The sequence below is a fragment of the Brassica napus genome, unplaced genomic scaffold (genome assembly GCF_020379485.1).
Source record: "Brassica napus cultivar Da-Ae unplaced genomic scaffold, Da-Ae ScsIHWf_1638;HRSCAF=2255, whole genome shotgun sequence".
In the NCBI taxonomy this organism is placed as follows: Eukaryota; Viridiplantae; Streptophyta; class Magnoliopsida; order Brassicales; family Brassicaceae; genus Brassica; species Brassica napus.
This window is the reverse complement of record NW_026015055.1, coordinates 19,123-91,211: the sequence shown is the minus strand read 5'-3', so window position 1 is coordinate 91,211 and position 72,089 is coordinate 19,123. Positions and strand designations below refer to the sequence as shown.

Below are 72,089 nucleotides of genomic sequence, written 5' to 3'. Positions count from 1 at the left end.
AGGAAATTCCGAGGAACTAGTGTTTGGGGTTTCAATCTTGTATTTTTTTTATAAACGCATCGATCGATGCGTTTGTTTAGAAAAACCCATCGATCGATCACCAGATGGACGAAAGCCGTAAGAATGTGATCGATCGATTGGATTGAACAATCGATCGATGGAACAAATCTGAAGCCTTCCTCGGAATATCCTCGGAAAATCTTGTATGTTTTTTTATAAACGCATCGATCGATGCGTTTGTTTAGATAAACCCATCGATCGATCACCAGATGGACGAAAGCCGTAAGAATGTGATCGATCGATTGGATTGAACAATCGATCGATGGAACAAATCTGAAGCCTTCCTCGGAATATCCTCGGAAATCTTGTATGTTTTTTTATAAACGCATCGATCGATGCGTTTGTTTAGAAAAACCCATCGATCGATCACCAGATGGACGAAAGCCGTAAGAATGTGATCGATCGATTGGATTGAACATCGATCGATGGAACAAATCTGAAGCCTTCCTCGGAATATCCTCCTCGAAAATCTTGTATGTTTTTTTATAAACGCATCGATCGATGCGTTTGTTTAGAAAACGCATCGATCGATCACCAGATGGACGAAAGCCGTAAGAATGTGATCGATCGATGGATTGAACAATCGATCGATGGAACAAAATCTGAAGCCTTCCTCGGAATATCCTCGGAAAATATTGTATGTTTTTTTATAAACGCATCGATCGATGCGTTTATGTGGAAAAACGCATCGATCGATGGGTGTGCGAACAGAATTATAAGGCAAAACCCGACCTTTTTGGATCTAAACCTCAGAACTCTCATCCCCTCCGATTTCCCCTATAATTCGCCCCCCCCCCCCTTTTTCTCTCTCTATAATCATCCGATTTGAACAATTTTGGGCTCTATTCCCCTTGATTTTTCGAGCTCTACCTGATTCCTACACTCGTTTTCACCCTAAGACAGGTATACTCCGCGAATCTCCACATTCTGAAATCGTGTTCTTGAGCAATTTTTTGGGTTTTGTGTATTTCTTATTTCCGTGTTGATTCCTTGATCAAATATGCATGAAACAGATGTTTAAACATGGAATAGAACACAATTGTCTGTGATCAACGAGTTTGTAACAGGATTTGAGATGATTTACGGATTGACAATTTTTTTGAATTTGGTTTTTTTTTATCACAACTCGATTTCGCTTTTCATTTCATGTTGCTTTGAGTTCTTAATTGATTATAACCATGTTGAGAGCAATGATTCTATTTTGTAGAGAATGAAGCGCACAAAAATGTCAGCAAAGAAGAACCCACAAGAAGAGGGTTCGTCTCATCTGGAGAAGCAAAGGCCAAAGAAGTGGGATAAGTCTGATACCACCCACTACAACAACATGAAGAAGGTAGCCGTTCCGGCTACACAACTAGCATGTCCTGAGACGATGACAATATTGGGAATCCAAGCAGACATTGAAGGACTGTTCCAGAACATGGGTCTAGGCCAACTATGCAACCTCAACGAACCCACTTATCCGGAGTTGGTACGCCAGTTCATAGCATCCGCATACGTCACCCGTCCCGATGATAGGCATCAGGAAGGTTTTCTGGCATTCGTAGTGCAGAAAGTATACTATGAGGTAACTTTCACAGACCTCTGCGGACTATTTGGATTGAGTGCAGGGAGAGGACATCTGGTCTTTATTGGACTTCAGAGCTGTTGAACTTCTGGGAAACGATTGGCACAGGGGTTTATAGATCTTCTCAGGCAAAGGAGTCACTTATCCGGAGCCCAGTACTGAGATATGCCACACGCCTCATTGGCTCATTGCTATACGGGACAACCACAGCCGCATCAGTCACGCAATGGGAGTTGTGCCTCCTGTACCAAGGTGTGAGGCATTTGCTACCGGCATTTGGAAACTCTACATTCCCACCTGCTACTGCCTTCAACATGGGAGCGGTGCTGGCCGCAAACTTAGCAGGATACAAGGGGAAAGTAACCAAAAAAAAGAGCAATGCATGTGGATTTGGTGCAGTGATTACTCGGATCCTTAGACATGTGGGTGTAGACTGCAAGAACCAGGAGGTAGCACTGGACAGATCGAACAACATTGCTTGGAACTACCTGGATGTCATTTCTCTAGTAAGTAAGGAGTTCATAGCTGGTCCCCACTCGAGGATCCATCGGGATGGTCCTTACGTCTACGTATTCCAGGACCGAGCGAAGAAAACACTCTACTGCCACCTACCTCAGATCGGTCTCACTTCTCTACTTTCAGAGGCTGCAGTTGAGTTCCTACCCCCTGCTACCGCACTAGTAGACAAGCCATCCTTCTTCACGCCAAAATATCAGACCAAAGGCAAGGGCGTGGTTGATGAAGAAGGAGAAGATGAGGCTGCACAAGCCATTCCAGATGATTCACAACCCCATCAGCTACTCCCATCAGACTCCAGCCAGTACAAGCTGCAAGAGCTTCCACCGAACGCCACTTCGCGCCAGCAACAACATTGGAGAGATCAGAGCATAAAGACAAACAACGACATGCTACACAAGATCTGGGCTGCCATTTCACGTATCAGGCCGTGTCGTTGCCAAAAGGATGATGTAGTTCATCGGGACAACTCTCCATCCACCTCTGGTTCGGGTTCGAGTGGTACACACAGGGTAAGAAAGAGGTCCAAGAGACCCAACGATGCAGGAACATCTGGAGCAGGAGACGAGGAGTAGGAGCTATCACCATCTATTTTATTTTCTTTTCTATTCTAACGTTTTATGGTCTTATTTTCTGTTAATTTTGAACTGAGTTTTTTTTGGGTTTCTTAATTATGAGTTCGTATTTCTTTTACATGGTTTCTTCGTTTTATTTGGTTGTGTTCTGAGTAGTTTTTAATTCGTATTCAGCTTTGCCTTGCTAGATAAACCAAATAACTATTATTCGAGGAAAGAGGTTATATCAAGTGTTCCTCGGAATTTCCTCGGTATTTCTTTAAAAAAAAAAAAATAAGTTCAATGGTAGTCTGTTTCCGAGTGATCATCACCAGATGAATCTGAATCTGGATCTACGTGAAACTCTCCAATCACTGGTTCATCCTCTACGTGAACGACGGCTTCCTCTCCAAAGTCGGTTAAATCGACTACAAGGCCAACTCCAGCTAAATCTTCTGCTGCACTTAAGTTGCCGGATGTGCTTGGTTGTAGTGGGTCTTCCAGCTCAGAACTTCCCTGAACTCGGCCTCTCGGGTTGAGTCTTGTAACAGTAACCCATGGATCATCTCTGTTTCTTACCCGGGGGTACTTGATATAACAAACCTGTAACATTTAGAAAAATTATAAATTAATACACATGATGATGAATCATTCTGAATAATTAACATTTAATTACCTGATCGGCCTGAGAAGCAAGAATGAAAGAATCATAATATTGCAGCTTTCGCCTCGAATTTACTGATGTAACACCAAATGCATCTGTTCTCACACCTCGATCTGGGGTGTTGTCGTGCCAATCACAATAGAAAACAGTACAGCGCAATCCAACCATGCCCAAATACTTAATTTCCAAAATCTCATGTATGTGTCCGTAGTATACATCATCTCCTGATGCAGAACAAACGCCAGCATCATAAGTCGTACTCGAACGTCTCCTCTTCTGAGTTGTGAATGCATATCCTCGAGTACAAAATCTCGGATATGACTTCACAACAAAGTTTGGTCCAACGACCATCTCACGTATCCAATCGTCAAATGTTTCACCTCTGGCCAAACCAGCAGACACCTATTAATAGCACATATATATATATTATATCAATAAATGTGAATTAGTATAAATATGTGATAAAATATATTTTAATTTGTTTAAAGCACTCACATAAGTAAACATCCATCCACTAAATTCTCTCTGCTTCATTTCTTCTAGTTCGTCCTCTGTGGCGTATCTATACTCGAACCGCTTTTCTGCCATGAAAATCCTGTATATGATGACAATAATGTAATTAATTAAGATTTAAATTTCAACTTGTTAAAATAAAAATTTGTAAGCTCATTTATTTACCTCTCATATTGAAGAACGTCTTCGCAGTTGGTGAGCAAATATGTTTGCAAATGACTGCGCTCCTGCTCAGTAAGTCGACGGTCCTTTGGTTTTCCGCTAAGTCGTCCAACATCTGTGAAAATGTCTGGAACCGTAACATGATATGCTGCCCGTTCGCCTCTATCATCATGCCGAGCAGGTCTTCTGTTTTTGGTCTGAACTTCTGCTGGAAAGTAGTACTCGGCAAAGTTTGAAGTTTCTTCATTGATCATCTGTGCGACTATAGAACCTTCCACCCTACTTAAATTTTTCACCATCTTCTTCAAATGGAACATATACCGCTCATACAGATACATCCATCTATACTGCACAGGACCACCAAGTTCCAATTCTCTTGCCAGGTGAATAACAAGATGCTCCATAACATCAAAAAATGAGGGAGGAAATATCTTCTCAAGGTTGCACTGAATCACGGCTATGTTAGTCTTCAAATTTTCAATACCTTCAAGAGTCACTGATCTCGTGCATAAATCGCGGAAGAAACCACTTATCCCTGCAATTGCTTCATGAACATTTCGTGGTAATAGTTCCTTGAAGGCGAACGGAAGGAGGCGCTGCATCATTACATGGCAATCGTGGCTTTTCAAGCCAGTAAACTTTCCTTCCTTTCTGTCGATACAGTTACGCAAATTTGATGCGTAACCGTCTGGAAATTCCACATCGTTTGAAATCCAATCAAAGAACGCATCTTTTCCCGCTGCATCAAGTCGGTATATGGGAAAAGGAGCCCTACCATTTTCATCAACATGAAGTTCTGAACGAGCACATATATCGACTAAATCCAGTCTTGACTTCAAATTATCCTTTGTTTTACCTTGAACATTAAGGATCGTGTTCATGAGATTGTCAAAAAATTCTTCTCAATATGCATGACATCTAAATTATGCCTTAGCAGATGATCCTCCCAGTATGGCAGATCCCAGAAAATACTTTTTTTGTGCCAGTTATGTAGTTCTCCAACAGCATCTACCGGAAAACGCTCATGTCCACCGACTTCTGGCGTCCTTTCTGCACCAAAATCTCTTAGTTGTATCTTCAAATCTTTCCCACAAATTTCCGGAGGTGGACTGTCAAACACCCTCTTGTTCTTCGTAAACAAATTCCTACTCCTACGATATGGATGATCAGGTGGTAGGAATCTCCTGTGACAGTCAAACCAACACGTTTTCCTTCCGTGTTTTAGTTGGAAAGCATCAGTGTTATCTTGACAATATGGACATGATAGCCTTCCATGCGTTGTCCATCCAGACAACATACCATATGCTGGAAAATCACTTATTGTCCACATTAGTACTGCCCGCATTTGAAAGTTTTCTTTACACGAAACATCGTATGTTTCAGCACCTTGAGCCCATAGTTGTTGCAACTCATATATTAGTGGCTGAAGAAACACATCAAGTGATCTCTTAGGATGCTCTGGTCCGGGAACGAGAATCGAGAGGAACAAAAACTCTCGTCGCAAGCACAAGTTTGGGGGGAGGTTGTATGGTGTAAGAATGACGGGCCATAGAGAATATTGTCTTCCACTCTTGCCAAACGGACTGAAACCATCAGTACATAATCCAAGGTAGACATTTCTTCTCTCATACGCAAAGTCGGGATACTTTGATTGGAAATGCTTCCACGCTTTTGCATCTGAAGGATGTCTGATCTCACCATCTGTTGAGTGCTCCGCATGCCATCTCATTGGTTGCGCTGTGCGTTCAGACAGATACAACCTCTGCAACCTTTCCGTCAAAGGTAAATACCACATCCTTTTATATGGCACTGGAACTCTTCCACTCGTATCTTTATAACGAGGCTTTCCACAAAATTTGCATGTAACCCGCTGTTCATCCGCCCTCCAATAAATCATGCAGTTGTCGCTGCATACATCTATTACCTGATACGATAAACCAAGACCAGCTACGAGTTTCTGAACCTCGTAGTATGAACCAGGAGCTACATTATCCTCGGGTAGAATACCTTTTACAAAATCAGCAATCGCATCCACACAGTCTTCAGCCAAATTATAATCTGTTTTAATGCCCATCAATCTTGTAGCAGATGATAAAGCTGAATGACCATCTCTGCAACCTTCGTACAATGGTTGCTTTCCAGCATCCAACATATCATAAAATCTCCTAGCTTCTGCATTGGGTAAATCTTCCCCTCTAAAATGATCATTTACCATCTGCTCAGTACCTACACCATAATCTACATCCGTTCTAATTGGTTCTTCTAATCTAACCGCTGGCTGAGGTTCGCTAGTACTACCATGTTCATAATCAGTTTCCCCATGATGATACCAAATTTTGTAACTTCGTGTAAACCCACTCAAATATAGATGAGTCCAAACATCCCACTCTTTAATAACCTTTCTATTTTTACAATTAGAGCAAGGACATCTTAACTTACCTGTTTTTGCTTCCGGTTGTCGGTGAACTAACCCCATGAATTCGGTTATACCTCGTTGGTATTCTTCCGTAAGCAATCTCGTGTTCGGATCCAAATGAGGTCGATCGATCCAAGAACGGAAATAATTTGAAGAAGACATATTTTTTATGAATCAAATTCGTGTGTAAATAGAGTAAGAGGGAGGATGAAGATATGGAGTGAATGAAGAGGAAGAGGAGTGCTTGTTTATATAGATTAAATCCTGCCGACATACCGAGGAAATTCCGATGGAATTCCGACGGAAAAGGCTAGTTCGTCGGAATTTCCTCGGAATTTTGTAAAATCCCCCAACGGCTCTCCAACGGCTATAATATTTCCTCGGAATTCATCGGTTTTTTCCGAGGAACACATTGTTCCTCGGAATTTCCTCGGAATATTCCGACGGACTGAGGTTTCCTCGGAATTCCGTCGGTATATTCCGAGGAAATTCCGAGGAACCCCAATTTTGTGTTTCCTCGGAATTTCCTCGGAAATTCCTCGGTATATTCCGAGGATTTCATTTTCCGTCGGAATGTCCGTCAGAATACCGCTGTTTTCTTGTAGTGAGACTGCGTGTCCCCAAGCTGTGGCCGGAAGCTTAGACCTCATAAGCAATGGTCTAGCTATCAGCTGAATTCGTTTTATGAGTGATTCAGCCAAGCCGTTCTGTGTATGTACATGTGCCACGGAGTGTTCCACACTTACCTCCATGGACATACAGTAATCATTAAACGCTTGGGACGTGAATTCACCAGCATTATCAAGACGTATAGTCTTTAAAAAGATGGACGTTTGTATTCAAAAACCGGTCGTGCCAGAGAGTAAAATTCTCGGTGGCCACTTTATTAAATGTGGCATTGGCCTCCATCATACTGACATTGGCGTAATAAAGGCCAGTAGAGAGCGCATGTATAGACTCTAGGACTTTTTTATGTCCTTGGCCGATTTCTATGATCTGAAGGAACTCTTCGCTTCCTTCGCTCTTAGTCTCAATATGAAAACCATTCATTCGAATGTCTTTAAAGCTCAATAGGCTTCTCTTAGAGCTGGGTGAATACAATGCATCAGATATCTCTAGATGTGTACCCTTAGGCAACATGATGTTAGCCTGGCCGTAGCCCTCTATGAGACTGGCTATACCCGGAATGATACTTTAGATACTTCATATACAACTTTCATTCATTAATAAAATAAGTTCAAAGCAATCAAAACATGGAAAAACACAAAGCAAAGAACACAAAAACATAGATGTCAACTTCATTCTTTTTAACAGTCTAAAGTTTCATAATCCATAAGATCGTCTCGTTCATGATTGAAATAATCTTCACCATCTTGATAAGTCATATGAGCTTCAGGATTCTTCCCTTTCAAACTCTCTTGGTAGAGGTCAACGAGATGTTTGGGAGTCGTACATGTCTTAGCCCAATGATTATCCATACCACATCTATGGCACACGGATTTGGTCGAGTTTTGTGGATTGAAAGATGTACCACGGCCTCGGCCATGTCCACGGCCTCCATAGGAGCCACGACCATATGAGTTGCCTCGGCCTCGACCAAACGAGTTTTGGTTTCAACCACCACGTCCATGCCATTTTCCACGACCACGACCGTGTTGGCTATCACTCTAGACATGGTTCGACTCTTTATTAGCCTCTATGGTCGCATGTGCCTCAGGTAATGGGTTTGTTCCAGGAGGTCTCAATTCACTGTTCCTCATCAACAGCTCATTGTTTTGCTCAGCGAGCAAGAGACAAGAGATCAGATTAGCATAAGTAGTGAAGCCCTTCTCACGGTACTGTTGTTGTAACAACACATTGCTTGTGTAGAAGGTGGAAAAGGTTTTCTCAAGCATATCCTTATCCGTTATATCCTCACCACACAGTTTCAACTTTGAAACTATTTTAAACAGGGCCGAGTTATACTCGTCCACGGACTTAAAGTCCTGGATTCTGAGATTCTTCCAATCATATCTAGTCGTTGGTAATAACACCGCTCTCTGGTGATCATATCTCGTTTTCAACTCTGTCCAAAGGTCTAGAGGATTCTCAATAGTAAGGTACTGATCTTTGAGACTCTCAATAAGATGATGGAGTATAATTAATATAGCACTGTATCTATCTTTCTCACTTGCATTATTGTCCTTGGTGATACATTCACCGAGTCCCTTGGATTTCAGGATGATCTTAGCATCAAGTGCCCATTGCAAGTAATTATCTCTAGAGAGATTTAGGGCAGCAAAATCCAAGTTGTTAATTTTCGACATCTGAAATCAAATATTCATTCTTAAGATTATAATGTTCAATGTTCTATATGATGCAATCAAGACAATCAGATATGCAATTTGGTCACACGACCAAACGGATATGATGCATTCAGTTCATACGATTATGCATGCATGATATGTTAACAAGCCGCATGGCCAAACAATCCGAACATGCATGATGCAAGACAAGCCGCACGGCCAAGGGTATGAACAATCTTATCAAATGGTTTCTATATGATCTTAATGCAATCGGTTATTCATCTTAGCAAAACGGTTTCTAAGTGATCATGAAACGTGAAACCTCAATCAAACAATCAAGCAATGCATCAAAGAGTTAATTACAATCAACCTAAAGGATCATATTCAAGATTAATCAGTCAATGCAATTAGGGTTTCAATATGAACAAGCCGGTCAGGTTAAGTCTTTAAACAAGATGAGAACAACTTAAACCTAGGCGATTTCTTTAACCTTAATTCATTCAATTGGATAATCAATTCAAACAACCAAATTCAAGTATGAGATTAATCAATCCTAGCACTCGGTTCTATGTGATCATAATCAGATTCAAAACATTCAATCACATAAACAATCAAATCAATTTCGATTTCAAATTAGGGTTTGCATGGTATGCATGCGGCTAGGCTTTAGGGAATTAGGATTTCGATTTTAATCAAGCAATAAGATTCAATTTAGGTTATTAGGGATTGGATCTATTTCCTTAGGGTTTGGTTCTTAGGTTTTAGTTTTACCTAAACCTCAAGTCGGGTTGAATGGACCACCGAATAGAGAAGAACGCGAGCTGATCGTTGTTGTCGGGTCGCGAACGGGTTGTTGTCTATCGCGAATGGATTGAAGCTGAGACGAGTCGCGAACGGGAGCAAGTAGCCATCAGGTCGCGAACGTGCTGGCTATCGAGCTGCGAACGGTATCGGGTCACGTTGAGCAGGCTGAGATCGTCTCTCGCGAACAGGCTTAGGTCGCGAGCTGATGAACGGACTGAGGTCGCGTGCTGAGATCGGGAACACCTTGAGTATGGGGTTTTAGGTTCTCGATCAGATTAGGGTTCGTCGTCGGGTTTAGGGTTTATCGCCGGGGTGAGATTAGGGTTTAGGGTTCGAGCTTTAGCTTAGGGTTTAGAGCGTAATCGTGCTGATAACGTGTTGTGAAACTAGATAATAGAATCTGTATGTTTCTGTTTTATTCATAAACATAAGGCGCCCTTTATATATAGGGAATTACATCGTCATAGAATAATGGAAATACTAAAGAAATGAAATACAAATATGGAAATAGTACAAATCGTAATCTAATAAGGAAAAGACAAGATGCCGATTATCTCTCTCTCTTCACGGCCGACTCTCTCTCTCTCTAGCATTGGGCCGGTTATGAACCGGACCGGTTATGAATATCCTTATAACAAACTCTATTTTAATAGAGTAGATTAAATATTAATCATTAGGGTTTGCGTCTCATGACATGCACGCCTATCACATCTTTCTTTTTTCTTCGTTTCTAAAAGGAAGCCAGTCTAAAATGTAACTTGCACAAAAGATTTTTGTTCAAATTAGGAAATAAGCATTGACTAGACTTATTCTAGAGGAAATTAATAAGAAAATTTCTTTACATCTGTTTTAACAAAAGTCTACTCTTATGAACGAGTTGTAGAAAAAAGGAAAATAAACAATCACAAATAATTGCACCGTATGTTTTGTGTATGTAGTTTCAGATACATGTACTTACTACTTAGCAGTTGATCCAAAAAAACATGTACTTAGCATTATACATTTTCAAACTTCGACTAATTCATTATTTGTTCATATCACTTATGCTAAATGTAATTTCTACCATTTCCTGTGAATGTATCATGGTTTTATCTACCTGTAATTTTTATTTGAAGGAGTATGTAATATCGTAATATTATATATATAGTCTAAGTCCACAGTTTCCACTAAGAGAAAGAACTCGAAGTTTCTTTCATTTGAAATCACAGATGAAATTTTGATACGTCGATGTCATACCCACACGCATACATTATGTACAAACACAACACATGTGTATGTGTACGACTTTGATTGGTATATGTGGAACATTTCCCAAATACGATAATCCTTTATATTCATATACGTGTCATGTATGATGTCTGTATGCAAACATAAAAAAAAAGATATGCCTTTGATAATTACATGTATTATTTTTTTCTTTTAAAATAAATCTCTTGAGTATATATATCAAATATAATTTGTTGTTCGATAAAGTTTTGGATTTCTATATGCAAGCCTTCTCTGAATAGTGTGTAAAATTAATAGATCTCACACTACAAGAAAACATCAAGGATTCTGAGGGAAAAAATCGTCGGAATTTCGTCGGAATATCGTTATTCCGACGACATACCGACGAAACACGTCGTCGGAAATAATTCCTCGGAATTTATTTTTTCCTCGGAAATCCCTCGGAATTTTCCGACGGAATTCCGAGGAAATAAATTTCCGAGGAAATTCCGAGGATCACTAGTTTGTCGGAAATGTCCTCGGAATATACCGAGGGAGAACTTCGTCGGTATAATTCCTCGGAAGTTCATCGATCGATGCGTGTTTGGACATATATACATCGATCGATAGGAGTATACCGACGGACATTTTCCTCGGTTTATTCCGAGGAACTTTTCCCTCGGTATATACCGAGGGACCAGTTCCTCGGAATTTTCCGAGGGAGATGTCCCTCGGAATATACCGAGGGAAAAGTTCTCAGAATAAACAGAGGAACCTGTCCCTCGGTATAGCCCGAACGTTTTTTTAAAAAACGCATCGATCGATGCGTTTTTGAACAAAAACGCATCGATCGATCAAGTGAAAAATATAATTAATTTCCTCGGAATGTAAAAAATATTAATTTTTTAAAAAAAAAAAATTTCTGAAATTTAAATTCGAAAATATGAAATTAAAAGTAAAATTGAAATCATATTAATTAATATTCAAAGTTTCACAAATAAAAATAAAACATTCCGAGTTTGTGGAAAAAAAAAAAACTACGGGTCTGGCACGTCCGGGAACACCTCGTTCGGGTACATCCTCTGCATCATCTCCATCATTTGCTGGTTCAGCCTCCTCTGTGCCTCATAGCCCGCCTGTTGAGCCGCCATCTGGGTCTCTAACAAAGATATACGATCATCTTTGTCCTTCAACTGGGCCGTAAGTACTTCTGGATCAACAAAGGGCGGTGGTGCAGAAGAAGGGGGAACCGACCGGGTGCGACGACCCAAACCGACCAAACGTCCCTTCTTCTTTGGAACCGACTGAATAGAAAAAAGCCAAATTTAGAAATTTAAACCAAGAAATAAATGAATTGAACTTTTAAAAACAAAGAACTTACGGATTCAACGATTTCGTTGATTCGAAACCGGGACAAGTTGGTCGAAGCCGTCGAAGCGTCATCCTCGGTTTGAAGCTGAGACACTTCGTCTACCACCTGAGTTTGGACCAGGTCGACCACGTCCCTCACAAGACCGTCATCAATCTGGCCGGTCTTCTTGTTGGTATACGCCCTCCTCATTAGGGCGAGATCATCAACCGGCTCGCCATCATTTTCTTCCGCCTTGAAAAAAAACATAAATTAAAGAAACATTAGAAATTAGAAGAAATGCACAATAAATTTAAATTCTGAAACTCAAATAATTGAAGAAAAAGCGGTTGAACTTACCATGCGATCTCCGAGAGTGGCAATAGATTGAGCACCCAAGTTATGCTTGTAGATGCCCTTCCCTTTACGGTCGCTCTTGCGGTTGGTGGAGTTGGTGGAAGAAGTTTCTTTCGTCTCTTCCTTATCCCAATGCGCACACAACTCCTTCCAGACCGTGTCGTTCATCGACTTTGGGACCTTTTAATAAAAAAAAAAGAAAAATTTAATAAATTAAAAAATAGTTTAATAAATTAAAAAATGGTTTAATAAATTAAATCGAACCTTATTGATTTCCCACTTCTTCTTCCACTCGTGGATCTGCTTCCCATAGTTGTCCATTACTTTATGGACGAAGTGGTGATAGATAAAGAGCGTCTCATCGGAATTCCAGTTGAACTCTTGCTGAAAAAAAACACAATTAGTAGAAAATTTATATTAAAGATTAAAAATATAAGTAAAAAATTAGAATACTTACCGCAAACTGACGAAACCACAGAACCTGCTTGTCGGTTGGGAAGTGAGTGAAAGTCGGATGTCCACTGTCGAGGGCCGAGTACATCATACGGTTGATCCATGCGCTGATCCCGTTCCCGGATCGGTTGAACCTTATTAAAAGAACAAACGGTTAATAATGAATCCAAATTTAAAGAAAAAAAAATGTTTAATTACCATGTTTGACCCCGTCCATGTGGATACGGAGTGAGATACGGAAGATGGTCACGACCGGGCTGTTGAACCAACTCCGCAACACGCATCACTCCCGGAGGACCCGGAGGAACAGGAGCGGGAGCGAGAGGAGCAGGAGCGGGTGCAGCAGAGGGAGATGTATGGTTGGAGCTGTGGGGCGAAGGGGAATCCTGAAAATGGCTGGAATCCCGAGACTGGCTCCCCGTACCACCACGACCACGACGCTGTCGAGGCCGGGTCTGATCATCATGAGACCTGTAAATTTAAAAAATATATTTAATAAATACAGAAATATATAAATTAATTTTTTTAAAAAAAAAAATCCCAAATAATTTAATCACAAAAAAAGATTTATATATATTTAAAATTTTTAATAAATATATAAAAATAGTTCTAATAAACAAAAAATAGTTGTAATAAATAAAAATAGTTTAATAATTACAAAAAAATAGTTTTAATAATATATATATATATTAAAAATATTTTTAAATCCCAAATAATAGTTTTTAATCACAAAAAAAGTTTTATAGATATTTAAAATGTTTTGTAAAATCCAAAAAATCGAATTTATATAGAAATTTTTTTTTGTAAAGTCCAAAAAATCGAATTTATATAGAAAAATCATTTTGTAAAATACAAAAATCGATTTTATATACAAAAATCGATTTTATAAATAGAAAAAAAAATTATAAAAAAATTCTAAATCAATTCAACAAAACAAATCATTCAACCAAATCACAATTCTAAACCTATTATACAACCAAATCACAATCCTAACCAATCACCCTAAAAAAAATCTATCAAAACCACACAAAAACCTAACAAATAGAACCTAAGAGAGTGGGATAGGGTCCTTACATGATTTGTGTAAGAGAAGAGGGAGATCGCCGGAGATATCGTCGGATTTCAGGGGGAAATCGCCGGAGAGAAGAGAGGATTTGCGCAGAGGAAGAAGAAAGAAATGGGGAAGAAGAAGTGGCTCGTGGTTATAAAACCTAGGGTCCGACGGATATTATCCGTCGGAATTCCGTCGGAATTCTAATTTCAATTTTCGCGAAATATTTGCCCGGTAAAATGAAAATATTCCGAGGAAATTCCGACGGATAGTAAAATATCCGTCGGAATTTCCTCGGAATATTCCGAGGAAATACCGAGGAACTAGTGTTTGGGGTTTCAAAACATCAATTTTTTTTGCCGTATTTCATTTCTTATACAATTGTAATGCATACCATTGAGGATTCTTTGTATAGATGAGCATAAACCATGAAATAAAAAATTTCAAAACTAATTGAAAGTATTCCCTTTACCGTTCATTAAAAGGTATAAGTGTTTGTCTTATGTTGCGAGATTTCGTTCATACAATCGGAAAAGTGTTAATTATACGGTAAGGAACAAATTTTTGACTTCATAATGAACGTAAGACACTTAATAAGGGTTATATAGGTGTTATTCAAACGGCAAAACGTTGTTTTCGGTTTAAAAACCCTATTTCCTCGGAATTTCCTCGGATTATTCCGAGGGAACTCCGAGGAAACCCTCTTCTTCCTCGGAATTTCCTCGGAATATTCCGAGGAAATTCCGAGGAACTAGTGTTTGGGGTTTCAAAACGTAATTTTTTTTAAATAAACGCATCGATCGATGCGTTTTTGAACAAAAACAAATCGATCGATTACAAAGATGGACCGGGCCGTAAGATTGTGATCGATCGATGAGAGTATCCCATCGATCGATCGAGAATCTCAATTGTTCCTCGGAATGTCCTCGGAAAATCTTGTATGTTTTTTTAAAAACGCATCGATCGATGCGTTTTTGAACAAAAACAAATCGATCGATTACAAAGATGGACCGGGCCGTAAGATTGTGATCGATCGATGAGAGTATCCCATCGATCGATCGAGAATCTCAATTGTTCCTCGGAAAATCTTGTATGTTTTTTTAAAAACGCATCGATCGATGCGTTATAGAACAAAAACGCATCGATCGATTACAAAGATGGACCGGGCCGTAAGATTGTGATCGATCGATGAGAGTATCCCATCGATCGATCGAGAATCTCAATTTTTCCTCGGAATGTCCTCGGAAAATCTTGTATGTTTTTTTAAAAACGCATCGATCGATGCGTTTCTGAACAAAAACAAATCGATCGATTACAAAGATGGACCGGGCCGTAAGATTGTGATCGATCGATGCGTTATAGAACAAAAACGCATCGATCGATGCGTGTTCGGAAAACAGAATTATAAGGCAAAACCCGACCTTTTCTGGATCTAAACCTTAGAACTCTCATCCCCTCCGATTTCCCCTATAATTCGCCCCCCCCCCTTTCTCTCTCTATAATCATCCGATTTGAACAATTTTGGGCTCCATTCCACTTGATTTTTCGAGCTCTACCTGATTCCTACACTCGTCTTCACCCTAAGACAGGTATACTCCGCGAATCTCCACATTCTGAAATCGTGTTCTTGAGCAATTTTTTGGGTTTTGTGAATTTCTTATTTCCGTGTTGATTCCTTGATCAAATATGCATGAAACAGATGTTTAAACATGGAATAGAACACAATTGTCTGTGATCAACGAGTTTGGAACAGGATTTGAGATGATTTAGGGATTGAGAATTTTTTTCAATTTGGTTTTTTTTTTATCACAACTCGATTTCGCTTTTCATTTTCATGTTGCTTTGAGTTCTTAATTGATTATAACCATGTTGAGAGCAATGATTCTATTTTGTAGAGAATGAAGCGCACGAAAATGTCAGCAAAGAAGAACACACAAGAAGAGGGTTCGTCTCAGCGAGAGAAGCAAAGGCCAAAGAAGTGGGATAAGTCTGATACCACCCACTACAACAACATGAAGAAGGTAGCCGTTCCGGCTACACAACTAGCATGTCCTGAGACGATGACAATATTGGGAATCCAAGCAGACATTGAAGGACTGTTCCAGAACATGGGTCTAGGCCAACTATGCAACCTCAACGAACCCACTTATCCGGAGTTGGTACGCCAGTTCATAGCATCCGCATACGTCACCCGTCCCGATGATAGCCATCAGGAAGGTTTTCTGGCATTCGTAGTGCAGAAAGTATACTATGAGGTATCTTTCACAGACCTCTGCGGACTATTTGGATTGAGTGCAGGGGAGAGGACATCTGGTCTTTATTGGACTTCAGAGCTGTTGAACTTCTGGGAAACGATTGGCACAGGGGTTTATAGATCTTCTCAGGCAAAGGAGTCACTTATCCGGAGCCCAGTACTGAGATATGCCACACGCCTCATTGGCTCATTGCTATACGGGACAACCACAGCCGCATCAGTCACGCAATGGGAGTTGTGCCTCCTGTACCAAGGTGTGAGGCATTTGCTACCGGCATTTGGAAACTCTACATTCCCACCTGCTACTGCCTTCAACATGGGAGCGGTGCTGGCCGCAAACTTAGCAGGATACAAGGGGAAAGTAACCAAAAAAAAGAGCAATGCATGTGGATTTGGTGCAGTGATTACTCGGATCCTTAGACATGTGGGTGTAGACTGCAAGAACCAGCAGGTAGCACTGGACAGATCGAACAACATTGCTTGGAACTACCTGGATGTCATTTCTCTAGTAAGTAAGGAGTTCATAGCTGGTCCCCACTCGAGGATCCATCGGGATGGTCCTTACGTCTACGTATTCCAGGACCGAGCGAAGAAAACACTCTACTGCCACCTGCCTCAGATCGGTCTGACTTCTCTACTTTCAGAGGCTGCAGTTGAGTTCCTACCCCCTGCTACCGCACTAGTAGACAAGCCATCCTTCTTCACGCCAAAATATCAGACCAAAGGCAAGGGCGTGGTTGATGAAGAAGGAGAAGATGAGGCTGCACAAGCCATTCCAGATGATTCACAACCCCATCAGCTACTCCCATCAGACTCCAGCCAGTACAAGCTGCAAGAGCTTCCACCGAACGCCACTTCGCGCCAGCAACAACATTGGAGAGATCAGAGCATAAAGACAAACAACGACATGCTACACAAGATCTGGGCTGCCATTTCACGTATCAGGCCGTGTCGTTGCCAAAAGGATGATGTAGTTCATCGGGACAACTCTCCATCCAGCTCTGGTTCGGGTTCGAGTGGTACACACAGGGTAAGAAAGAGGTCCAAGAGACCCAACGATGCAGGAACATCTGGAGCAGGAGACGAGGAGTAGGAGCTATCACCGGCTATTTTATTTTCTTTTCTATTCTAACGTTTTATGGTCTTATTTTCTGTTAATTTTGAACTGAGTTTTTTTTTGGGTTTCTTAATTATGAGTTCGTATTTCTTTTACATGGTTTCTTCGTTTTATTTGGTTGTGTTCTGAGTAGTTTTTAATTCGTATTCAGCTTTGCCTTGCTAGATAAACCAAATAACTATTATCCGAGGAAAGAGGTTATATCAAGTGTTCCTCGGAATTTCCTCGGTATTTCTTTAAAAAAAAAAAAAATAAGTTCAATGGTAGTCTGTTTCCGAGTCATCATCACCAGATGAATCTGAATCTGGATCTTGGTGAAACTCTCCAATCACTGGTTCATCCTCTACGTGAACGACGGCTTCCTCTCCAAAGTCGGTTAAATCGACTACAAGGCCAACTCCAGCTAAATCTTCTGCTGCACTTAAGTTGCCGGATGTGCTTGGTTGTAGTGGGTCTTCCAGCTCAGAACTTCCCTGAACTCGGCCTCTCGGGTTGAGTCTTGTAACAGTAACATTTAGAAAAATTATAAATTAATACACATGATGATGAATCATTCTGAATAATTAACATTTAATTACCTGATCGGCCTGAGAAGCAAGAATGAAAGGATCATAATATTGCAGCTTTCGCCTCGAATTTACTGATGTAACACCAAATGCATCTGTTCTCACACCTCGATCTGGGGTGTTGTCGTGCCAATCACAATAGAAAACAGTACAGCGCAATCCAACCATGCCCAAATACTTAATTTCCAAAATCTCATGTATGTGTCCGTAGTATACATCATCTCCTGATGCAGAACAAACGCCAGCATCATAAGTCGTACTCGAACGTCTCCTCTTCTGAGTTGTGAATGCATATCCTCGAGTACAAAATCTCGGATATGACTTCACAACAAAGTTTGGTCCAACGACCATCTCACGTATCCAATCGTCAAATGTTTCACCTCTGGCCAAACCAGCAGACACCTATTAATAGCACATATATATATATTATATCAATAAATGTGAATTAGTATAAATATGTGATAAAATATATTTTAATTTGTTTAAAGCACTCACATAAGTAAACATCCATCCACTAAATTCTCTCTGCTTCATTTCTTCTAGTTCGTCCTCTGTGGCGTATCTATACTCGAACCGCTTTTCTGCCATGAAAATCCTGTATATGATGACAATAATGTAATTAATTAAGATTTAAATTTCAACTTGTTAAAATAAAAATTTGTAAGCTCATTTATTTACCTCTCATATTGAAGAACGTCTTCGCAGTTGGTGAGCAAATATGTTTGCAAATGACTGCGCTCCTGCTCAGTAAGTCGACGGTCCTTTGGTTTTCCGCTAAGTCGTCCAACATCTGTGAAAATGTCTGGAACCGTAACATGATATGTTGCCCGTTCGCCTCTATCATCATGCCGAGCAGGTCTTCTGTTTTTGGTCTGAACTTCTGCTGGAAAGTAGTACTCGGCAAAGTTTGAAGTTTCTTCATTGATCATCTGTGCGACTATAGAACCTTCCACCCTACTTAAATTTTTCACCATCTTCTTCAAATGGAACATATACCGCTCATACAGATACATCCATCTATACTGCACAGGACCACCAAGTTCCAATTCTCTTGCCAGGTGAATAACAAGATGCTCCATAACATCAAAAAATGAGGGAGGAAATATCTTCTCAAGGTTGCACTGAATCACGGCTATGTTAGTCTTCAAATTTTCAATACCTTCAAGAGTCACTGATCTCGTGCATAAATCGCGGAAGAAACCACTTATCCCTGCAATTGCTTCATGAACATTTCGTGGTAATAGTTCCTTGAAGGCGAACGGAAGGAGGCGCTGCATCATTACATGGCAATCGTGGCTTTTCAAGCCAGTAAACTTTCCTTCCTTTCTGTCGATACAGTTACGCAAATTTGATGCGTAACCGTCTGGAAATTCCACATCGTTTGAAATCCAATCAAAGAACGCATCTTTTCCCGCTGCATCAAGTCGGTATATGGGAAAAGGAGCCCTACCATTTTCATCAACATGAAGTTCTGAACGAGCACATATATCGACTAAATCCAGTCTTGACTTCAAATTATCCTTTGTTTTACCTTGAACATTAAGGATCGTGTTCATGAGATTGTCAAAAAAGTTCTTCTCAATATGCATGACATCTAAATTATGCCTTAGCAGATGATCCTCCCAGTATGGCAGATCCCAGAAAATACTTTTTTTGTGCCAGTTATGTAGTTCTCCAACAGCATCTACCGGAAAACGCTCATGTCCACCGACTTCTGGCGTCCTTTCTGCACCAAAATCTCTTAGTTGTATCTTCAAATCTTTCCCACAAATTTCCGGAGGTGGACTGTCAAACACCCTCTTGTTCTTCGTAAACAAATTCCTACTCCTACGATATGGATGATCAGGTGGTAGGAATCTCCTGTGACAGTCAAACCAACACGTTTTCCTTCCGTGTTTTAGTTGGAAAGCATCAGTGTTATCTTGACAATATGGACATGATAGCCTTCCATGCGTTGTCCATCCAGACAACATACCATATGCTGGAAAATCACTTATTGTCCACATTAGTACTGCCCGCATTTGAAAGTTTTCTTTACACGAAACATCGTATGTTTCAGCACCTTGAGCCCATAGTTGTTGCAACTCATATATTAGTGGCTGAAGAAACACATCAAGTGATCTCTTAGGATGCTCTGGTCCGGGAACGAGAATCGAGAGAAACAAAAACTCTCGTCGCAAGCACAAGTTTGGGGGGAGGTTGTATGGTGTAAGAATGACGGGCCATAGAGAATACTGTCTTCCACTCTTGCCAAACGGACTGAAACCATCAGTACATAATCCAAGGTAGACATTTCTTCTCTCATACGCAAAGTCGGGATACTTTGATTGGAAATGCTTCCACGCTTTTGCATCTGAAGGATGTCTGATCTCACCATCTGTTGAGTGCTCCGCATGCCATCTCATTGGTTGCGCTGTGCGTTCAGACAGATACAACCTCTGCAACCTTTCCGTCAAAGGTAAATACCACATCCTTTTATATGGCACTGGAACTCTTCCACTCGTATCTTTATAACGAGGCTTTCCACAAAATTTGCATGTAACCCGCTGTTCATCCGCCCTCCAATAAATCATGCAGTTGTCGCTGCATACATCTATTACCTGATACGATAAACCAAGACCAGCTACGAGTTTCTGAACCTCGTAGTATGAACCAGGAGCTACATTATCCTCGGGTAGAATACCTTTTACAAAATCAGCAATCGCATCCACACAGTCTTCAGCCAAATTATAATCTGTTTTAATGCCCATCAATCTTGTAGCAGATGATAAAGCTGAATGACCATCTCTGCAACCTTCGTACAATGGTTGCTTTCCAGCATCCAACATATCATAAAATCTCCTAGCTTCTGCATTGGGTAAATCTTCCCCTCTAAAATGATCATTTACCATCTGCTCAGTACCTACACCATAATCTACATCCGTTCTAATTGGTTCTTCTAATCTAACCGCTGGCTGAGGTTCGCTAGTACTACCATGTTCATAATCAGTTTCCCCATGATGATACCAAATTTTGTAACTTCGTGTAAACCCACTCAAATATAGATGAGTCCAAACATCCCACTCTTTAATAACCTTTCTATTTTTACAATTAGAGCAAGGACATCTTAACTTACCTGTTTTTGCTTCCGGTTGTCGGTGAACTAACCCCATGAATTCGGTTATACCTCGTTGGTATTCTTCCGTAAGCAATCTCGTGTTCGGATCCAAATGAGGTCGATCGATCCAAGAACGAAAATAATTTGAAGAAGACATTTTTTATGAATTAAATTCGTGTGTAAATAGAGTAAGAGGGAGGATGAAGATATGGAGTGAATGAAGAGGAAGAAGAGTGCTTGTATATATAGATTAAATCCTGCCGACATACCGAGGAAATTCCGACGGAATTCCGACGGAAAAGGCTAGTTTGTCGGAATTTCCTCGGAATTTTGTAAAATCCCCCAACGGCTCTCCAACGGCTATAATATTTCCTCGGAATTCATCGGTTTTTTCCGAGGAACCCCAATTTTGTGTTTCCTCGGAATTTCCTCGGAAATTCCTCGGTATATTCCGAGGATTTCATTTTCCGTCGAAATGTCCGTCAGAATACCGCTGTTTTCTTGTAGTGTCAATATTAACAAAGCCTAATAAAGACAAAATTCACTTCTTACTTTTAAATTGCAATTTCTTTATTCAATATGGCAGACAAATTCAAAGTAAGAACTTAAAAATTGCCTAATAAAAACATCTTTTGATTCCCTGGGTACAAATCTTCGTGTCAACTTTAATTTGTTTATATATTTTATTTCAATAGAAAACTTCCCATAAAGAAAGATTCCAAATTAAATAAATTAACCAATCCAACTTCTTTTATAATCCCAAAACCTCAAGAGGAGACATCCATTTAATTTCATCCTCTTCTCTTTCACTCAAACTCACACAGAAAAAAACATTAGAGTTTTCATTAGGGTAAACATCAATGGAGATAGCAACAAAACGAGAAGATTCAAGAAACCCATCTTCCACTACTTCTTTATCAGCTTCCTCTTCCATTGTCAATGGATCTTTACATCATCAACACATCATAACCAGATCTGATCATTACCCGACAACTTTTGTCCAAGCAGACACTTCCTCTTTCAAACAAGTCGTCCAGATGCTAACCGGAAACTTCTCTCCGAGATCCCCAGACTCGCCGCGTCCTCCGACGACTCCTTCCGGCAAAGGTAACTTCGTGATTCCACCGATCAAAACAACACAGCCGAAGAAACATTCAGGAAACAAACTCTACGAGAGGAGATGTAACAACAACAGTCTCAAGAACAGCCTCATGATCAATACGCTCATGATCGGCGGCGGAAACGGTGCCGGAAGCCCGAGATTCTCTCCGAGAAACCAGGAGATTCTGTCGCCTAGCTGTCTTGATTTCCCGAAGCTGGCACTGAACAGTCCCGTGACGCCGCTGAAACACGGCGGCGACGGAAACGACAGCGACACTTTTGACAGGATGTCGCCATTGTCGGAGGAAGAGAGAGCGATATCCGAAAAAGGGTATTACTTGCATCGGTCTCCGAGAGAATCGGAGCCGCAGCTTCTGCCGTTGTTTCCGGTGACTTCTCCAAGAGTATCGGCGTCGCCGCAGAATTAATCTACTTGAGGAGAGACGAGAGAGAATGTTAATAAGTTTTACTGCCACTGTAATTTTCGTTTTTTTCTTATCCTGCTCCGCTTTTTTAATCCTCTCGCTTCGTTTTACTGTGTTACCAAGAATGTGTCAAATCAAAATTTATAGTATCAACAAATGAAGAATATTTAAGCAAAAAAAAAATAAAAAATGAAGAATATGAGAGAAGTCAAAGATAAGAAGATGCTCGCCAGTTATATATATAAAAAAGGTTAAAAACCAACCTACAATTTAAAATTACACAAAAAATTATAATAAAAGGAAAAAATATCAGAATTACAATTTCAAGAGCATTGTATTATTAAGGCTCTAACCGGTGACCATTAAAATATAAATATAAATAAATAGGAACAAAATAAAAAAAAATGAAAATGAATATTTATTCATTTTGTTTCATATCAATTTTGATAAGAAATGTTTTTCTTCTATACTTCTTTAAAATTCAAAAAATGACAAGAAATCAAACGCAGCGTAAATTTTTCATAAATAGTATATTTTTTAAGGAATGAGTAATAATTGACTATTCCCTTTTAGCTCCCTATGTCAAATCTTTTAGAAGATTGAAGTTTGGATTAAGATAGTAAATGAACTAATAGTAGTGTGCAAATGATTTGTCTTTTGAAAAAAATAATAATAATGATTTGTCTTTTGCTATTTTGTTTTGTCAACAGAGATTGTCTTTAGCTATTTGACTAGTAAAATCAAACTTATATATAAGTTATCATGTGATGATTTTCATCATATTTCATATCTACCAAGAAACAAAAGGAACAAAGAATAAAGCATATACAGCATTTACCTCTTCGATCAAGTCAGCTAACTCCAGAGGACCCATCGGATGGTTCGTGCTGTGTTTCATTCCATCGTCAATGTCTTCCTTAGTAGCCACCCTGTGTAAAGAGTGTGGAAAGCTTCATTTAATCAATGCATTGGCACGAGGAACCTGGTTCATTTGCCAGATTTTCTGCCCAAGGTGGGCCTGACCTCTAATAACCCAACTAGTTTCAATTGGAAACATTTTGAACGGCCTAATAACATGGACAAGCTTAAAAAAAAAAACATCAACAAGCTTGGTTTTAATCTCAATAGCTTCGATCATCACTCTTGTGCCAATTTTGATGTTTTAAGAATCATACTTTTCGTTTTAATTGATGTTTGTGGGTTAAAGACTTTATCTTTATCGCAGTAATTCAACTTGTTAAGCTGTTTCGATTTCGATGGCTTTTGTCTGATCACATTTGTGTTGATGGTCTGATCCTCAGATTCAAAGTTTATGTTTTTTGCTTGCGAATTGAGTTATTCTTAGTGCTGATCTAAGAAAGTTTACTTCTTTTTGAGTGTGTAGTAGAAAATGGCTGAGGAATCACCTGCGTTGAGGAAGCCAGTGTTCACCAAGGTCAGTGAGCTGAGACCAGGAACCAATGGTCTCTCACTTAACGTGAAAGTCATCAGCACGAAGATGGTGATGCAGAGAGGAGGAGGTGGTCGTCCCAGTTGGTGATGAGATTGGAATCATTATCTTCACCGCAAGAAACGATCAAGGTCGGAATACATTACATATGTACTCACATTCATAGATTTCTGATTGTTTGTTATGATTTATTTTGGGATCAGTGGATTTGATGAAAGAAGGCAAGATAGTGACCAACAATCTTTCCCTCGTCGAGTATGAGCTTGTAAGCGTTGAAGCTTAATTTGGTGCAGCCACCAAAAGAAAGCAGAGTGACTCAAAAGACTTGTCCTCTAGTTGAAGAAGTAGCCTCTTTCTCTCTGCTTTGAGTTTTTGCTTATCATAATTTGCAGATAAGGAATCTACGGCTGTGCAGGTTGCAAAACGCCTCTTTACAAATCAACCACAAAGTTTAAAGCAGGTTGTGGCTGGCCTGCATTCTTTGATGGAATCTTTGGTGCCATAACTCGAACCGTAAGACATTCTCAAAACCCAAAACACTTCATGAGTTTGATCACCTAGGAATGTAAACTCTTTTGTTTTGCTTCATTACTCTGTTATGGATTATATATATTTACCAGGCAGACTATGTTTTATTTAATAAAAAAAAATTTCTATAAAAAATGTTTAATAATTTTTTTTTAAAACCTTTAAATAAGATACTTGCAATGGAGGACATAAAAGTTGAAAGTTCTTAACTAAGTCTCTTGACCAAATTTACAACTTAAATAGTATTAAAAATTAATTAAGAGAGATCCTTAAGGGGTTTCTAGGATAATGATGTTCTTAGTAGATACCATTTTGAGGACGTGTCGAAACGCTACACATCAAATAGTAAACGTGTCGTAAACTTTCCACGTGTGGTTGGCCCAGCCGGGCCATCCACCGTTTCACTGACTTCCGCAAGCTTTGGATCTTCGCTACGTAATCCATAAGCAGCTGAGATAATGTGGGAAAGCAAATATATCAAGTACACCAAAAAAAATAACAAGAAAAGTAACTATGTCGATTAGGTTTTCAGTGAAGAGAGTAGCGACGGTGACCATTTCAAAAACTTATGGCGGAGATGTCTCCGGTTATGTCCTCCGACAAGCTACCACCCCGCTTATTCACTGCTTTTAGGCAAATTGAGGTATGTCCATTAATATTTCATTTTAGTTAACATTTTGAATTTTTATGATTAATAGTTATACTTGTAAAATAATGTTATCTAAGAAGGTTTCATTTTTTCTTTCTCGTTATATCTTCAATTTGTGTTTAAGCTAATCAGTTGGAGATTAATTATTTATAGAGCATGAGAGACCGTCACAACGAGCAAGGTTCAACGAACATTACAAACGACGATAGGTCTACAAACAGTTACGTGCCAGACAAGGCAAAAGAAGGAGTGAAGAAAGCGACGGATGCAGCCTTGAACGCCGGAGATAACATGAAGAATGCGATGGATGGCGCCTGGAAAGCGGCGAAAGGAAACGGGTCAAAACATCAGCGAAGCAATAGTGGGGGACGATGACGACAACGACAGAGTATACAAGCGGAGCATTTGCAACGATGGATGACACTACAATTGTAAATATTTCTGAACACTTGTCAATATAGCCTTGCAAATGAGTCACCATCTGATGATCCTCACCATGCCGCCGTCAGTTACGTTCTCGCCAAATCGAATATACCGTAATCTGAAAAGTATATTGAATGAGGAAGAGCTGAACCATGTCTTGATGATTGTCGACCAGTAATTGCAGAATTGTATTTGTAGCCCATTCTCCCTTGAGTGAAAAATAGCAAGGAGCTTCTCAGTTAGGCCTTTCCAAACTTCACCTGAGTATATGGGCATTGAAAATAGAGATGATCCCGAGTTTCCACGGCTGCATTACAGAGTATACAAGCGGAGTTTGCTTTTGTACATATCTTCAAAAATCGCATGTAATATATACAAACATAAACACATAATCTGCTCTGTATATTAGTGAAAGGATAATAAGAATCTGAGGTGCATGCATGCAAACAAAGATACGATAGCGTATGTCAACTGACAAATGTCTGAAGTGTTTGATAGTCGAAGCTCTACCCGAAAACAAGGTAAAAGAAATAACTATTTCTCAGTATTTTTATTAACCGTCAAAAGCTCACAACAACATAGGCTAGCAAAGCTTTAAATAAGAAATATAATGAAAACCCTAATCTGAACACAAGCTTCACGATAAATAACTAAACAACATTTAAGAGCACCTCCAAATGGTGTTACCCACCACTACTGGAGTCCTTAACATTAGATAATTAATTAATTTTTTTTTGAATAGTTAAAGACTCTAATCACAAATGTTGTTCTAATGGTGTTATCCGTTGTGGAATCTTTAGAAAAAAAAATTAATAAATTTGTAAAACATTTAAATTTAAAATTTTTATTTATTAAATGACTAAATGTAAACATACAATAATGAAACATCTCCATCGTTACCAAACTTGTTCCAAATATTTTGAATCAAATCATATTTCAATTGTTTATGTATATGCGGGTCACGAACTTGACTCCGTATGTCAAACATAGTACGGAGATTCGAAGGCTTGGGAGTATATGACATTTTTTTCCCACACGCGTAAAACACCCCCACCCGTCGCTTATCAGCTGTTAGCCACATACGTAAGGATAACAAAGCCCATAATAATATTAGCCCATGCGATCCATAAGTGACGGAGACTCTTCGTGTGCTGCATCAGTTTGGGTCTGAAAACAGCTGGATCATATCTATCTTCTGGCATCTGCGACAAATAAACAGAACTAATTCTCTTTGCTATGTAGGAGACAAGTGGAGCCGAAAACGAAGTGAGGCATCTCTGATATTTACTCGCCTTTTGTTTTCTAACGTTGAAAGTGACAAAAATGCGACACTAGAGACATTCGCCATGACTGAGAAGGAAGTATGACTCTTTGACTATATATTATTCTCCACTTCCTAGATTAATATAATAGCATCTAGATTCGATTTTAGGTACTATCTTTATTTGTAGGGCAAAGACTTTGAAACTGGTACCGACCAGACAGAGACGAGCATTAACTTATCATAATACTCTACCCTTTTTCACTTTGTTCTTCACAAAGATTTTTAAAGAATCTCTTCTCGCTGTGTCGCTCACACAACAGCTTACAAAACCAAAGCCAAAAGTCATATGTTCACCTATAAACACATTCTTTTTGGTGTGCTAAAACATTTTATTTATTTTAAGCAGGGCCAAAAACTGGAGATGAAGGAGAGAATCAAAGGGAGATGTGGAAAAAAAAAAGACAACATCTTTGTGTACAAACAAGTGCAGCTCTGCAAACTCTGAAAAGCTTAAAGTCATTGATGATAAATTCAAGACATGAGTACAGTTTGGCATGTGAAACCTTTTATGCCCCGTCTCTTTCACTACACACTACTTCTACCTATTTCTCTTAGGTACACTGCTGTAATGTATCAACTTTTATTTCCACAAAGAAACATGTCCATATAGTTGGAAAATAAAAAGAGTAGAAGAGTAAACAGAAGTGGTGATGATTGCATCTTAGAGAGAGAAACGCTCATGCTTGTTTCAGGTTATGATTCTTTAGCTGGTCCAAACTGAAAGATTGTTTACTTGTTTCAGTGATCGTAAAGACTAATGATCAATGTAATATGCCGAGGAGTCTCTTCTTCTCCTATCAAAGCAAAACAAATCAAATTTAAAACAAACAGAAAAAGGACTGCGAAGAAAATATCTTTTTTTTTTGAAAATAAAAGCTATTAAAGACACAGACCTAACCTCCGGGTGGAGGTACAGTCCACGGATAGACTCTCTCCTGGGCATTCAAATGAACCGAAAGCAATAACCCATATCCGTGTGGCCAGCGGAGTTCGAACCAAGGTTCGCCGTTCGCCGTATTGGGTTTATTCCCCGAGCGGAAAAAAAAAAAAAGCTAAATTTTAAACCTTAAAACATCACGAACTCTCTATCCAACAAGTGTTGACCCTCCATCTAAAGCGACCTCAATTGTTTATTTTCCATTTTTTTAATATGTAATTTTGAATTCCCACAAAATATAATCTTTTATAGGTAAATGTTTACGCCCGAAAGAAAAAAAAAAGTGTTTGCAAGCATCTTCTAAACGTGTTCATTCATATGCCATGGTCCAGAACAGACAATATTCATGCTGCCAACACCAAATACCACAAACAAGGCAAGTTAAAACCAAATACAAAACAAGCATATAATAAAAAGATATAGAATTTTAAACTCAACATAATAACATTCCCTCTAATCCTAAGCTAACCTGGAATGCCTTGTCTAGATGGGTCCAAAGTCTAAAACAATAGATGACCACATCACGTAATCAAGTACTTAGAGCATGATTATTGGAAGGTTCTTAAAGTGAAGTTTTTAGCGGAATATAAAAATACGTTTCTTAACTTTTAACTAAAAAAACTAAGAATTGTCTCTTAAAACTCTTATTTAAGAGCCGGTTCTTAGCTTTTTTAGTTAAAAGTTAAAAGTCAGGTTTTTATATTCCGCTAAAAACTCTATCTTAAGAACCTTTATATTCCAGAAAAGTATACAAGGACACAGTGGTCCACCGTCCATCTCCCGACTTTTCTTCCCCTTTTTAAACACTTCAGAACACAACACATTCACTCCAAACCCCAACCCCATCCATCATCAACATTGCTTAGTCTTAACCATAGTTCCACCACCATCTTCTCAAGGCTACAACTTAAAAGCTTAACCAGAAATGGAGAAATCACAACGCTGGAGTTACGTGAAAGACAAGGCTATAATCTCCAACCTTGCTGAACAAGAATGGGAGAATAGCATGGATGGGGAAGAGGAGGATGCAGGAGATGAAGACAAAAGGAAGAGAGTGACGGAGAGAGCTAGGGATACTAACACAGACCGTGTTCCACCGCGGCTATGCCAGGTCCATAGGTGCACTGCTAATTTAACTGAAGCCAAGCAGTATTACCGCAGACACAAAGTCTGTGAAGTTCATGCAAAGGCATCTGCTGCAACTGTTTCAGGCGCCAAGCATCGTTTTTGTCAACAATGCAGCAGGTACCATTCTTCCCTTCAATATTACTTTCTAAAGTTTATTAGGAAGAAGTTTGTGTTTCGATTTGATACTTTGGGCTTGGGTTGGGTTTGACCAGGTTTCATGAGCTACCAGAGTTTGATGAAGCTAAAAGAAGTTGCCGGATGCGCCTAGCTGGACACAATGAGAGGAGAAGGAAAGTTTCTGGTGACAGTTTCGGCGAAAGGTCAGGCCGGAGAGGGTTTAGGGGTCAACTGATCCAGACTCAAGAAAGAAACAACGTAGACATGAAACTTCCTATGGCCAACACATCATTCAAACGACCATAGATCAAATAAACAATATCAACACACCAGCTCTCTATCTTCTGTCATCTACTTATGGTCTATATCTACATTATCTTGTTATCCAAATAATAGCATCTAACTATGTCAAGAAAAATGAATCCTACACCAATATATAACTACAAAAGTCTAGTACCCTTTATGCTGTCATATGAAGGATGGCTATCCACAAAATGTAATAAGAGCTTTGCATACTCTTGCGTCTACTTATGTTTAATAATGATTATGATATGTTTTTACTCTTGAGTCTCAAATTGATCCAAGCTTACTGAAACTTAACGATGACCACTGAGATATCATCTGAGCTTCTGCGAGGTGCATTGCGGCAGACTTTGCATCTTTTGTTCCCTTTATCGAGTCAACGGCCTCTTGGTTCGACATGACCTATAAGATTTTAAATAATCAACAACCATGCGAGGGATTTTTTTTTTTTTTTGGGTGTAAATGTTGAAAAAAGCGACTTGTTAAGAGTAGATTATGATAGAACTAAAACCTTCCAAAGTCCATCACTTGCTAAAATTAAACAAAAGTCTACATCATATGGTATTAACAGTAACATATGGTTCTTGACTTAAATGCATCTCCAAACTCTTATAACCAAATGCCCTTGCCACAGCCAGTTGACCATCCACTCGAGTAACATCTCCACGAAACCGCCTCTCTCGATTACACCTTTCTCCATGTTGGGCCCGTGATAATCTGAGAGTTGTTTGGCAACACCATCTTTGCAAATAACAGCTCGAGAGTCTCCAACATTAGCAACCACCAGCTTCTGGCAGTTGATCAATATCGCAGTCACAGCAGGTTCTTGTTAAGTCTCTCAAATCATATATCGGATATTATTAATCTGCGATTAAAAATGTTTATCTTGTGTTAGTTGTCTGATAGATAGTTAATATATGTAGGTTCATTTTATATGGTCGCGCATAAAGCCATTGTAGCTTTTGCTTTTAACCAAAGTGTATTATCTAAACAAAGTGTATCATCTAAACAACCTCTTAGATTACAAAAACCAGTATATTTTATAATAACATACTTATCAGGATATCGTGGGTAAATTATAAATTGAACTTGCTATCGTTGCTTAGAGAGAGATATATAGTATAGAAATATCTTGAAAACAAAATTTGGTTATTTGGAATCATATAATTTTTAAGAAGATGCAATTTTGTTATAATTTTAAAAACAAACACGTGCTTATGCAAGAGGAAAACATTTAAAGCGGTCAAGAAAAAAACTAAGTTCCTTACTAGAGTCATCACTCCAAGAAACTCATGTTTCTGTGGCGACTATCAAGGCTCAAGAACTCACTCGAATTAGCTTGACTCTCAGAGTTGTTTCTATGTTCCTGGCTCTGATGCTCTGGTTTGTCACCTAAACCCTCCGAATCAAACAGAAGCTTGACATTGACATTGTTAGTCAACGCATTGAAGAAAGATAGTCCGGTGGGCCATTTCACGTCGGAGTCTTGTTCTTTGCTTGAATTTGGCATTACAGGGAAAGGCATGTGAGTGTGGTGGGTAGGCAATGAGGATTGAGCCATCATTGGTCGTTGGCTTGTGCCATTCCAGCAATGGTTGAGTCTGTGGAGGAAGAACGGGGTGGTTGGGGACCATGAGGGATGTATTTGAAGAAGAAATGCTTTGGTTTGAGGAGAAGAGCTGAGAGAGGTAGAAGCCTGACTGGTAACCTAGTGATTCAAAGGTGTGCCTCATCCGAAGTACAAAGTGAAGATCTTCAGGTATCTAAGTAAAACCGGTTGTTTTAGAGAATATAAACGATAACTCTCAAGTAAGAACTTCGAATGTACTGAAAATACTTTCAATCTTGCAAGAACCAAGTTGTAAAAGACCATGTCCAGCTTGAATGACAGCTATGGTCTTTATGTGTGATCAGAAACATCAAAGAGCTGACTTGAGAAACAAGAAACCAAGAACTCGATAACGTTTCTATATGATTTGGAAACGTTCACTCTCTCTATCATACCTGAATTCCAGATTCGAACTGATCATTCCACTCTGTAGGAATCTCCATTGTTTTAGAGATAGATCTTGGTCGGGTTACAAATTTACATAAATGTTACTAAGAGAAAAACATTTGTCTTTTGATTTTATTTATAAGAACTTATAGCATCGAAGGAGCTTTGCCAGTAACTAGAGGCATTGGATTCAGATTCATTTTGTTCCATGAAAACCCATTTATGGCATTTGTCAGAAGCAACCTTCCCCATTAACCTGTTAGCCAAATATATGATTCGAACCCATAAGGAAGGAAAATAAATAGTTTCTATTTTTGGGTAGATGCATGTGCCAAGTGTTGCGTACATTTAGGGGTGCCAATTCGGGCTGACCCGGCCCGGCCAGTCCAAACCTGCTAAGCCCGTAAATAATTGGGCCCGGCCGGCTGGCCTAGAAATATTTTGGGCCTAGAATTCAAAGTCCGACTCAGCTTTTATAGGGCTATATGGCTTTTCGGGCTTTTCTGGACTTTTCGAAAAATAAATTGTCATTGTCATTTCTATCGTTTTAATACATGTGAGTTTTCATTAAAAAAATAGGTTCAATTTTTTATTTTAAAATATAAAGTGAGTTTAAACTTTTCTTCTTTATCAAAAATGTTTTACATTTTTAGTATGCTTTAAAAACATATTATAAACAAATCAAATTTAATAAGATTTAAATAATCAAATATAAATTAAAACTAATCATATAAAAGAACAAAAATTATGATAAACATGGTCAAATGTTTCATACTTTGTATTTTGAAAAAAAAATGTTGTACATAAAAGAAAAATGTACATTTGCAAAATTTAAAATGTGATACTTGTAATAATGAAGCAAGTACATTAACAACTTTTATATTTGTTTTATTAGAGTTTGGTTATACATATTAAAATAACATGTTAATACTAATAATGGTTTTGACTGCAAGAACGATAATATTTAAGCTAAAATATAAAATTTCGGGTTTTCGGGCTGGACCTAGCCCAAACGGGCTTAGGCCCAAAATACCCAAAACTCAAACGGGCTTACCCCGAAAGACCCAATTTTTTTTTGGGCTTATAAAACTAAGTCTAAGTCCGATAATTTTTAGAGATAGATGGGTTCGGGATGTAGGCTTCGGCCCTAGTTGACATGTCTACGTACATTCACACAACCAAAAAGATAATAAAGAAGTAAGACCTACCAAGTACCCACCCTTCTCCATAATTATATAACTGATTCGACATTTTTCTGAAAGATTTGCGTACGGGATCTACTCCTTCTATCTCTCCATAGCAATCTCCTGATCCTCCTCTTCCTCTGCAGTAACCATCTTCCCACATCAACATCTTGCAGCCCCCGCCGCACATCAATATGTCAACACATAGCATGTAAATCATGTGTTTCATTTGTAAAAAGAATAATATTGTTATTGGGCAAGATCATCCTTGGTATGTATATATAGTACATGTATGATGTAATAAACATAAACATAAATTAACTGTTCAAGTATACTTTCTTGTTTCTTGTCGGAAATTAGGTTTGCGAGTGAGTTTCCGGCGATTGAATAAGATAAACCAAATTAAAGGGCAAAATGTTGACCTATACAATGGTTCAAAAAAACTAAACTAAAGTCTTGACCACTGACTATATGTATATAAAATTATAGTGTAACTTACAAGCTTCCATTATCATCGCCGACCTTGCAACTGTTGCCACCGCCTCGAACTCTCCTGAAGAGCAAAACGGCATCGTTTGAGAGAGAGTGAAGAGAAAAAGCTAGAGAGAATACGTACGGACGTGGACGGATGGACCAGAAGACAGAGTAAGTCCACTCGGTGTTGGGACAAATGGTTCTTAGGGCCTCGTGGAGAGCAACCATCCCCAGAGCTTCTTTACTCTTTTGCTGCTGCTTCTGGTGGTGATTTTGATGATGATGTTCCGAGCCCACCATCTATATAAACATGTATGTGTCTCTTCTCTCGCTTTGGCCTTTTTGTTCTTCTCTCCTGCTTTTGCTCAAGCTTCAGGCAATGGACTCTTTTATGTTATAATCTAGATTTTTATTTAAAATTGTTCTTAATTTAATTTAGGTTAATATATATCTGATTGCCAAAAGCTAAAACAACATGATATTGTGTTATTTTAGTTCTGACTACTTTGTTAGTAAAATCTTGACAATCCAGCAACAGGATACAAATTTCTTGGGGTTGGTATAGTTAACAATAAGGCCAATTTGGCTAGAAAACCATGAAAGCAAAGATAATTAGGCATCAATGCAAAAAAATTCTTATTTAGGTGATCGGTTAAAAGCAAAGATAATTAGGCATTTTTGCATTTTCAAAAGAGAAAAGATTTCGTACAGTTAGGATTTCTAGCTACAGTCGTTGTTTCTCGATGCGTCAGATGTCACTAAGATCTAATGCACAGAAATAAAATAGCTAGGTAGCATAGGGTTACTGTGACATAGGGGGTGAGATTGTGACAATTTACGTTATAGGGTTACTTTTGGTATATACGAAAAGTAGAACAGTACCAAACCGATCTCCTAAATAATCTTTCTATCGTGTATATCAACTGCAATTACCCTAACAATAAATAAATATATAATTATAAAAATTGGCAAGTAACCAATTGAACACAAAGGTTAAAGTTTTGCATGAAAATTTTTTGATCATCTCTTAGGCCAAGAAAGTCAAAGATATGTGAATATCCTCGTGATAAATCAATTTACTTCGCCTTATATGGAACTTCATTATTAACCGCAGATTAATATAATTGAGTAATATTTTATTTTTGACAAATGATTTCATAATTAATTATTATTGATTTTCTGAGAGAAGGTAATCATATGTAGGGCTAGGCAAAATATTCGTGAATTTTGATTCGATTTGTTATTCGTTTCGATTCGAACCAAAAAATCTGGATATATGTAACTCTACGGAGCAAAACAAATACTAGAATGCAATATCCGTAAGAAGCGAAGCAAATCACAAATACTAATATTTTTATGAACGAATATCTGATCTGATCCGTTATACGCATATATATACATATATATACACATATATTTAAAGAATTATATATATATGTTATATTTTATATAAGTTTTACAATTTTTTATTTACTAAATTTATTATATTAGTTGTTAGAAATTTTAAAAATAAATACTTTTTTGTAGATTTTCTATTATTTTCTATTATTTTGAGATTTTTATTTATTTTTTATTTTTATTTATTTTTACATATCGAATTGGATATTCGTTCAAAAATCTAAAAAAATTCGGATATCCGGAACACCGAATATCCGGATGGTTGCAGATCGAATCGAATCAGATATTTGATTATTCGGACAAAACTGATCGGATCACGAATATCTCCAAAAACCTGATATCCAATCCGTGCCCACCCCTAATCATATGGTTTGGAGTGGATAAACTGTTGGTGTTGTTATGATATAAACCATGTTTCTGGGTCAGTTCTGTCTGAATGGTTTCAATTATTCATGCAAGAATCAAGAGTTGGGGGTCTATATTTAACATCAGTATTAATTTATGAAATAAAAGGCTATCTTATTTATATGCTGAGCTGCTGCTGCTTATCAGGTTTGGCAAGGACCAGGGCCGAGTCTGAAAAATTTCGGTTCACAAGCAAAAAAAGTATTTGGCCTTTTTTGTTTAAAAATCAGAGAAAGTGTTTATAGTTGCAGTTTAAAGAATCGAACCCAACACCTAGATTAGGCATCTTGAGGTCATTACAAGTAGAACTATGAAAAGTTTATGGATTATTTAGCCCCTTAAATATATAAATGATCTTGTTTAGCTCCAAAACACATGCTTTATCTGCTTCTATTCAGACACGGCCTGATAAAGAAGTTGGCACTAAAGAAGTTGGCATTAAAGTTATCGACCTGGAAGAATCGTGAGTATATTTTCTATACAACTTCTTTCTCTTCGTTTTATATATGCTCATTTTTCTTCTTTTTTTTACGCACTTCTCTTACGCTATTAGGTAATATACTGTTTACTGTCTAAAAAGTCGAGTAATAACATTTTGTAATTATATGTATGTTACTTGTTCATGATTCTCAAAGGCCAAAGGACAATATTTTTTCTATAGTTTTCACTAGAAAAACAGATTCAGTTGTTTGCTTTTTCCGAGAATACCATCATCCTATGTTATATTTCCTTGCTAACCTTCTTTCTTATAAGGGGCTTTTGCAAAAGTGACTCAAAACTTGGAGTCAAACAGAAAACTAACCTTTTCTTTTGACTCCTTTTTTTTTTGAGATTTTAACCCCACAGCTGCAGTTTATCTACGAAAATGCCATTAACATTTTTTTTTTTTTTTTCGAAAATGGCTTCTTTACTGTCTCAACCTCATCTTCTTCAAGTATTTACAATATTGCCACTGCAATGAATAGTGGCAACAACCTTGTACGAACTGTTTGAAGCTTTTAATGCCCTTTAATGCACGTAAATCTCTTTACACTCTCTCTGTTTCAATTGTTATGAACTAAAAACAACATTTCTTTCACTTTCTCTCTATATTCATCCAAAAAACTCAAGCTTTTGATTCAAAATATGGGCTATGGTTGACAGAGCCATATTTCTTTCGTTTTGACTTACGGTTGCTTTCGTTTGAGGTTCTGTGTGCAAACGAAGTCATCTCACCTAGTTTAAGGTACGAATTTGAATTTTTTTTCAAGATCTGTTCGCGTAGAAGACTTACTAGTAAGTCATCTGTATGTAGAAGACTTACTGATGAGTCTTCTGGTCAAACGGACGACTTAAATTAAGTCGTCCAGCTTTGTTTGTTAAAAAAAAACACTCCAGACGACTTATATATACGTCGTCTACGAGAAACGGGCTAGTTTTGCATTTGACCGAATCGTGTCAGATCTTTGACTATTTCTGGACGACTTATAATTCAGTCGTCTCTGGGAAAGTTAAAATTTCAATATTTTATGAAAACTTGACGACTTACGTGTAAGTCGTCCTAGGTTAGTTTTGTAATTGAAAAATAAAACTTCATAATTTAACTTTAACCAGACGACTTAATATAAAGTCGTCCCTCCAGAAGACTTAATTTAAAGTCGTCCGGGGAAAGCAAAGTCGTCCAGAATTTTTCCCAATTTTCTGGTCAAACCTTGCTTATCCCGGACGACCTTAAATTAAGTCGTTTAGCTGGACGACTTTCATCTAAGTCGTCTGGAGAAAGTTAAATTTCAAGTTTTATTTTTCAATTACAAAACTAACCTAGGACGACTTACACGTAAGTCGTCAAGTTTTCATAAAATATTGAAATTTTAACTTTCCCAGAGACGACTGAATTATAAGTCGTCCAGAAATAGTCAAAGATCTGACACGATTCGGTCAAATGCAAAACTAGCCCGTTTCTCGTAGACGACTTATATATAAGTCGTCTGAAGTTTTTTTTTTAACAAACAAAGCCGGACGACTTAGAATTAAGTCGTCCCTTTTAATTTTCAATTGCAAAAGTGACCTCTTTAGACGACTTACCTTTAAGTCTTCTGGACGACTTAATGCTAAGTCGTCTGCGGCAATGTTTATTGAACTTCTTCATTTTCTCTATGTTTACTAATGTGTTTTATTTTGAATATTTGCAGATGATTTTTCAGTTACATGCAGTGTATGGAGAATGGTTGTTGAGAGATTTCCGTTGGGATTTTGTGGTTGATGATCTCAAAGGAGCAAGATTGTTTTTATTGAATGAAGATTCAACACATGCTGAACTTGTTGCAATGGCTCAAGAAGATTATAACCTGGACATGAGAACAGTGAGTGTGGAGATTAGCTACTCATTACCAGCAGAAATGATGATGGCTCCAGGCAGTCTTCCCATTCATGTTACAAGTGATAGACAAGTTCGAAACTTGCTGGAGATACTCAAAACCCATAGAGTATGTCTTTGTGTATCAAGCCGCAGCAAGGTCGAAACGGTTTCAGAGAAAAGGGATATTGATGAAGCTGGTGAATGGGAAAAAGATGTTGGTGATAATGATGAAGCTGGTGAATGGGAAGAAGATGTTGGTGATGATGATGAAGCTGGTGAATGGGAAGAAGATGTTGGTGATGATGATGAAGCTGATGAATGTTTTGAAGATGTTGGTGATAATGAGTTTGTTGAAGATGAAAATCAAGATGGGGAGGAGGAAAATGGGGAGGAGGATGCTGATAATTCTATTGTTGGTGAAACGGATCAGAATGGTGGGGATTACAGTCTTTATGGAAAGGTTCCAGATGAGGACGAGGAAGATGATGATAATATTTGTTTTGAAGAAATCCAAAAGACATATGCTAAGACAAATGCTATTGAAGGAGGAAAATCGAATGGTACCAGTATCTATGTCAACCAGAGTTTTGTTAGCAAGGGTGCACTGCTTTCAGAGCTGCGGTTGGCAGCAGTGAGGGGTAAGTTTTCTTTCAGATTATACAAATCAACGAAAACTCTCGTTGTGGCAACATGTCCGGTTAGCTATTGTGGATGGAAGGTCAGAGCGAGTGTCAAACATGGGACAAACACGTTTTGGGTAACAAAGTATGTGGAAAAACATTTATGCTCAGCGGGAGACCGAATCGCTCAGCGGAGACACTGTACTCCGAAGTATGTAGGTAGTCTTTTCATTGATCGTGTTGGAATCATTGATGGGATAACTCCGCAGCATATCACTGATGCAATGAGGAACATGTTTGGCATGGCGCTTGATTACACCACTTCATACAGAGCACTGTTATATGCACAAAGATTGGTGAGAGGATCAGCAGAAGAAGGGTATTCGCGTCTGGCATCATATCTCGAGCAAATCTCCATTGCAAATCCTGATTCTATCACGGCGATAGAACTTGATTCTATGAAAAGATTTAAGTATCTATTTCTCTCTTTTGGAGCTTCTATCAAAGGTTTTAAGTATCAGAGAAGGGTCATTGTGGTGGATGGAACTCACCTAAGTGGAAAGTATGGAGGAACTATGTTAGTTGCAGCCGCACAAGATGGCAATTTTCAGATATTCCCATTGGCTTTTGGGATCGTGGATGAGGAAGATATACCTTCTTGGGAATGGTTTTTCACAAAATTGGCTAGTTGTATATCTCATGACAAGCCTCTGGTGATAGTCTCCGACCGGCACAAGGCCATTAAAAGTGCGTGTGATAAGGTGTTTCCTTGGGCAACCCGAGGAATATGTTATTATCACCTTCAAGATAACATTGTCAAAAAGTTTAAAGGGAAACATCTCATGTACTTGGTGAAAGGGGCTGCTTATGCTCACACGGTTTACGATTTTGACCGGTACATGGCTGAGATACGGAGTGCAAACCCGGAACTTGCAACGTATTTGGAGAAAGCCGACGTCAGGCTATGGTCAAGGGTTTATTGTAAGGGGAACAGGTTCAACATAAAAACAAGCAACATTGCTGAATCTATTAATTCCGCACTGAAGCGAGCAAGAGGATTTCCGATTACGTTCCTGCTGGAGTTCATAAGGCAGAAGTTAGGAAAATGGTATTGGAAAAGGAGACAAGATGCTTTGAGTCTCACAACTGAACATAGCGGGGGTGTTGAATACTTGCTTGCTGTTCGAGAAGAGATAGCGGGTACGATGACGGTCGAACCAATTGATGGATGGCATTTCTTTGTCAAAGGTGGCAAAATGGACTGTGTGGTTGATTTGGAACATGCAAAGTGTGATTGTGGTGTCTATGGAGTGGAGAAAATACCTTGCTCTCATGCTATAGCTGCTGGAATACATGCTGGTTTGCATATCTCCACACTTGTATGTCCACTGTACTCAAAGAATTATCTGTATGCAGGATACTCAGAGAATATATATCCTATCGTGTCACAACATATTGAGGAACGAGAATGCTTTCCTCCAGAACTAAAGCGTGGTCGGGGGAGACCGAAGAAATCAAGATGGCAATCTTGGTTGGAGCTATCTAGGATGAGAGGACACAAACCCAGGAAGAAACACAGGGCACAGAGATGCTCAAACTGCAAGGAAACTGGCCATACGAAACCACAATGTACACAACCAGTTGACTAGTTGTCCAGACGACCTAAATTTAAGTCGTCCAGTCTTGATTACCCGTCCAGACGACTAAATTTTTAGTCGTCCAGTGTATTTTATTTTTAGACGACCTTCTACTAAGTCGTCCAGTGTATTTTATTTTTAGACGACCTTCTACTATCTCTTCAAGTGTATTTTATTTTTAGACGACCTTCTACTATCTCTTCAAGTCGTCCAAACCTTCTAGACGACTTATTTGTAAGTCGTCCAGTTGGAAAACCTTCCAGACGACTTATTATAAGTCGTCCAAACCTTCTAGACGACTTATTTGTAAGTCGTCCAAACCTTCTAGACGACTTATTTGTAAGTCGTCCAGTTGGAAAACCTTCCAGACGACTTATAATAAGTCGTCCAAACCTTCTAGACGACTTATTTGTAAGTCGTCCAAACCTTCTAGACGACTTATTTGTAAGTCGTCCAGTTGGAAAACCTTCCAGACGACTTATAATAAGTCGTCCAAACCTTCTAGACGACTTATTTCTTCCAGACAACTTATATATTTACAAATCTATACAAAGACAAGCTGAAATACAAATACTTCGCTTGTTAAAAAAAGACAAGCTGAAATACAAATACTTCGCTTGTTAAAAAAAGACAAGCTGAAATACAAATACTTCGCTTGTTAAAAAAGGACAAGCTGAAATACAAATACTTCGCTTGTTAAAAAAAGACAAGCTGAAATACAAATACTTCGCTTGTTAAAAAATCATGTTCAAATGCTAATCATACATGCCCACGAACTTATCACCATCCACATTTTCTTTCAGATGCTGATCAACAAGCTCCTTCCATATATCCACCGCCATATTATCCCTCATTTTCTTCGCGTTGCACCTAGGGTCAAAGGAAACGCCAAGAGCATGACATTCAATGTACTTTACAGAGTACACGCCACAATCACCATTGTTGGCCGTGGGTACACCTTGCAGCGGTCTCTCATATGTGTATGGCTCCAACCCGTATTTGACCCGTATTTCGTCGGTGGCTGCGCACTCAACAAGCAGATAAGGGACCATCTGGAGAAAAGGCTCCATTATCGCATCCCATGCGTCTGGTACACTAGATGAAGGTATGCTGTCCCAGACGACTATGTGCCTCTTAGGGATCGATATCCAAATAGCAACCCAATGCTTGTCGTCCAAGTTCACTGGCGCATAGATATCATCAATGTCCTCCCCCCACTTCTTGTTTGATTGGCAAAATGAAGGTATTGATCCGTCATAAAAATCCGACGCCCCACCAGGTAGAACTCTTCCTAAACCTTTGTGATCAGGTTCCGATGTTTTGAAGAGCTGATACTGCTCTCTCCAAGACTGGGAAAAGTTGTGATCCAGGAAGCACATTCGCTCGCTCCTGAAAGCTTGTGGGTTCTCCTGATACCTCTGCCTTAGCACATTAATCCAAGCATCTATATGCTGCATATTAAATATAACAAGTTAGAAGTTACCAGACGACTTAAATATAAGTCGTCTACGTGGTCGTCCAAGTAGACGACTTTCCAGACGATTTATCTTTAAGTCGTCTGGAAAGTAGTCTACTTGGACGACTTTGTAGACGACTTAAATCGTGTGCAGAAGACTTACGCAGTCTTCCAGCCATCCTCTGGCTGTCCGGAGGAAGTGGTACCACCTTGTTGGTGATGTACGTGGTTTGTCCTCGGTCTTAGTTAAATAATGACTGCAAACAAAAAAGCAATCAGTTTTGGACGACTAAATCAAGCTATTATGGGTAAAGCAATCACTTACGGATCAGTTTTCAACCAATCAGCGAGTTCCTTCAACTTCTCTTTGTTTACTGGCGGAAATGGATTATAGGCTGCCACTTTATCTTTTTTTTTCTCTGCCGTATAAGGAGATCTCACAGTGGGAGCAGGTTTCTTCGCTCGTTTGCTCTTTGCACGCTTGTCCAATACAACCAGGCTCGGTTCTGAAACTGGATCGCTTGGCTCGGTGGAAGCTTTATCCTCCGGCAAGATCTTATTTACCGAGTTCGCCTCGGTTGCTGTATCCTCCGGCAACCATCTCTGCAATAAAAGTTGCACACAAGTTAACTCTCGACGACTTAAATAAAAGTTGTCTGGACGACTAGTTGCCCTGGACGACTTAAAATTAAGTCTTCCATGGTCAACTAGTCGTCCAGACAACTTACGTTTAAGTCGTCCAGGGTCAACTAGTCGTCCAGACAACTTTTACAGTCGTCTGGACAACTAGTTAACCCTGGATTTGATACTAACCTCTTTGATTTGAGGAGGCTGTTTCTTTTGAGGAGGAGGCTGTTTCTTTTGAGGAGGAGGAGGCTGCTGCTGTTTCTTTTGAGGAGGAGGAGGCTGCTGTTTGGTTTGATGAGGAGGAGGCTGGTTACTAACCACGGTTTCATTGGCATGAGGGGTAGCCTGTTTGTTTCTACCCCCGGTTTCTTTGGCAAGAGGGGTAGGCTGTTTATCTTGAGGGGTAGGCTGTTTATCTTGAGGGGTAGCCTGATTGGTTAGAGGTGGAGGGGTAGCCTGATTGGTGACACCAACCTTCTTCTCCACAGCTTCCAATCTATCGGACAACTTCCTAAACTCCCTCATGCACTTATTAAACCCTTTTTTCATGCAGTCAGCTACGCCCTTGAACATAATTTCCAACTCCTCTCTGGTCACCCCTCTAGCCTCTTCTCTAGCCTCTTCTCTAGCCTCTTCACTAGCCACTTTAGGAGCCTCTTTACGAGCTTTCTTCCGAGGTCTTGGATTGTCTTCCTCCTCCTCCTCCTCCTCCTCCAACACAACCATCTCTTTGGCCTTCTTCGATGGAGTCACAACCTTAGGTTTTGTATTGACCTTAGTACCAGTGACTTCCCAGCAATCCATGGTCCACTTCCACGGTCTCCGCTCATACATGACTTTAATGATGTTCTCCGCGGGCAGGTCCTCAACCTCAGAGTCCCATTTTGGCCACATTTCACTAATGTCCTTCTCAACAAAGTTGATCACGCGGGTCTGCAGTAAATAGAAGAATCGAGTTAGATATTTGAAAAAAAATACTAAATAGACGACTTAATTATAAGTCGTCTACTAAGTCGTCCAGCTGGAAGACCTTCCAGACGACTTATAATAAGTCGTCTAATAAGTCGTCCAGATGGAAGACTTTCCAGACGACTTAATTAAGTCGTCCGATAAGTCGTCCAGCTGGGAAGACTTTCCAGACGACTTATTATAAGTCGTCCGATAAGTCGTCCAGCTGGACGACCTTCCAGACGACTTATAATAAGTCGTCTGCGCAGTCTTTTGGATTGAAGTAAATACCTGACTCAAGATAGCAGCTTTCATTGATCTGCGGCCTCTGCTGCCCTCGTAAGCCAGTATCGGTGGAGACGGACTGTCTGCTCTGGGACCACCAATACTAGCACCCAATTCCGGCATAGCTGTGTACGTCCAGACCTGAAGAACTTGTATAAACCCATCCACGGTGTAACAGCCAGCAATTTCTTTGTTCCACAAAGAGTCCATCAGCACCTTAAACGCGACTCTCCCCCATGGATAATTCTCAAACCGTTCTAAATCCATCACTAGCCTTGCCAGAGTAGATCGTGTAGCGGTTGAAAACTTTCTCCCTTCAATGAATCCAGTGAAGATGGAGAGGTACGCGAGCCGCTTGCGATCTTCCCTGGACCAATCCCCGCATCTCTTCAGTGCTGCTATTATCTGATCAGTAGTTGGCCCAGCTTCCAGATGAACTCCCAGCATCCCCCAGAAAGAAACCATCTCTGGGGTAACGTCACATTTTGGTGTCTCAAGGTCCTCGATGTACTCGCAGTTTAGACCAGTGAGGTTTTCAAACTCTAACAGTGAAAACCTCAAAGGTTCTGGACCAACGAGAGACCACATCTCATACTTCTTCTTAATGTCCAGCTTGAAACTGAGCATGTAGTGAACCAGCCTTGAAGCCCAACCAAATCCCTGCTCCTTGAACTTGATGAAAACTCCCAAACTCGACTCCTTGAGCTCTTCAAATTCGTCATCAGTAAGAGCTTTCCTAAGAGCAGTATGCAACTTGCTGTTATCCGTATGATACGAAATGCTATTGTGGGCTTCTGGCTCTTCCCCTGATGTGTATAACCTACGGGGGAGTTCTGGAATATCCATCCTTTTTGTCTGCAAAATAATCAAAGACAACAATATAAGTCCAGACGACTTAGTAGACGACTTATAATTAAGTCGTCTGGAAAGTCTTCCAAATGGACGACTTATATTTAAGTCATCTACTAAGTCGTCCAGTTGGAAGACTTTCCAGACGACTTAAATTACTTACAAGTCTTCCAGTCGCAGAAGGAGTTGGAGTACTCGTCATTGCGGTTATAGATCTGAAAAAATAAACGTGAAACGGTGAGAATGAGTAAATTGATAGAGACAACGTTTTATGTTCATCTTTTCCTCGAGATTGATGACTTAGCGGCGTTAGGGTTTACAGAGAAACGGCGCTAAGGTTTACAGAGAAGAAGCGGCGGCGCTAGGGTTTAGAAGAAGCGGCGGCGCTAGTGTTTAGAGGAAGCGGCGGTGAGAACGTTGGTGACCACGGTGGCGAGGGCGACGGTTTGTTCGGAAATAGTGGAAGCGGCGGCGCTAGGGTTTAGAGGAATCGGCGGCGCTAGGGTTTAGAGGAATCGGCGGCGCTAGGGTTAGAAGAAGCTGCGGCGACAACGGTGAGATAGATAGCCGACGTTGAGAACGATGGTTTGTTCGGAAATCGTGGGAATTCGAAATCGCCTTTGAGAGAGAACTGTTAGGGTTTCTGAATTTCGCGAAAAATGAAACAAAAAAAATAAAAATCACCTTATATATTGGGTAAATAATCCGGTTAGCTTTAAAAGTACATTGGTAAACTTTAAGGTTTGGTCCGGTTTAGACGACTTATTCTGGCTGATAATGTACAACAGACGACTTAATATTTAGTCGTCTGTTTTCAGACGACAAAATATTAAGTCGTCCTAGACCCTAAAATGAACCCCTAAACTAAAATGACTAGATTAACTAACTAACCACGTTATAAAATCAAATTATACTTAAATAGTGTTTACTATACACAGAAATGAACACGCATAAGTAATTTTAAAAATTTTCAAAAACGGTTTTAATGCTTTCCAAAATCTAACCCTAAGAACACATACAATACTACAACATATGTTGATGAAACATAAACTTAAGAATATCATGACTCACTACTTTCACTCATCTATGCTGAAAACAATTGAAATTTGTTATATCTTAATTTATACCTCCTAAGACATATGTTAATTACATAATTCCCATTTTTCACTTATCAAAATATTTTTTACAAAATTTTTAAATTATGTTTAAGACTAACTGTCCAGACGACTTTCAGTTAAGTCGTCTGGACGACTTATTTTCAAGTCGTCTAAACAGACGACTTGCGAGGGGTAGAAACGTAAAAAAAATTCCGTTTTTTTGTTTGGTCACAAGGGGATAGTTGTAATTTCAATAGCCTTTTAGGTTACTTTTGCCTTTGACCCAAATTGGGGTATTGTTTTGGGTTTGACTCCAAGTTTTGAGTCACACTTGGCAATTCTCCCTTCTTATAAGTTTGATCAGTAAAAAAATACACGTAATAATTATCATATTATACAGCTCCTCTGAAAACCCACGTCTTTTGAATACTCCAATTCTCAATCACGCAACTTCCTTAAGGATCCATGAAGCAGCATAGCTACAACCAAATAAGTTATCTCTTGAGGATATAAGATTGATATTTTTGTTAAAAATAATAAATAGCATATATAAACGCATTGCATATACAAATATAAGCACACAGTGACACATACATAAAAGAAACACAGAGATAGAGAATAGAGCTTTTACCTAAGTAAGCTGCAAGAAGAGACAAGAAAAAAGCAATGACAACTTCCGCACGCATCAGAAGAATAGTCAATACTACAAAACAAACGTTACTCCGACATGATCGATCCATGCATGTAAATGATACATCATCCATTCTTGCATTCACGAGAAATATATATATATTAAAAAGTTACCAACCTGCTTTGGAAATGAAGAAGAGTAAACGACGAATGAAGGGGTAAGCTTGATCAACTCCTCTTTTAGTGATCAAATGGTCAAGATAATCCTTAACCGGAAAACTCGCAAGCAGCGTAAGAAACGCTATCGGTTGCTTGTACAAAGAGATCAAGAAAATTACAACCAAGACAGAAATGTAGTTTCCTATGAAGTGTCTGACATTTTCTTGAACTCTTTCCGTTGCATCCGACTGTGACGCCGGGAACGAGTACAGTTCGGTTCCTCCGCAGAAAACGCTAAACGGCGGCGGGTTGGCATTGAGATCATCCGTTTCTAGTTTACGGAATGGGTTGGTTTTCAGGAGGGACAGGAGAATCCTCGCTCGTGAACTTACGGTGGGAGATGAAGATGACGAGACCATTTGTTTCTCACTGTTTTGCATTGTGCTAGTTTATGTCTTGTTTTTCTTTTGGTAATATCTTGATCTTTATATATACGATGAGGAGTTACAACTGATTCATTCACGTTTTAGCACATATGTTACAATGCATTCATCTATGGAATACGCACGTTTGCTAAGGCTTTATTATTAAGGTTTACGTGGGTGGTGATTGTTAATTACGAATCAATGCACTTAATAGGCTAAGACCATCTCCATTGGTTAGAACCCATAATAGGTTCTAATAATTAGTTTAATTATAAATTTTGTAATTTGTGAAGTTTAGAACCCCTTGTAATTAAATTTGTGAAGGTCCAATGGCAGAACCCCTTTGAAGTTCTTAAAAAAAATTTAAAAAAGTTTTAGAAGTTAAAATTATTGGATTTCATAAAAAATTTCAAGAAAGCTACTAGAGAATCTTTAGACACAAAACAAGTAAAGATAATCGATCTTTACCTTCCTACATAAGTCATATTGCCAACTAATGCAAAGAAGAACATTACCTTGAAGTTCTGTCCCTCCATGCTTGCTGCTTCAGCTGTCTACACAGCGAGATGCTCACTGAACAAGTCACCAGCTTGGACGGAGACCTTGAAAGTTTCACACAGGATATGCAGAATCTAAGATTATGTAAGAACAGAGAAGACTTGCAAATATCTATTTCTGTTCTTGTTTCTTAATTGCAAAAACTGATAAGTTTTGTTCTTCATTGTGTGTTAATAGGAAATGCTCAAAGCTCCTAGCTTTACATCACTCTAGGTGTGGAGAGAGCAGGCTACGTGCTGTGTACAAGAAGTACTCTAAAGTGGAGAACGGAGGCGTGTTGCTTTTGTTTCACCAGCCAAGTCTCTCTTGAGTGCTGCTCCTCTTTCTGCTTAAGTGATGGAAAAAAGAGTCGTTCATCAGATCTCTATCTGATTCATCCACATACCGAGACCTATAAGAGATAGAGAGATCATATGTTCAATAATGAAACCATTTCAAATTGAGAAATTGTAACCAATCATTGTGAAAAAGGCTCTAACCACGCATAGCAATGATTTGGTGGAAGGAGGCATTGAAGGAGGTGTGGCATCCTCATGAAGCAAAGGCACCAGAACCTAGCCGCCATTGTTTCCTCCATTGTCTCCCTCCTGCAAACAACACAATGAAAAATCATGAAGTTATAAGCATCTGGTATCGAAATCCAAAAGCACCAATTTTTTACTGCAAACACCAAATCCTGTAAATAAGAAGCTTACATTGTTGATAAGAGACGAGAAGGTGATGTCGGGTCGTAGTTAATCAAAACAGCAGCCTTCAACGGACTTCCTATATGCGTTCAAACAAAAAAGTTACATTTTTTCTGAGTTCTTATCTTCTGTTCAACAAGACTCTCTCGAAGAAGAAGAAGAAGAAGTGACCCTAATCGGAGAAATACCTGAAGATCGCCATGTGATTTAGTTCCCATCATCAAAGCTAATCTCAAATCTCATTCTCAAATCGCATCACCAAAACCAAATTTCAATTCCAACGAGATTCACAAGATTAAACCAATACAAAAACTCAAAGAATTCGAACCTTCAAGGTGATTTCATGGAAGGATTTGGAGAAGGAGAGCAACGACGAGATTTCTCGGAGACAAAAAAAAAAAAAACCATCGAGAAAGAGAGAGACGACCAATACCGAGAGGGCACGTACGGGCTTTTTAGTGGTTCCAAAACCCCTTTGTTTAGCACCGGTCCTTTGGTTTTTTCTATTTTTTCATTTATTTTTTTGATTTTTTTTTTAGAACCCCCCTCTAAAAGACTCCAATGGACCTGCTCTAACACACAGCGTATTTCAAACCTAATGTAATAACATGCAATTTTAATTGATTAGAAGACTACACAGAGTACCTATTTCATTTAATTTTGTTTGGGCATTTATTTATTCCACCAAGACCATCTCCACCCCCATCCATTTTCATCTTTATATTTTCCTTAAAATAGAAAATTTTTATTACGGAGATGGATTTCCTCCAATATATGCATATATAAAAACATCTCCAATGTACATCTCCATATTTTCTTATAAAATAGAGATCTTTATTATACATGTGAAATTACTTGACTCTATAATACAAAAAAAATAATATAGGAAAGTTATTTTTTGCTTCCTATATTTAGAAGTGAAAATAGTATATCTCTATATTTTTCTTTATAAATAGAGAAATTATATTATAAAGGCATACGATGGAGCAATTTCACGTCTATAATAGAGTTTCTCTATTTTGTAGAAAAATATATAGATGAAAATAGAAGTGAGATAGAGATGGTCTAATAAAATTCCTCTGTTTATAGAAAAAATTTATAGAGAATTGATATTTTCATCTCTAAATAGAGAGGCAGAAGGTAGAATTGTTTATATTTTTCTCTAAAATAAAGGAATTCTATTATAGAGACATACATTTGAGTAAATCCAACTTTATAATAGAGATTTCTTATTTTAGAAGAAAATACGGAGATGTAAATTGGAGATGCGCTAATGAAGGCAAATGGCACCAAAACAACTGACCTAAACTTTCAGTTGTATATTATGGAAAATTTCGTAAAATACTCCAACTAAATTTAGATAAGTTTTTTTAATACATAAATTTTTGCTACCCAATCTAACACCTTAAGTAATTATTTTGCTCTATTTAATATACAATTTTTTAAAAAAAATCGTGCCATTGTAATACACAAAATAATGCTTATTTTAATCAAAATATTAATAACTTTCAAATAAAATTTAAAAAATAATCTAAATTTTACAAAAAAAAACCTTCAATTTTTTTATTTTATTATGTTTTAGAAATAAAAGTAACTAAATTGTAGATAATCTTAAATTGTGTGATAAACGTTTTAAGTTTTAAATATCAAATTTAGTTTTTTTTTATAGAAAACAATTTTTTTTCCTTCAAACTTAAGTTTTTCGAATTTTAAGGTTCCATAATTTAGTTAATTTATTTCCTAAAACTTGAAATAAAAATATAAAATTTTAAGAATTTTTTAAGATTTAGAGATTTTTAAATTTCATTTGAAACATATTAATATTTTTGATTAAATAACATAGTTAGATATTAAAATGAGCATAATTTTAAAATTTTGTGCATTAACATGAATAAAATAATTAATTAAAATATTAAACTGACTGCAAAAAAATTGAATATAAAAAAACTTAGCAAAATTTAGTTGGGGTATTCCTTATGAAATTTTCCCGTATAATAACTACTTCTAAAAATGTTTGGTTTCCTTTTTCAAAACTTGTGTTATTTTTTGATCAAAACTTAGGTTCACCCCCTAGGATTAACCTTTAAATTCATCATATCCTTTAGAACCAATCAAAATGACATATAGATTATTAATTAAAAAACATTAAAATAAATAAAAAATAGCTACAAAAAATAAAAACGCTAATTTTAACGATGCTAACGTTTTCAGCGAAACCCTAAACCCTAAATCTTAATTTCTAAACCCTATACCCTAAATTCTAAACCCAAATCCAAACCCTTAAACCCAAACCCTATACCATAAACCCTAATCCTAGACCTTAAACCCAAATTATATACCTTAAACCAAAAAATAAGACTATAAACCTAAACCCTATACCCTAAACCCAAGTTTTAGACCCTAAACCTAAACCGTAAACCGTAACCCAAACTCTATAGCATCTAAGTTTGGGGTTTGGGTTTAGGGTTTACCGTGTGGGTTTTAGGTCTAGGATTTGGGTTTAAGGTATAGGTTTTAAGTTTAGGATTTACGGTTTGGGTTTAGGATTTACCTTTTGGACTTATGGTTAAGGTTTTGTGTTTATGGTATATAATTTGGGTTTAAAATTTACGGTTTTGGTTTAGGGTCTAGGACTTGGGTTTAGGGTATAGAATTTAGGTTTATAGTCTAGTTTTTGGCACTACAAGAAAACACGCCGAATTCCGACGGAGGTTTCGACGGACATCAATGTCGTCGGACATTTGTGACGGATTACTGACCAATTTCCGCCAAATCCAAAAAAATGAAGTCGTCGGAATTCCGTCGGCCATTTCCGACGGAATTCCGACGAAACAAGGGTTGTCGGAATTTTCCGACGACTTTTCGACGACATTCCGATAAAAAATGTAACCGTTGTAGCCGTCAGAAGTTCGTCGGTATATTCCGACGAATTTCCGAAGACATTCCGATTAACAGTAAAGTCGTCGGAATTCCGTCGGTATTTTCAGACGAATTTCCGACGAACCATGTGACCGTTGCCGACAAATATATATGACCGTTGTATAGCCGTTTGAGATTGGACAATACCGACGGAATTCCGACGGACTGCTTTACATCCGTCGGAATTTCGTCGGAAAGTCGTCGGAGGGCCGTAAGCAATTTCCTATAAATACAACCCCTCCTCATTCAACTCACATTCAACTCATTCACACTTCATTCTCTCTTCATTCTCTTTAGTCATAACAGTTCCGTGAAAATCATGTCTTCAGAAGTTTATTATCGTTCGTGGATGGATAAACCTCATTTGGATCTGAACACCAATGTGCTTACGGAAGAATACGTTCAAGGGATTGGAGAATTCATGAGGCTTGTTCAACAGCAACCGGATGCAAAAAGTGGTATGTTAAGATGTCTCTGCTCTTCTTGCAATAATAATAAGGTTGTAAAAGAATTTGATGTTTGGACTCATTTGTATATGAAAGGGTTTTCACGTAATTATAAAGTTTGGTACCTTCATGGGGAAACTGGTTATGAATATGGTAGTACTAGCGAACCTCAGCCTGTTAGTGAACTTCAGCCTGATATTAGGTTAGAAGAATCTAGAACGGATATAGATTATGGTGTAGGTACTGAGCAGATGGTACATGATCATTATAGAGGGGAAGAACCAAATCCCGAATCTATGAGATTTTTTGACATGTTGGATGCAGGAAAACAGCTTTTGTATCAAAATTCTAGAGATAGTCATTCAGCCTTATCTTCTGCAACTAGATTAATGGGTATTAAGACAGACTATAATTTGGCTGAAGAATGTATGGATGCGATTACTGATTTTGTCAAAGGTATTCTACCTGAGGATTACCTTGCACCGGGTTTATACTACGAGGTTCAGAAACTTGTTGCCAGTCTTCAACTACCGTACGAAGTGATAGATGTATGTATTGACAACTGCATGATCTACTGGAGAGCGGATGAGACACATAATATATGCAAATTTTGTGGGAAACTTCGTTATCAGGAGACGAGGGGAAGAGTTCTGATCCCGTTCAAAAGAATGTGGTATTTGCCTTTGACGGAAAAATTGAAGAGGTTGTATCAGCGTGAGCGCACAGCAAAAGCAATGAGATGGCATGCAGAGCATTCCACAAATGGTGAGATTAGACATCCTTCAAATGCGAAGGCTTGGAAACATTTCCAGTCAACATATCCAGAATTTGCAGAAGAGAGAAGAAATGTTTATCTTGGATTATCTACTGATGGTTTCAGCCCATTTGGAAAGCATGGAAGACAATATTCTCTATGGCCAGTTATTGTGACACCGTACAACTTACGGCCGAGCTTGTGCATGCGACGAGAGTTTTTGTTTCTCTCAATTTTCGTCCCTGGCCAGATCATCCTAAAAGATCACTAGATGTGTTTCTTCAACCATTGATATATGAGTTGCAACAACTATGGACGCATGGTTTTCAGACATACGATGTTTCGTGCAAAAAAAATTTTCAGATGCGGGCAGTACTTATGTGGACAATAAGTGACTTTCCAGCATATGGTATGTTATCTGGATGGACAACACATGGGAGGCTATCCTGTCCATATTGTCAAGATGACACAGATGCTTTCCAACTAAAGAACGGAAGGAAAACGTGTTGGTTTGACTGTCACAGACGATTTCTACCACCTGATCATCCATACCGCAGGAGTAAGACTTCGTTTACGAAGAACAAGCAGGTGTCTGATGGTCCACCTGAGGAAGTTAGTGGGAAAGATTTGTTGAAGCAGTTTAGGTATTTTAATGCAGAAAGGACGCCAGATGTAGGTGGACATGAAAACATTCGAGTCAGTGCGGTTGGAGAGCTACATAACTGGCACAAAAAGAGTATTTTCTGGGATCTGCCATATTGGGAGAGTCATCTATTGCGGCATAATTTAGATGTCATGCATATTGAGAAGAACTTCTTCGACAATCTGATGAACACAGTCCTTAACATCCAAGGTAAAACGAAGGATAATTTGAAGTCAAGGTTGGATTTAGTCGATATCTGTGATCAGTCAGAACTTCACGTTGATGAGAACGGTACGGCCTCTTTTCCCATTTATCGGCTGGATGGTGCTAGAAAAGAAGAGTTCTTTGATTGTATTACAGATAAAGTGAAATTTCCTGACGGATATGCATTAAATTTGGGGAACTGCGTTGATAGAAGCGAAGGAAAGTTTACTGGCTTGAAGAGTCATGATTGTCATGTAATTATGCAGCGCCTCCTTCCGTTTGCTTTTTCTGCATTATTGCCACGTAATGTTCATGAAGCAATTGCAGGTATCTTATATTTTTACAATTTAATTTATTTTTATATTTAACAATTATGCTTATAAAAACTTAATACTTACGAAAATTATGTCTTTTATCTATGTAGGGATTAGTGTTTTCTTCCGCGACTTATGCAGCAGAGTAGTGACTGAAGAGGGTATTAATAATTATAATTTGAAGACAAACGCACCAGTCAGCATGTGCAACCTTGAGAAGATATTTCCTCCATCATTCTTTGATGTAATGGAACATCTTGCTATTCATCTCGCAAGAGAATTGGAACTTGGTGGTCCTGTGCAGTACAGATGGATGTATATTTTTGAGCGTTATATGCATCATCTGAAGAAGATGGTCAAAAATCAAAGCAGGGTGGAAGGATCTATAGTGGCACAGGTGATCAATGAAGAAACTGCAATCTTTGCTGAAAATTATTTTCCACCAAAAGTGCATACAAAACACCGAAGACCTGCTCGGCATGATGATAGAGGGGAGAGAGCAACATATCATGTTATTGTCCCAAGCATGTTCAAGGAAATAGGACGACTTAGTGGAAAATTCACGAAGCGGAGACTTACGGACACTGAGCACGCTCATTTGCAAACATATTTGCTCACCAACTGTGAAGATGTTCTACAATATGAGAGGTAAAAATATTTATTCATTTATTGTTAGATTAATATTCAATAAATTTATTTCATATTGATAATATTTTTGTATATAGTGTATTTATGGCGGAGTTGCGCATGACTCACAGGCATGCAACAGAAGATGAGCTTCGACAACTTAGAGATAACGGATTTGCTGCGTGGCTTCGTAGTTATGTGAGTCATATATCATATTACACTATGCAAATGATTAGTTTAAATTTAATATATATAAACTAATTAACTTTTCAATCATATATGTTTTTAATTAATAGGTGAATGATGGTTTGGCCAGAGGTCTTGTGTTCGATGATTGGATACGCGAATTTGTGCAGGGACCAAACTATGTGGTCAAATCATATCCTAAATTTTGTACTCGAGGATATGCATTCACAAGTAAAGGTCATTCTAAGACAACATATGATGCTGGTGTTTCATCATCTTCTGGTGACGATGTCTACTACGACAACATAAAAGAAATATTGAAAATCCAATTTCCTGGAATGGTTGGATTGCGTTGTGTAGTATTCTATTGTGATTGGTATGACACCACCCCAGATAGAGGAGTGAAGATTGATGTGTTTGGTGTTACATCAGTTCATTCGCAGCGGAAACTTCAATATTTTTCTTCATTTATAAATTTTTTATAATTGTGTATATATATATATAAATCATGTATAATAAAAAATTTTAAATTTTTTTATTATTTTTTTTAAGTTTTTATTAATAAACTATGTATAATAAAAGGTTTAATAGTTTATAAAACCTTTTGTAAATATATAAATGAAAACATTAAAAATAGAAATGATTTGAAAATATGTTTGATGTATTAATTTTTTTTTTTAGGGCCGAGGATGAACCCCGCCCCGTAGCCCGTCTTCGACGTAGTTCGGTGAGCAGTTCCCGTGCATCGGGATCGTCTCATGACTCGATTCCCGCATATATTCCCGCTCCAGCTCCCGCTGCCCCTCCCGCTCCAGCTCCCGCTGCCCCTCACGCTGCTGCTCAACAGGATCCGGGGGTCATGTCGGTTCATCTATTGGTTCAACAACCCAGTCGAGAGCATCTCCCGGTTCTCCAACCCAACCCACGACGAGGCTATAGCACTTGGTTAGTATTTTTTTTATTTGTACCGTTATGTTTTATTCCTTTAATTAACTTGCTAACTTGTATTTTTTTTAAAGGTTCACCAAGTCGAAAAATGGCATTAGCTGGAGCATCAACCAGATGATGTACTCCATGCTCCGTTTTGGATATCCAAAGTGGAGTGTGATCCCTTTCGACGAACGAGAGTTGTGGTTTCGTCAGTTTGCGGTATAGTAACTCTTTATTTTTTTAAAGTTTTTACATTTTTTTTAATATATTTACTTATTAAATTGTGTTTGTTTTGTAGCAAGAGTTCAACTGGCACTCCGATCTTACGGAAACAGTCCGTAAGAAATTCAACGAAAAGGCCATGGACTCTTATACAAAGCAGATAAACGCGTGGAAGACAGTTTGGCAGAAGAACAAGAGGCCACGGTTCATCAACGGGACGGTGTGGGAGCAGTTGATAGCTCATTGGGAGAAGGAAGAAACTGCAGAGACGTCTTCTAGGAACTCCAAGAACCGGAAGAGCGATCGTGGCGGGAAAGGTATGTATGTGCACAACCTCGGCGCTTGCTCTATGTCTACTAAGGAGGATGAACTTGTAAGTTTGTTATTATTATTTATCTTTATATTTTTTAAATAAATATTTTATATATTCCTTGGCTAATAATGGCGGTTTTTTAGATCGAAGCAAATGACGGTAATCCCGTTGATCGTCTCCAACTCATTAAGGTGGCTCACACTAACAAGACGACGGGTCAAATTCAGGACCCCGTGATCAAAGGTGTCGTTGATTTGGTGGAAGCTGAAATAGTTTCTCAATCTCAGCCTCTCTCTGATGACGGCGTCTCTACGGGAGCTTCAACCAACTTGTCTCTATTGCAAATAAATGAGATGGTTGAAAAGGTAATTTTTTTTATTAATATATTTTTTTTATAATGTCGATTACTAACTTGTCCATATTTACTTACTTTAAATATTTTTGTAGGCGGTTCCTAAAAGGAAAGGAGGCCGTTTAGTTGGGTTGGCCCGCCGTGCTTCTTCGTATCCGGCATCTTCTTCGCAAGCTCCGTATGCCGATCCCATGATTCTCGAGGAGCTACATGACAAAGATGAACGGATTGGGGCATTGGAGGAGCAGAACACAACTATCCTTTCGGAGAATGCCACTATCCGTTCGGAGAATGCCACTATCCTTGCTGAGTTGGCATCCCAGAAGAAGTTCAACACCGAGATAATGCAGAAGCTAGATCGCTTGATGTCTTCGAGTTCATCTTAGTTTTTTCGGCTTTTTAAAACTTTCGGAATGTTTTTTTTTCTATTTCGGTTTGTATGAATTTTAAACTTTCTGAATGTTTTTTTTCTATTTCGGTTTTTATGAATTTAAATGATATAATACTATTAGTTTTAAATTTCTGATTTTTTTAATTTATTAATATAAAAAAAATATATAAAATTGCAAAATCAATTCGTTTTTAAAATTTATATAATTCGGTATATTCCGACGGACAATGGTCGTCGGAATATACCGACGGACAAATATCCGTCGGAATTTACCGACGAACCAATATTCGTCGGAATATTCCGATGGACAAATATCCGTCGGTATATTCCAACGACCATTTTCCGTCGGAATATTCCGACGACTATTGTCTGTCGGAATACACCGAGGAATCCACTACGTCGGAATTGTCCGAGGAACGATCTCCGTCGGTACATAATTTTTCTGATGAAATCTGGTCTCGTGTGTCGGCATCGTAATATCGTCGGAAGTTCGTCAGAATGACGTTTCTCGGTATTCGTCAGAAAGTCGTACGAAGTTCTGACGAAATTCCGACGAATTTTTTTTTCCGACAAAACGATACCGACGGACAGGTTCGTCGGAAATTCGTCGGAATATGTCTATTCTGACGAATTTCCGACGATTTCGGCCATCAGAATCCCCCTGTTTTCTTGTAGTGTGGGTTTAGGGTATATAATTTGGGTTTATGGTCTAGGATTAGGGTTTATGGTATAGGGTTTGAGTTTAGGGTTTGGATTTAGGTTTAGGTTTAAAATTTAGGGTATAGGATTTAGAATTTAATATTTAGGGTTTAGGATTTAACTGAAAACGTTAGCATCGTTAAAATTAGCGTTTTTTATTTTTTGTAGCTATTTTTTTATTTAATATAATGTTTTTAATTAATAATCTATATGTCACTTTGATTGGTTTTAAAGAGTGATATGAATTTAAATGTTTACCTAGGGAGTGAACCTAAGTTATGTCCTTATTTTTTTCGTACTTAATGACTCGATATAATTATAAATGGGACGTTAAATAACTATTAAAAAACTTCAATAATTATCTAATTCATATCATTATGGAGAAATAAAAACGGATGAGTGTGAAATGTGACCAGTTGTGAAGGGCGGCGATACAAGCTGGTGTGAAGGGTTTGGAAGGATCTTCTCAAGCTTCAATTTTGTTGATGCATCTTGGAAAAGTGCTGAGGAGGTAGAAAGAATTGGATAATCCTTGCATAGTGAAGAAGGCATTCAGAAACTCCAAGGATCCTCTTTCATAAAACCAACAAACACATCACTAAAAGCTGAAGCACAAGCCCTTATGATGACTGTACAACAAACAATAAGACTAGGATATAAACAGATTGCCTTCCTAAGTGACTGTAAATCCCTGATAGATGAGTTGAATTAAGAAGCTCAGATCTCAACCATCAAAGTTGTCCGCAACACTGAGATAGCCTCTTTGGTACAGGACATACAAGAGATGTCCAGGTCTCAAGATTTTAGTTTTCATCATGTACCTAGGAATCAACTTATGTATGGGGATCACTTAGCTAAATATGCTAGAAGAACGAAGCAGAACTATATAATCAAATGGCTCTAATATAATAATAAACAGGTTGACAAAAAAAGCGAGCTGGTGATAAAAGTTCGAAAAGGCCAAATTGCATTATTCTTTTTTCATTAAATAAAATGAAAACGAGTTGACAGCGTTGTAAGTATTAAGCCGACATGTGAACCCCAGTAAGCTATCTTCGAAGTTTCATGGAACAGATGGCAAGTCAGCCGACCTGGCATATCACCCGAAAATCATATGACGCGGCTAACGGCGCTTTGACAGTATGGGAAACCTTTCAAATTACGAATTTTATAATACACAAAATTATCATTTCCTGTTTAATGAATGAATCACATAATTCAGAGAGAAAAATGTGTTTGGTAAGTTGCATAGGCTTATTCCAACTTAATCCTGATTGGCGCTAAGCGGAGTGGTTCAAATTCATTAAATATTCATTTACATATTTCAATGTGAGATCTTCTCTCCAACACCTTCCCTGGAGATAATGGTGCATATAATCCTTATTTTCGACAGAATCCATTATACTCTTCTAAGATAATGTTGTTTTCTAGGAATTTCGGAAGAACTAAATTTTCTATGCACCATCAGCTAGTGGATTGATTGAACTATTTTCCAGGCAGGATTAGTGATTTAGGATATCGGCCTACTATGATAAGTTTTTTGGAGTTCCAACTTAAAACCAATTAGCGATAAGTAGAGTGGTCCAAATCATTTATATACTATTAAATTTTTTTTTTATATTTTCAATGTGAATTTTTTTTTTCAACAACATTTTTCAAAAAACTGAAAAATATGTCACAATAGACGGAATGATTTTCAAAATTATTTAGACGATGATAATAAGAAAGACGAGTAAGTGTTACGGTAAATAGAATAAGTCTTTTTTATATTTTCAACGTGAAATTTTCTCTGCAACAGTGTTTTTCAGAAAACTAATAAATATGTCACAATAGACGGAATGATTTTCAAAATTATTCAGACTATGATAATAAGAGAGACAAGTAAGTGTTATAGGATTGAGAACATTATAGTCAGAACTAGGGGTGGGCCAAAAAACTGAACTGAACCGAGTCAAACCGAACCAACCGAACCGAAACCGATTCAAACCGATCCAAAGTCTATTTCAAACCATTCGGTTGAAGATTTTCCCAACCCGAATGGTTCAGTTCGGTTCGATTTAAAACCGAACCGAACTGAGAAATCGATGTGTTTTGTAATTATTTAAATTAAAAATATTAGTTATATCAATATACTAAAATTCTAATACCAAACCATGTATTTTCAATTTTTTATTCATTAACATATATTCTTCTAACCTAATATGTAATCATCAAAATATTTGATATAAAAAATAGAAAAATCTGTATTTTTATATTCTTATATATGTCAATGTGGATGTTAAATCTAAACCTACAACTTAAAGCAAAATTTATTAAAAACAAAAGTTTTTCTCCATAGCATCACATGGAAGATCGTTCATTGCATGATTTTTAATAATGATATAAGAGACATTACTAATGATGTTGATTTTTGTTATTTTAGTTAACTTTCATTTGTTTTAATTTTTATATATTTTTTGTGACCTTTTTAAAGGTTTTGTTTCAGTTTTATATTGAATTTAGTTCACATAGTTTATGTTTACATAATTTATGTTTTAAAACATAATTTTTCTTACAAAAAATTAAACTAAAAAGAACCGAACATAACCGAATACAAATTGAACCAAATATAAACCAAACCGAATACAAACCGAACCGAAAAAAATTAACTATGGTTTATTTCAGTTGGAAAAATACTATAACCTAACTAACCAAACCGAACCACACCCGAACCGAACCCAAACCGAACCGAGAAAATAACCGAAGTGCCCACCCCTAGTCAGAACCTTTGGAAACGCTCTCTTCGCTCTCTTCTCTCTCCACATTATCTCTTGCAGACGCCATTAATGAAGCTTGTTTCCCCCGACTCGAACAGCGCGTGGCAGCGCGTTCCGGTGACCGGAGGCTCCTCCGTTTAGCTGTCTCTTCTCGCTTTGTTGCCGCCCCGTCTGCCTTCCTCTCTTTCGATATGTGTGTAGTTATGGGTTCGGTTTTGACTCCGGAAAATGCTCCGCTGCAGAGGGGTTTGATTCTGGTGGTCCATCAGCTATCTCTGGAACTATGGCGAGAAGGTCGAGTAGTAGGTGGTGGTTGTAGTCGGATTTTGGGGTTTGGTGGAGATCGATTTTCTCTCTCGCAGGTCTCGACCGGCTTCCTCTGTCCGTGAGGAGGAGCGCCTCTGTATCTTTCCCGGTCTTCGGCGGTGTGTTGTTCCTGGCCAGGGGGTCATTTGGCTCTGGAGGGTGGCTCTCGTTGGGTTCTCGAACGTTAGTGTTCTCCTCTTTAGCATGGTGTGTGCTGGTGGGTTTCTCTACCACGACAGCGAGTTCATGAGCTTCAACACGCATATGGGTTGGTGTCTGAGCTCTGTGGTCGGCTCGCGTTGGTCCTGTCAGAGGTTTAAAGAGCGATCGTCTATGCCGCTTGAGTGACCTTTTGATTGACCTCCTCACCTTCGGTCCTCCTCTTCGTGGTTCCTGCTCCATTGTATTGTGCCTTGTTTTCATATTGTCGTTCTCTTTCCATGGCAAGAGACGGTTCTAGCATCTCCAATTTCAGTTTGTCGGTTCTCAGCGGTGATGGGCGTGTGGTGGTTCTCGGGTCATTGACCGCCACTTCCTAACGCTCGGTCTTTGCTCACATCTCAGCATCACATAGGTTTGTTTGAACTTTTTGTGCTGGTGTGCTTGACAATTTTGTGCAGGTTGGGATCGTTGTGGGAGGTACAGAAGGAGCAACCTGTTTAGCTCGGAGCGGCAATGTGTACAGGCCGTTCCCGGGCCCAATAAATGCTCGGACTTGGTTGTTGCGGAAGGTTAGGCCTCTGCTGATATTGTTTGTTTGTGTGGGTTGCTGCTATGAAGCCTTGGCAAGCTGTTCTTAGATTAGTCATTATCTTTAAGAGCGGGTCACCGGAGATGTCAAAATTATTGGGTTCTCGACTCTCGGTTGAACTTGGCTTATTTTTTTGCGGGAAGCTGTTGTTGCGGACTTGGTGGAGCTTCAGGATAGCGATTTTGGTTATTGTTTTTGGTTGTCTCGTGTTAACTAGTTCGAGTCGATTTTTAGATTTTATTTTCGTTTTCTATGTTTCTGGTTAACTCTGTAATTTCTGTCAAAAACGTAAAAGTTTGATAATTATATCTTTACATTTTTATCAAAAAAATGAAAATAAATAAGTGTTATAGTAAATGGAATAAGTGGTCTTTATTGAATGCCAATTACCAAAAAAAAAAAAAAAAGTGGTCTTTGTTTGGTTCGCAGAGTTTCAATAAGGTGTTTTGTAGTACTAAAGCATAACTTGAACACGTGCCCGACGCGCCTACATAGCATTTGAACCAGACAAGGACCTTCTTCACGCGCGTCTGCACTATCACGCTATGACATTTTCACAGCACCACCTGTCCCCACGTTGGTAACATGTGTCCAGGTGAAGCAACTGCCGTGGCAGCTCCGCATTGGGTGAAACTTTTTTACAAAAACTCCCTTAAGTTATAATTCTCCTTCATGCGAGAACCCCTACATTTCAGGACTAATATTTGTGGTGCAAATGTTACGAAGCTCTCGGATGGTTACGGTTCTATCGTTAAAATATATTATTATAAACACGTAAATTTAATAAAATACCATGAAACTGAATTTCTTTTTGTTTTACGTATGTTGTACTTTAGTACTAAAAAACTATTTAAATTTAATGAAATATCAAACAAAAAAACTACTCCACTAGCTAAGAAAATAACTTCTCCAAAATCTAATTAACGAAACCCGATACGTTTGAACTATGTAGACTGGAAACTGTACTCGTTGGATCTGTAATAAATAATCTGGGAGGTCTTAATTTAATTTAGCGTTTCATAAGTAGGTGGGTTACTTGTGAAAATAATAAATCATGGGATCTGCAGTCGTAAAATATCAAAAGAAAAGGGAAATCACGAGGTGGTGGGCTAGTGGTTCTGAGATAGTTACCACAACCGATACGGACCCGAGTTCGATATCCCCTGTGGCCACGGAACGCTTTACGTCCTCCCCAAGTTTAAAGTTAACGCGGCGTTGGTGCCGGGTCTTTGGATAATGGGTATTAGTGTCGGTTGGTTCCGGACCAGGAGGATTATAGATGGTTGGCAATCAGAAACCACGTGCGGATTACGGACCTTTGGGCAAATAGAAACCACGTGCGGATTACAGATCGTCTTTGAACCTCCTGCTAAAAAAAAAAAAAAAAAAAAAAAAAGGGAATGAATAAGCAATATAGATAGTTTTTTTTTTTTTGAACACAAATACTATCTGCAATATAGATAGTATATGTGGTGTAAATGGCCGAATTTGCACAAGGGAGGGACAAAATTTGGTTGGTTGAGATTGAGATTCTAGATGACCTTGATATGAAGCGTGTAGGTCCCATCTGAGCAAAAGCGGCCGCCGCAGTTAATTTTGTTTCACACGTGTCTTTCAAATCAAACAAAGAGCGAATATACTTTTTGTTTTTATTTTTTTTTAGAAATTTAACTTTCATATATTTTTTTTTATCATATTTATGTTATTTTTGTAATCATATTTGTGTATAATTTTTAATCGAAAAATATTTTATAAAATAATAGCAACTAAGAAGTTGATCAGACATACTCTATATTCTTTATAATTATATGTCTGTATGCTTTTTTTTGTAATTATATTTGTTTATTCTAGATCTTCACCGGCAGGTATAATGTTACTTTATAATTTATTTATTTTTCTGTAAATATGTAACATTTTTTGTCACAAATATGTAACATTTTTTTATATGTTTAAAAAAATTATATGTTTGTGTATAATATTTTTAAAAATTATTAGTATTAAAACAGTTCTCATATACTAAAATATCCTTAAAATGATTAAGTATCTAAATTAGTCCATTTAATCTTTTAGAGTATATATATCAAATATAACTGACAATAAAATAAATCAACCTATTTAATATATATCAACCTGTTTGTATCAATCTAAACCTATTAAAACTTTTGAATTAATTTTACTTATAAAAGATGTAGGTGTTAGGAATAGAATCGAGGTAGGTTATACGGTGAAAAAATTGATGTCAATTATATTGTTGTCAAACATGTTTAATTTCATTACTTATATTGATTATTGTATGAAACCGTTGACTTGGACTCAAGTGGATCCGAAAATTAGGAGAATCAAATGGAAGTTATAAATAAAACTGGATAGGGATATATAAAGAGAATAATAACTAAACCTTAAATAAAAGAAATATATATTGGACTCAACCTTTTAATAGTATATATTGATTCACACTAACACTATTTTACTACGCGTTGATTCTAGTGCTTTTAAACGACGATGTGATCCTGATCGGCGTATCTGCAACCAACCATAGTATTAGTATGATTTCTAATAGTATGTCATAATACCATCGCTTAATACGTACTGCGTAGTACGTACTCCTTTTAATCAACGGCGAACTCTTTTAGTAACCAGAATAAATATTATTATTATTATTATTATGATCTAATCTATCTTTTAAATTGGAAAAAATGGAGATGAGGGGCCAAAATGAAAATACCTCAACTTACGGAGTCGTTCACGTAAACAAATGGATAGGTAATAAAACAATAATAAAAAAGACAACGAGCATCAAACTTTAGTGGACGGTGGAGATGCACCATGCACGTGAAGACAACCCATAATTCCGACATAAACCTCGGCAACACGGAATTTACATCCCATGCCCATTTCACACGCGTCAGATGCTCACCACACGCTTTAATCTACATTCAGTAACCATATTGGTTATCACTTGTAAAATACATTAACAAGTCATACCGGATGCTTGACCGGTTGTACGAATATCAGCATATCTTATTTACATTCACGATATGTTTAAGTTTCTGCTTTTGGTAAAGGAAGGAATTTGTTTTGTATGCAAGGAAACAAGTCAAGCCATCGTTTATAAAAATCTGAAAATTTTAACTTTCAAAGCTTTTTGGCATGAAATTGTTTGTACAATAAAAATGACTCTATTTGTATTTTTCCACGTGGATGGATCTCAAATATTTCAGATTACTAATTAATTACACAACTAAGTGGTTGAGGAAAGATTTGGAAATAGTTAGACGTATTTTCTTTTGCTCGCCGTTACTTCCGAGAGGACGATGACTTTGAAATTAAGTACTTTTTTCTACTATTATTTTCATTAATAATTTAATATACCCATAAAGAAAAAAAGAGGAAATGTGGGCACCACCGTTAATAATTTGGATGCTTGGCCGTCGGTGCCGCCTCCCTCTATTTATTTTTTGTGTAATTAATTAGTAATCTGAAATATTTGAGATCCATCCACGTGGAAAAATAGAATCTAACAGTTGGATGTGAACGAAGGGAAAGTTCATTGCCCTTTTGATTGCGGAGTTGGAGACAAGAATCCAATCAAACCTCTATCTGTTCTCTGCCTCTCATTATGAAACTGCTTTCTCTCACCCTTTCACACGTCGTCGTTTTGACTCAAACAGACAACAACAACTACTCTTTCCTTGCTAACATCATTACATATTCATAGTTACACCAAACATCATTTCCTATATTTTTCAACTCATCGCACCATCATTACTCTCTCACGATAACAAATTGTTTACGCTCGCTGTTGAACTCTCAACTCTGCGAATCGATCAGTCTTGATTATAATCGAACGTTATCGTCTCTGATCGAACTCTCAATCCCTCACAATCTCTCGTTTGCAAAAGAGAAAATAAAGAAGAAGAATACACGAGACACACACGATTTAACCAGTTCGGGAGCTCGGAATGAGCTACGGCCTACGTCTGGTGCCAGAAGATCCTGGCAATTCACTATGATCACTGGTGTTACAATCTCTTGAGCTTAACAAGTGTAATCGCTCAGCTCAACAAGAAAGATGTTAACAACAACAATTAACTCGAGACTCGTTTGAGCTTCTTATCTATACTCAAACCCTCCTTCTGACGTGGAGTCTTTATCTTGATGTTGGTTTAACCTTTTCACTAATAACCCGGTTAACCGCAAACCAGCAACTCAAATCGTCTTGGTTTTGAATCAACTTCTCAACAAACTCCACCTTGAGTCAACAACCAAGATCACATCATAGCAATTGCACTGCGAATCCTTACACTGGCAATCACAGAAGTCTTTCAAGCTTCTGTGACGTTCAACAGCCTCAGGGCCTCGTTGAACTTAATCACTGGAATCACCTTAGTCAACATGTCTGCTGGGTTTCTCGAACTTGGAATCTTCAACACTTCAACTTCACCAGACTCAACCCAATCCCTGATGAAATGATACTTCGACGAAAAATGTTTGGTCCTCTCATGATATACCTTATTCTAAGACAAACATATCGCACTTTGAGAGTCACACCACACTGCAAACTTCTTCTGTTCATAACCCAATTCCTCCAGCATCCCTCTAATCCAGATGCCTTGTTTCACTGCTTCAGTCAAAGCAATATATTCAGCTTCAGTAGTTGACAGAGCTACTATTGGCTGTAAGCACGACCTCCAACTCACAGTATTGCCTCTAACTTGAAACACATACCATGTTATTGACCTGCTTCGGTCTCGATCAGCAGCACAATCAGAGTCACTGAACCCTTCCACATCAAGCTCCTTGTTCTTCTTGTACGTAATACACGTCTTTGACGTATCCTTGATGTATCGCAAGAGCCATTTCACAGCTTCCCAGTGTATTTCTCCCGGTCTACTCATGTACCTGCTGACCAAACCAACTCCATACGCAAGATCAGGTCTGCTTCCTACCATTGCGTACATTACACTCCCAACTGCACTCGAGTATGGTACTACTTCAGGATTCAACATCTCAGACTCCTCTTCTATTGCAGCAAGTTTGAAATGAGCACCAACTGGAGTATTCGAGCTTCTGCAATCACTCATGTTGAACTTCTTCAACACCTTAAGCAAATAATCTGACTGAGACAATTTAAGAATACCTTCCCCTCTATCTCTGAAAATATCAATCCCTAGGATTCTCCTTGCACTTCCCAAGTCCTTCATTTCAAACTCAGAGCCCAGCAACTTCTTCAGCTTAGTGATCTCACTCATATCCTTAGCCGCAAGCAACATGTCGTCCACATATAACAGGAGATACACGAACCTCTTCTTTGTAACCTCCTTTATGTAAACACACTGGTCTTGAACACTTCTCTTGAAATTCTCTTCTCTCAAGAATTTATCAAATCGCTTGTTCCACTGTCGTGGGGACTGCTTTAAGCCATATAGCGACTTCTTCAAGAGACAGACTTTATCATCTCCACCTTCTTCAAAACCCTCAGGCTGCTCCATGAAGATTTCTTCATCCAACTTCCCATGGAGGAAGGCTGTCTTCACGTCCATCTGCTCCAGCTCGAGATTCTCATGAACTACTAAAGACAACATGATCCGGATAGACACATGTCTCACCACTGGTGAGAACACTTCCTGATAGTCTATCCCTTCTCGCTGTGAATAACCTTTCGCAACGACTCTGCCCTTATATCTCTTTGGCTCTCCACCTGGGACCCCAGGTTTTATCTTGAACAACCAACGGCAACCAATCACTTTTATGTCTTTCGGTCTGTCCACAATGTCCCATGTCTCATTCTTTTCCAACGAGGTCATCTCATCGACTGCGGCATCATTCCACTTATCCTTATCTGCACTCCTCATTGCTTCGTAGTAGTCTTTCGGTTCTTCTACCTCCATTTCTTCAAATACAGCCAGTGCAAACGCCACTTCAGAGTCGTCCGTCAAATGATCTGGTGGAATAGCTTCTTTATATCGAATCGGAGGCACAATTACTCGTCTCTTTCTGTCTCTAGCTAGTTGATAATTAGCTAGATCATTGCGTTCTTCCTCCCTCTCAGTTCCTTCCTCCCCTTTTTCAGAGTCAGACCCACTCTCCTTTGTTTTGTCTCTGACTCCACCTGCTCCACTACTCGTTGAAGCCTCGTTATCTTCATCAACTGATCTTTCTTCAGCTACCATCTTTCCATTTCCTTTATCGAGTACCAACTCAACTTGAGTGCTTGCCTTCGCTCCTGACGGACGTACAACCTTCGGAGTCTGCTTATCAATATCTTTGAACATTGTCTGTTCCTGAAACTGCACATTCCTACTAATCACACACTGCTTCTGATCAATCAACCAAACCTTGTAGCTCTTGACCCCTGGAGGGTAACCAACGAAAACACCCTTCAAAGCTCTCGGTTTCAACTTCCCTTGATCCGCGTGAACATACACAACAGACCCAAAAGTTCTCAAGTGTTTATATCCCGGCTTCTTGTTTAACCAAACCTCTTCTGGAATGTTGTTGTCGATAGCCGACGATGGAGTTATGTTAATCAAATAAGATGCAGTAGCAGCCGCTTCTGCCCAGAACCTTTCACCCAGACCAGATTGACTTAACATACATCTCACTTTCTCCATGACAGTGCGATTCATACACTCAGCGACGCCGTTCTGCTGCGGCGTATAAGTGCACGTCCTATGCCTTATAATCCCACTCTTGTTACAGAATGAGTCAAACTGAGCATTGCAAAACTCAAGCCCGTTATCAGTTCTGAGACACTTCACTTTCTGTCCAGACTGATTCTCAACTAATACTTTCCATTCACAGAACTTCCCGAAAGCTTCATCTTTGGTCTTCAAGAAATAGAGCCACACCTTATGCGAGCAGTCATCAATTATCGACAGGAAATACTGACACTTTGAGATCGACGGATGCACGTTTGGTGAACCCCACAAGTCAGCATGAACATAGCCAAGAACCTTCTCTGTATCATGCTTTCCGACTGAGAAACTGACCTTCTTAGCCTTTCCCATGACACAGCTTTCGCAGAAAACTTGAGCACCAACTTCTTTTTGATCAAGAATGCCCTTACTGACCAGAATCTTGAGGTTCTTCTCACTGATGTGACCAAGCCGGTTGCGCCACAAGCTAGATCCCTGATCGCTTGCCTGCGCTTGATGAGCCTCCTCAACAACCGCCTCTCCATCCAGGATATACAAACCCTGTTTCAAAATACCTCTCATACCCAGTCTTCCATTCTTGTGAAACGTCACCTTACCATCTATACCACTGTGCTTAAACCCCAACTTGTCCAAGGTTCCAGTGGAAATCAAGTTTCTCCTCAAGTTTGGTACATAACGAACGTTATGCATCACCGTCACTGAGCCGCCATGAGTGTTGACTCTCACCTAACCAATACCTTTAGCTTCCACGGTGTGATTATCTCCAAGTAAGATCTGGTTCCCATCAAGCTCATTGAATGTATCAAACCAGTCCCTCCTGGACGTCATATGATAAGTACATCCAGAGTCAATCACCCAGTTATCTCTCGGATTCAAGTCAGACACAACCAAGGCGTCGGAATACTGCAGCTTCTCCACTATGACAGCAGCTTCACCTTGGTCTTCTCTATCAAACTTCTTCTTGCGAGAGTAACAATCTTTCCTCATGTGTCCTTTTTTCTTGCAGTACCAGCACACCATTCGCGACTTCGAATTTGACCTGCTCCGACCATTCTTCTTGGAGTCTCCTCTCCATTCAGTCCTGCCTCTCCCTTGATGATGATCTTTCATGACCAATCCTTCACCCGTCTCTTTACCATTCCAACCACCATCTTTGAGTTCTCTCTCCTTATCACGGGCTGCAGCAATCACTGCATCCAGTGTGATAGTGTCTTTTGCGTACTTCAGAGTCTCCTTCAGCTGATTGTATCGAGATGGAAGAGAGCATAGTAGTAAGATCGCCTGCACTTCATCTGTCACAGTGACTCCAACACTACTCAGATCAGATACAAGCTTCAAGAATTCGTCAATATTTGCGTCAATCGAAACTGAATCCACCATCTTGAAATTGTAAAACTTCAACTGCAAGAAATATCGGCTCGGGAGAGACTTTGACATATACAGCTTCTCGAGTAACGTCCACATAGCCGATGCGGTGGTGCAGTGACTAATCTTTCTTAGCACATGGTCGCCAACATTCAGCACGATTATATTCATCGCTTTCTTAGATTTCACTATCTTCTCCGGATCTTGAATCGCAGAGCTCTCCTTGGGAGATTCTGTGATCACTGGATCAACATCTTCTTTCTTCTCGATCTTAGGTGGATCCTTCAGAAGTTTGTCATCTTTCAAGATCTCCTTCAGTCCCAGGTAACCTAGGTGCGCAAGCATCCTAATCTTCCACAACATGAAATCCCCAGATCCGTCGAATCGCTCGACTTCAATTCGCGTCTTCGCCATGTCAACCTGCATGCTCTGATACCAATTGTTGAACTCTCAACTCTGCGAATTGATCAGTCTTGATTATAATCGAACGTTATCGTCTCTGATCGAAACTCTCAATCCCTTACAATCTCTCGTTTGCAAAAGAGAAAATAAAGAAGAAGAATACACGAGACACACACGATTTAACCAGTTCGGGAGCTCGGAATGAGCTACGACCTACGTCTGGTGCCAGAAGATCCTGGCAATTCACTATGATCACTGGTGTTACAATCTCTTGAGCTTAACAAGTGTAATCGCTCAGCTCAACAAGAAAGATGTTAACAACAACAACTAACTCGAGACTCGTTTGAGCTTCTTATCTATACTCAAACCCTCCTTCTGACGTGGAGTCTCTATCTTGATGTTGGTTTAACCTTTTCACTAATAACCCGGTTAACCGCAAACCAGCAACTCAAATCGTCTTGGTTTTGAATCAACTTCTCAACAAACTCCACCTTGAGTCAACAACCAAGATCACATCATAGCAATTGCACTGCGAATCCTTACACTGGCAATCACAGAAGTCTTTCAAGCTTCTGTGACGTTCAACAGCCTCAGGGCCTCGTTGAACTTAATCACTGGAATCACCTTAGTCAACATGTCTGCTGGGTTTCTCGAACTTGGAATCTTCAACACTTCAACTTCACCAGACTCAACCCAATCCCTGATGAAATGATACTTCGACGAAAAATGTTTGGTCCTCTCATGATATACCTTATTCTAAGACAAACATATCGCACTTTGAGAGTCACACCACACTGCAAACTTCTTCTGTTCATAACCCAATTCCTCCAGCATCCCTCTAATCCAGATGCCTTGTTTCACTGCTTCAGTCAAAGCAATATATTCAGCTTCAGTAGTTGACAGAGCTACTATTGGCTGTAAGCACGACCTCCAACTCACAGTATTGCCTCTAACTTGAAACACATACCATGTTATTGACCTGCTTCGGTCTCGATCAGCAGCACAATCAGAGTCACTGAACCCTTCCACATCAAGCTCCTTGTTCTTCTTGTACGTAATACACGTCTTTGACGTATCCTTGATGTATCGCAAGAGCCATTTCACAGCTTCCCAGTGTATTTCTCCCGGTCTACTCATGTACCTGCTGACCAAACCAACTCCATACGCAAGATCAGGTCTGCTTCCTACCATTGCGTACATTACACTCCCAACTGCACTCGAGTATGGTACTACTTCAGGATTCAACATCTCAGACTCCTCTTCTATTGCAGCAAGTTTGAAATGAGCACCAACTGGAGTATTCGAGCTTCTGCAATCACTCATGTTGAACTTCTTCAACACCTTAAGCAAATAATCTGACTGAGACAATTTAAGAATACCTTCCCCTCTATCTCTGAAGATATCAATCCCTAGGATTCTCCTTGCACTTCCCAAGTCCTTCATTTCAAACTCAGAGCCCAGCAACTTCTTCAGCTTAGTGATCTCACTCATATCCTTAGCCGCAAGCAACATGTCGTCCACATATAACAGGAGATACACGAACCTCTTCTTTGTAACCTCCTTTATGTAAACACACTGGTCTTGAACACTTCTCTTGAAATTCTCTTCTCTCAAGAATTTATCAAATCGCTTGTTCCACTGTCGTGGGGACTGCTTTAAGCCATATAGCGACTTCTTCAAGAGACAGACTTTATCATCTCCACCTTCTTCAAAACCCTCAGGCTGCTCCATGAAGATTTCTTCATCCAACTTCCCATGGAGGAAGGCTGTCTTCACGTCCATCTGCTCCAGCTCGAGATTCTCATGAACTACTAAAGACAACATGATCCGGATAGACACATGTCTCACCACTGGTGAGAACACTTCCTGATAGTCTATCCCTTCTCGCTGTGAATAACCTTTCGCAACGACTCTGCCCTTATATCTCTTTGGCTCTCCACCTGGGACCCAGGTTTTATCTTGAACAACCAACGGCAACCAATCACTTTTATGTCTTTCGGTCTGTCCACAATGTCCCATGTCTCATTCTTTTCCAACGAGGTCATCTCATCGACTGCGGCATCATTCCACTTATCCTTATCTGCACTCCTCATTGCTTCGTAGTAGTCTTTCGGTTCTTCTACCTCCATTTCTTCAAATACAGCCAGTGCAAACGCCACTTCAGAGTCGTCCGTCAAATGATCTGGTGGAATAGCTTCTTTATATCGAATCGGAGGCACAATTACTCGTCTCTTTCTGTCTCTAGCTAGTTGATAATTAGCTAGATCATTGCGTTCTTCCTCCCTCTCAGTTCCTTCCTCCCCTTTTTCAGAGTCAGACCCACTCTCCTTTGTTTTGTCTCTGACTCCACCTGCTCCACTACTCGTTGAAGCCTCGTTATCTTCATCAACTGATCTTTCTTCAGCTACCATCTTTCCATTTCCTTTATCGAGTACCAACTCAACTTGAGTGCTTGCCTTCGCTCCTGACGGACGTACAACCTTCGGAGTCTGCTTATCAATATCTTTGAACATTGTCTGTTCCTGAAACTGCACATTCCTACTAATCACACACTGCTTCTGATCAATCAACCAAACCTTGTAGCTCTTGACCCCTGGAGGGTAACCAACGAAAACACCCTTCAAAGCTCTCGGTTTCAACTTCCCTTGATCCGCGTGAACATACACAACAGACCCAAAAGTTCTCAAGTGTTTATATCCCGGCTTCTTGTTTAACCAAACCTCTTCTGGAATGTTGTTGTCGATAGCCGACGATGGAGTTATGTTAATCAAATAAGATGCAGTAGCAGCCGCTTCTGCCCAGAACCTTTCACCCAGACCAGATTGACTTAACATACATCTCACTTTCTCCATGACAGTGCGATTCATACACTCAGCGACGCCGTTCTGCTGCGGCGTATAAGTGCACGTCCTATGCCTTATAATCCCACTCTTGTTACAGAATGAGTCAAACTGAGCATTGCAAAACTCAAGCCCGTTATCAGTTCTGAGACACTTCACTTTCTGTCCAGACTGATTCTCAACTAATACTTTCCATTCACAGAACTTCCCGAAAGCTTCATCTTTGGTCTTCAAGAAATAGAGCCACACCTTATGCGAGCAGTCATCAATTATCGACAGGAAATACTGACACTTTGAGATCGACGGATGCACGTTTGGTGAACCCCACAAGTCAGCATGAACATAGCCAAGAACCTTCTCTGTATCATGCTTTCCGACTGAGAAACTGACCTTCTTAGCCTTTCCCATGACACAGCTTTCGCAGAAAACTTGAGCACCAACTTCTTTTTGATCAAGAATGCCCTTACTGACCAGAATCTTGAGGTTCTTCTCACTGATGTGACCAAGCCGGTTGCGCCACAAGCTAGATCCCTGATCGCTTGCCTGCGCTTGATGAGCCTCCTCAACAACCGCCTCTCCATCCAGGATATACAAACCCTGTTTCAAAATACCTCTCATACCCAGTCTTCCATTCTTGTGAAACGTCACCTTACCATCTATACCACTGTGCTTAAACCCCAACTTGTCCAAGGTTCCAGTGGAAATCAAGTTTCTCCTCAAGTTTGGTACATAACGAACGTTATGCATCACCGTCACTGAGCCGCCATGAGTGTTGACTCTCACCTAACCAATACCTTTAGCTTCCACGGTGTGATTATCTCCAAGTAAGATCTGGTTCCCATCAAGCTCATTGAATGTATCAA

General features: G+C 38.9%; 2 protein-coding genes, 1 long non-coding RNA gene and 1 pseudogene across 3 annotated transcripts; 2 read left to right on the top strand and 2 right to left on the bottom strand.

The window, feature by feature from the left end:
* The first annotated feature begins 21,698 nt into the window (after window positions 1-21,698).
* Window positions 21,699-22,634, top strand: LOC106369624 (VQ motif-containing protein 19). Its single transcript, XM_013809754.3, has one exon. It carries the CDS (start codon window positions 21,851-21,853, stop codon window positions 22,517-22,519), a length of 669 nt encoding a protein of 222 aa, XP_013665208.1. The 5' UTR covers window positions 21,699-21,850; the 3' UTR covers window positions 22,520-22,634.
* A 5,481-nt stretch (window positions 22,635-28,115) lies between these two features.
* Window positions 28,116-29,632, top strand: LOC106369607 (squamosa promoter-binding-like protein 5). The gene is made up of 2 exons (XM_013809740.3): window positions 28,116-29,072; window positions 29,168-29,632. The coding sequence occupies exons 1-2, from the start codon at window positions 28,753-28,755 to the stop codon at window positions 29,376-29,378; spliced, it is 531 nt and encodes a 176-aa protein (XP_013665194.1). The 5' UTR covers window positions 28,116-28,752; the 3' UTR covers window positions 29,379-29,632.
* Window positions 29,633-29,800: 168 nt separating this feature from the next.
* LOC106369598 lies at window positions 29,801-31,427 on the bottom strand (annotated as a pseudogene).
* A 14,836-nt stretch (window positions 31,428-46,263) lies between these two features.
* LOC106369588 lies at window positions 46,264-47,959 on the bottom strand. The gene is made up of 4 exons (XR_001274167.3): window positions 47,336-47,959; window positions 47,157-47,226; window positions 46,941-47,048; window positions 46,264-46,852 (listed from the first exon to the last, which is right to left on the bottom strand). It is a non-coding gene; the product is annotated as an uncharacterized LOC106369588 (long non-coding RNA).
* Window positions 47,960-72,089: the final 24,130 nt, after the last annotated feature.

Coding starts and splice junctions, on each gene's coding strand:
- LOC106369624 (XM_013809754.3), top strand. CDS start 21,851: ATGGAGATAGCAACAAAACGAGAAGATTCAAGAAACCCATCTTCCACT.
- LOC106369607 (XM_013809740.3), top strand. CDS start 28,753: ATGGAGAAATCACAACGCTGGAGTTACGTGAAAGACAAGGCTATAATC. Junction 29,073..29,167: donor TTTTGTCAACAATGCAGCAG/GTACCATTCTTC, acceptor GGGTTTGACCAG/GTTTCATGAGCTACCAGAGT.